Genomic DNA, 72,089 nt, shown 5'->3' on the forward strand with positions numbered 1-72,089 from the left:
TGGGAGGTCAGGCACCTTGACTTTGAGAACAAAGACGTGGGAAGATGCTTGTGGATTCACGTCAGTGCCAGAACTGAAGGCAGATGCCCATGAGATGCCCTCCCCCTCCCCCGTACAATGCTAAGAAACCTGTTAATGTAAGGGGGGCGGAGGGGAGTCCGCAATCCCAGCTGCTGCCCATTCCAAGAGGCTCTTGAGCGATTCCATGGCTCCAGCTGTCAGGCACAACTGGGGGCGGTTCAGGGAGAATTCCTGGCACACCCAGTGCAAGTCCAAAGGCAGCTGAGAAGTGTGTCCACTCCCGGGCTTCACTGTCCAAGCAAAGGAGAATACCACATTCTTGCTGCAGCCGGCTTCTACCTTGCCCCCCCCCATCTTGGCTGACCTCATGCTGCTGTCAGGACTGGGGTGAGCACCAGAAAGGAGCCTGGAGTCCCCCCCCTTTGCCTCAGCCCCTGGGTGCAGAACCTGGGCCGACACCACTTCCTGGTCAGAAACAAGCATCTGGGCACTCATCACTGCAGAAGCTGCAAAAGCCAGAGTCTCCTACCATGAGCAGACCAGCATCAACAGTGCCTGAAGAAACCCATCATCTGAGAGTGGCCACCACTGCAGCAGTAGCCACAGAAAAAGCAGCCCATGTCTGCTGTTCTTTGCACCACACCTGCCTGAGCCACTAAGACCCTTCTTTTAAGTGGCCCAGGAACTCAGCAGGTCTCTCCAACTCCACCATGATATGCACCCTGCCCAGAGTCATTAATCATAGCTAAAGAATCTACGAGGAGACTTCCCTACGATGCCCGACTGGAAACAGAGCCATCATTGCATAACAAACCAGCATCCCAAGACACATCTTCCAAAGAAAGCTGTTTATTAAAAAAGTCACCCCATAAAACTGGTAGAGATCCCTAATGCATGAGATACACAAATCTGAATGTAGAAGTACAAGAAATATGAAAACACAAGGTTATATAATGCCTCCAAAAGAAAATAACAATAGCAAAAAATACCAGAGAAGTTGATATGAGTGGCATGCCTGATAAAGAATTTAAAATAATGATTATAGAAAAACTCAGTGAGATTCAAGAAAATACAGAGGAACAGTTAAAGGAAATAATGGAAACAATACAGGATATAAATTAGAAATTCAGCAAAGAGAATTTGTAAAAGAACTAAAGAGCTCAATAAATCAAAAAATAAGCTCAATAAATATATATTTGTATGTGTGTATATATGTATATATATATATATACACACACACACTCACGTATATATGTATTTGAAAGCCTCAACAAGAGAACAGGGTGAGTACCTAAATTTGTCTATCTTTTGAAACATCCCATACCACTCCTCAAAAGAGGAAAATAAATAATGAAGAGAACATTCAAGATTTGTTTTAGATAGCTTTAAGATAATATCCACATTTTTGAAATACCCAAAAGTGAAGACAAAATAGTTAATGACATAGAAATACTATTAAATGAAATAAAAACAAATACCCCACCCCATGTACTAGAAACTTTTAGGACTCCCAAATAGACATGACCAGAAAAGATGTACACCATAGTATATTACAATCAAACTCAAAGGCATAAGACAAATAAGGAATTCTAAAGGAATTTCTTCAGAGAAAATACCAATGAATGTTTAAGTGTATCCCTGGAATAATAGCAAATTGCTCAGCAGAAACCCTATGAGCAAGGAGGGAATGTTATGATGCTTTCCAAGTTCTGAAACAAAATATCTGCCACAAAGAATACTACACCCAGCAAGGATATACTGCAAAAATTTAGAGTTGTAAGTCCTTCTGATAAAATCAAAAACAGAATTTAAGGGATTCCTACACACAGAAGCAAAAGAAGAGTAACTACCATCGTTTAAACATGTGACAGTATAAATCTTATTTTAAGTGTAAATACACTAAAGAGAAAAAGAATCTAATATTATCAATATAATATACCACCAAACTATAAAGATGAAAAGAGAGAGGAAGAACAAAGAATATTCAGAACTAGAAGAAAACCATCAAATTAGGAGGAGTAAGTCCTTATCTATCAATAACAACCTTGAATGTAAATGAACTAAATTCTTCAACTAAAAGACACAGACTGGCTGATGGAGAAAAAAAGAAGACCCAAACATATGCTGCCTTTAAGAAACTTCACAAGACTCAAAGTGCAAGAAAGGAAAATGACATCCCAAACAAATGGATACATAAAGCAAGCAGGAGTAGCTATACCTATATCTGATAAGATAAACTGTAAGACCAAATCTGTTAGAAGAGACAAAGAAGGTTATTATATAATGATCAAAGGATCAATTCAACAAGAAGATATAATGACAGTAAATCTATATGTACCTCATGTTGGAGCATTTCATCTTATAAAATAAACACTACTAGATTTAAAGGGAGAAACAGACTCCGATACAATGCTAGCATGGGACTTCAATACATCACTGCCACCAAAGAAGCATAAAAATCTACTATGCACTAAAATCATACAGATCTTTCTATACATTAATAATGAATTTTCTGAGCAAGAAATTATTAAAGCAATCCCATTCACAAAAGCTATATAAATACCCAGGAATAAGCTTAACAAAGGGAGTGAAAGACCTCTACAATGAAAATCACAAACACTAGTGAAGGAAATTGAACAAAGAGAGAGGGAGAGGGAATTGCATAATTCATTTTATAAGTGCATCTTTGATCCCAAAGTGCGATAAAGACAAAACAAGAAAGAAATGTATAGGGCTATTTCTCTGGAAATATTTAGATTGGAGACTAAAAGTAAACATACCCAAATATATAGAAATAAATGTATCAAAATCAAATGTCTCTTTCCTCTGGACTATAGGAATGGTCTTTAGAACTTCAGAACATTAATTAAAAGGGGAAACTGTAGAATCAACTAAAAATCTGACAAATTTTAGGAACTACTAGTAAAAATATGTAATGATTCAAATCTACCTATCACCTATATCCATTTATCTATCTGTCTAACCTCTAGCTCAACACAGAAATATCTTCAACTTAAACATCTGGGTAACAGAATCTACAGCAAAGATCATATGTAATAGGAAAATCTTCCATGTGTTTAAGATCAGAAATAACATATTGATATTTTCTATCATCGCTACTGTTCAAAATGATGGGAATCCTATTTGAGTAAGAAGGAAGAAAGGAATTAATAACTACGTGAATTGGAAGGGAAGCAAAAATCTCTTATCAATAAGTCTATTTTAAGATGTCTAGTGAGTAGAAAATGATACAATTCTATTGAAAGTACTGAATGAGAATCCATCTTACAGATCATTGATTCTCCTCAATTAGATCTTTATATTCAAAATAATTTCAACTCCCCAAAAGGTTTCCTGGCAGAAGGGGAGGTCATGGGATGGGAGGAAATTTGATAATCTAATTCTAAAATGTACAAGAACTATAATGGCATCATAGCGACCAGGTGGGGTGGCAACCCGGCAGCCAGAGAGCAACAGTCACCTCGAAGCTCTACATGAAGCCTTTAAATAAGCTGCGGTGTGCGACCAGGGAGACCACAAGGAAATCCCACGTACAGAGACCCCACAGCTGGTCTGGTAAAGGTGCAGAGAGAGGAGGACCCCAGAAAGGTATGCTGGGCTAACCGGTTCTCACTATAAACAGCATACAGTTGGTTCCCCACTCTGCCCAAACATCAATTCCAGATGGTTTTAAAAACTAAAATGTCCTTATAACAACCCAACAGAAATTGAGGACAAACATCCGATACTGAGAAAACAAACTGAAGACAATAATAGTCACTCTATAGAAAAATATGAATCCCCCACCCCAAAAGATGCTCAAAAAATACCATCTCACACTCAGTCATTTGGCAAAAACCAACAACAGCCAGTGTGGCTGGAATCATGGGGCAAGGTGAGCTCTCGGGCCCACCAGGAAGAGCTCAAAGGACCCAGAATACTGCACGCCAGTGCCCGGCTGAAGGTGCACCTTGGGCACGGAGAACACGGCACGCCAGGGCACGGCTGAAGGTGCACACTGCACACCAAATAGAAAGTTTGCAACGGCAGGTCTGGAGAAGCCCATGCATCAGTAGGACAGGACCTGAATTATGGCACAGTAATGGGACACCCGCCAAGACCAGCTACCCAGGAGCCCTCAGTGACTAGTGTGTTCTACAAAGCTGGTCACTGGAGGAGGCCTGGGGCATGACTCAGGTGTCACTGTGCTCCCCGTTTCCCAAGGGAGCAGCACCTTGTTTAGGAACACAGCGAGACATTACAGGAAAACGGGCCTGTGGCTTCCGCGGGGGGCGCAGGGAATGGATCCAGATGGGCGCAGGAGGAGGTGCCGGTTCCTCCTTGTTGACGTCCCTTGGTGGCAGGTTTATAGGTGTGCTCTGTGTGGTCGCCACCGCTCCTGGTACTGTGAGCGCCAGGAGCCACCGCAGGTCCGGGAACGTGGCTGCCTGCTGGCCCGCCTGGCTTGCAGCTGACCTTCTCGAGGACTCCATTCAAACCAAGGGTGACAGGTGCATTCTGGGATTTCAGCAAGTTGGGGGACGACCGTGCGAGTGGACATGTGGCGGGAACCAGAGTGTAGAGCAGTCACGGAGGCGAAGCCTGACCAGGCCGCACCTCGCCAGGCTCACGAGAGGCCTCACAGCCATCCGCCCACCGAGCTCAATGTGGCCTCACCAGGCTCTCAGGAGAGACCAAGCAGCCCCAACGTCCCCCAGTGTCGGCAGGCAGGCAGAACGCGTGCTGTCTGCAAGCCGTGCGCTTGCACTGCATGTCCCCAGCCACATCCGCGCCACGGGCCAGGCCGCCAAGCCCTCCATTCATAAAAGCTGGAAAGGCTCTTTTCAGGTGCTCGGCACCCAGAGGGAGGCCTGCGGTTTCTGCCCAAGGCTCCTGACCCGTCCAAACTTGAATTCGTGCGGTGGGGACAAAACCGTTCTTGTGCTAACCAAGCAACTGGCTTCCACGTGGGATATTTGCTTTGGGCCCGAGGATGCAGTTAGGATTCAAAAGCAGTCAGTCAAACCAGTCAGATCCCTCATTTCTCTGGCTCAGGTCAGAGAGGCCGTTTTCGGTTGCTGAGGCCCCGACACGCGACCCAACCCTCTGATGGGCAAGAAAGGATGTTTGTGTTTTCCATGAGTCACACTTTACGGAAGGGCCATTTCCTCCCTCGCCTGCCACCAGTGCAGACCCATAGGTGGAGACGCAGGCTCACCCCCAGGGCTGGGCCAGGCTGCAACCTCCGCCCAGGCCTCCCGGGCTTCTCCCTGGAGGAAGGGCAGTGCCTTGCAGCGAGGGTCCCCCTGGGGTCTGGCCCACTGGCTGACATCCTCTCCCTTAGAGGGCACTGCCTTCAACAGGTGCGGCCTGTCCTCCGGGCCGGCCAGACTCCGCTGACGGCGAGGGCTGCCCTTCTCCTTGCCCTCTGCACAGCCGCAGTCCCACGCTTGCCTCCAGGGAGGGACCGCAGGGGCCACCTACGTTTCCTGCCCATGTCCAGTCACAGGACTCTCTAACCATAAGGCTCAAGCTCTGCTCATGACCTGACTTTTTCCCTTCTCTTCCGCCGGGTCTGAAACCTAGAGGAGGAGGTGATGACAGGAGCCCTAGGGGAGCTGAAGGCTGCTCCTCGGCTCGGATTAGCGGGTTCACATGGGAAATCCACGTGAATCAACGGGGCTGCCACAGGAGCGAGATGAAGAATCCCAAACCCCACCCGCGGAGGGCCCTAAGCTCTAGCACTTACTGACCACTTGCTACGTGCAGGCTCCGGCCTCAGCGCCTTCCCTACGACGGTCCAAGCCGTCAGCTCGTAAAAGCCCCGGCTGGTGGGCGTTCTTATTCTCACCTTAGCAATAAAGAAGCACGGTCGGTGGAGTGAGCACACTGCAGCCAGAGGCCAGCCCGTCCGGTCCCTTTCTAACCTGGCGTTAGCTGAGATGTGACCAATCCAGAGCTTACGGAACACTTGTCAACCGCTGACCCGTTCAGTCATGGGAGCATGCATTCCGTCCGAATTCTTGGCACCAAGGACGCATGCAGGTGCTGAAGTGTGTTCAAGACAAATTCCTATTTCCGAGAAGCTTCCTTTTATACAGTTCTCTAATAACAAGAACCAGGGATTCTTATTAAAAAAAAAACAGCTAACTTTAGAACTGGGACACGTGAGCTACAAATAGCCTGTGATACGCCACCTCGGTTCCACCAGAAACGGGGAAGGTTCTTGGAGAACAAGAGGGAGGGGGCCGAGAGCTCCCGTGGCCGGCGACAGAACACTGGGCAAACTAGGCGGGGACGGAGCTGGGACTGAAAAACAGTGTGCAACCTCCACGCCGAGCCCGTGCTGACGGGGATCGCCTCGCCGTGAGCAGGCGGGAGGAGATGATGGCGTTTCCCACAGGACAATTCCAAGAGCACCTGCCTGGGCCTTCGAGCAGCAGGCACTAGTGTGGCTGCCTTTGCACTTTGTATAAATAGGAGCCAATGTGCCCGTCTTCCAATGTGTCCACGCAGGACAACTCTTGACTGGGGCAAAGAAGACACAAATGAAATCTAAGCCGTGGAAGTAGGAGGTGATGAACAATCGGAGGCCTCCTACCTTTCTGTGGCTTTCTCTGGAGAGCAATGTGGAGACTCCTCAGAAACCTTGGAATGAACCCACCTTTTGTCCAAGTTATCCCACTCCTCAGCCTATACCCAAAGGTCTTAAAATCAGCATACTACAGTGACACAGCCACATCAATGTTTATAGCAGCTCAATTCACAATAGTTAGATGTGGAACCAACCTAGGTGCCCTTCAACAGATGAGTGGATAAAGAAACTGTGGTATACAATGGAATATTATTCAGCCATAAAGAAGAATAATATTACGGCATTTGCAGATAAATGGATGGAATTGGAGAGGATCATGCGAAGTGAAATAAGCCAATCCCAAAACCCAAAGACCGAATGTTTTCCCTGATAAGTGGAAGATGATATATAATGGGGGGGGGTGATAGAAGAATAGAGGAACTTTAGATTAGAGGGAGGAGGGGGCAGGGGGTATGAAAGTTGGTGGAATGAGACTGACATCATTGCCCTATTTACGTGTGTGATTGCATGAATGGTGTGACTCTACATCACGCTCAACCATAGAAACGAAAAGATGGACCCCATTTGTGTACTGTCACTCACAATGCAGTCTGTAGAAATTTTTTAAAAATATTTAAAAAAAAAAACCCCCCCCCCCCCCCCCGTTGAATTCTGTACCCATCTGGCTGCAGAGTTCAGCTAGCATCCCACCAAGCGCTCTGGATCTTTTTCACAAATCTGGTCATGGTAACACTGCAACCTGAAGAGGGACCAGTGGCTCGTGACTGAGGACTTTTCAGAGGCACGTGCGAAGACGCCACGTGGTTCAGGTGCGAAGACGCCGCGTGGTTCAGGTGCGAAGACGCCGCGTGGTTCAGGTGCGAAGACGCCACGTGGTTCACGTCCCAAGGTGACCAGGTTTCCAAGAATGCAGAAGCCGTGGATACATGAAGACTTGGGCAGCAACGTCCAGACTCCGCTCCGCCCAGTCACTGCTGTCCACGGAGAAGCGCTCCTGGCCACTCCCATGGATGAGTCCAGCCATCGAAGAGGACAGTGTTAATCCAGTAAGAAGGAAAATTGCACGGGAAAGAAGAATTCCACACAAAGGATGAAAATGCTGGAAAACCGCTTTTGGAGAGGAGGGAGGGAAGTTTCGCAAGAACTGCTTTTGAACCACGTGCAGCGCCTTGGACAGGCTCTGAGAAAAGCAGGCCGGGGAGCGAGGGGAGAAAAATCCACTTGGGGCACTTCAGGAGGGTGCCGAGAGGGACAGTGGAAGGCGTAGCAGAATGCTGGGCAGCTTCTGCAAAACTTTTATGCCTGTGTCACCGTGGGGACCTGAGGTGTCCCCGGAAGGCTCACGCGTGAGACGTGGCAGTAGTGTTCAGGGGTGAAGGGGTCAGACTCGAGAGTGTTAACCCTGTCAGCAGATCCACCCATTCGATGGATTAATGATTGGAATGGATTATTGGGTGGGCACTGTAGGCAGGTGGGGCGAGGCTGGGGAGGTAGATCGCTGGGTCATGGTCTGGGACTGTAGGCAGGTGGGGCGAGGCTGGGGAAGTAGATCACTGGGGTCATGGTCTGGGACTGTAGGCAGGTGGGGCGAGGCTGGGGAAGTAGATCACTGGGGTCATGGCCTGGGACTGTAGGCAGGTGGGGCGAGGCTGGGGAGGTAGATCGCTGGGTTATGACCTGGGACTGTAGGCAGGTGGGGCGAGGCTGGGGAAGTAGATCACTGGGGTCATGGCCTGGGACTGTAGGCAGGTGGGGTGAGGCTGGGGAAGTAGATCACTGGGGTCATGGTCTGGGACTGTAGGCAGGTGGGGCGAGGCTGGGGAGGTAGATCGCTGGGTTATGACCTGGGACTGTAGGCAGGTGGGGCGAGGCTGGGAGGTGGATCGCTGGGGTCATGGCCTGGGACTGTAGGCAGGTGGGGCGAGGCTGGGGAGGTGGATCACTGGGGTCGTGGCCTGAGACTGTATTACTCCTCATTCCTGACACTCAAGATCTCTCTGCATCTGGCTTTCAGGACTGAGCCGCTGTCCTCTGCCACGCCCTTGGCCATGACGGCTGCCTCACCTGGGCCCAGGGCAGTGGAGTCGGTTGACAATAGACGGAACCTCTGAAACTTGAGCCAAAATGAACTTTTCCTCCTCTAAGATGTTCTTGTCAGGTCTTCTGATCACAGTGACTCAAAGCTGACTAACACAGACTCTGGTATGAATGTCACTCGGGAGTGATTTTTAAGTGACTGAAAAAGTGCACATACACATAATCACAACCTAAATTTAAAGATGAAAATAAACTATTAGTAGCTTCTCGGTTATGTCCCAATTTAGCCACCTCCTTTGCTGACATTCACCACGGCATTGGGACCCATGGTTTATGTATGTTACAGGTTTTACTCAAATGACAAGAAACTTTTTAGCTATAACCATGCTGTTCTGGAAGCTTCCGCTGGGGAAGGAGGGTCTCCAAGGAGAGTTTCTAGATGTGCAAACAGTACTGAGCTAACTGCACAGCAAGAATGACAACCTGGGGAGCCAGGCTTGGGGGCCAGGGCAGAAGGGGTGTGACCATCTCCAGGAGGAGGGGACTCTTGCTTCGGAACGTGCCACCGCCCCACCTGGGCCTGAAGTCGTGGAAGAGGCCAAGTCCTATTCCCAGAAGTACACTTCAAAACCTGCCGCGCGATCCTATTTTTCTGGTTAGTTTTGTTGCATATTATCAATTTAGACAAAAACGAATGCAGTCTGTTTCAGCCTCATGGGTGGGTCGTATCTACGCAAGGTGAACGCACATCTTGAAATACATACACATGGGGAGGTGATTAACACAATCAAACTAATTACCACAGCTGTCACCTCGCACGCTCGCTGGGGTTTCTCGTGCATGGGGAGAACGCTGTGTCTACTCTGTTGGCCAAGTTCAAGTGCACAGCACGTTACCCTCTACAGTCCCTGTGCTGGGCACGAGGTCCCTACATCCTGTCCGTCTCACAACTGTGTGTTTCTACCCTGTGACCAACATCTCTCCACCCCTCTTCCATTTCCTCCCCCCTGCATTTCTAACAGTCTGTTTTTGGGGGTGGGGGGTGATTCATTTACCAAAATGATGTCAAATCCTAAAAGAGAATGGAACACAGATTGCCCCTTCAGCTGAGGAGTCTCTAACATCCATGGCAGCAGTTCTACAGATGCGGATGCTCCCTGAGAGAAGGATTCTGTCGTCAAGGGGGGCTGGGGATTGGAACAAGTCACCCTGGCCTGCTCCAGACCCACCTGCTGGCTCTGCGTCCAAATCCCTTGGGAGCACGGGGACCTGACATGGCTTCACTAGCATGACCCAGAACTGTTCTTGACGCCCGCTGGGCCTTCAGGGCCACGCTGTGGGGAACAGGGCTGAACTTCAACCGGCCCCCTCGTCCTGAGCATTTCCAACCTACAGGACCCACGTCGTCAGGAGGCCTGCGTGATGGCTGATGTCGCGTGTCATCCTGAGGGAGGCCCAGACCGGAGGTACCTATTACCTGGGGTGGGTCTGTGACTGCCTTTCTGAAGAGGTGGAAGTCTTAGCAGCGACTGGCCCTCTCTCATGGGGTGGGGACCACCCGGTGCCGCAGCGAGAAGGAGGAGGGGCACGCCCCTCCTGGGATGGTCATCCATCCTCCCTGCCCTCCAGCGTCCTGGGCTCAGGTCTTGGGTTTTGGACTGAAAGGCACCACTGGCTGCCCTGCTGCTTCTCCGGCGTGCAGCCGGCTCATCAGGGGAGTTGCTGGTGCCCACGAATGCCTGAGCCCCTTCCTACAACAATCCCCTTGTGTGCACAGCGCCGTGCCACGGCAGGTCTTGTGTGCGCGCGTCCTGCTTCTCTCTCTCGAGACCCCTCATGCAGCAGCCGGCTCCCAGATCTCTCAGTCAGAGGCTCTGGGCCTGTTCCGCTGCCCCAAAGAAGCAACCACTGACCTTCGAGGTGCCGTGTGCGCTGCCCCAGACCTCTGCTGTGGTCTGCAGTGGCAGAAAGGACTAGTCACAAGGCAGCTCTTGCAGATGGCTATTATCTCCTTGGACTAAAGGAAGTGGCGGTCAGTGGAATGTCAGCTAGCCTTTAATTTCTCCTAGTTCTGTGGATGCCGAGGACCCAGTCCCTCACACCACTGTATCTGAGTTTCGGCTTCCCTCCCTTGGCCACGGCCAGCCACCGAGAGGCTCTGCCAGCTGGCTGCTGGGAGCCACTGCGTGTTCACCTGGTGGCTGCTCCCAGCCCTCCAGGTGGGGAGCTGTGGCTTCCCAGGGAGAGTGGTAGGGACCCCTCTCTAACCCTCCCTGAGGGGTCAGGGCCCTGGGAGGGGGCGGAGGCGAAGGAGGGGAGATAGAGAGGTGGCAGCCAGTGAAGCAAGAGGCAACCAACCCTCTAAAGAGGAACAGCTCATTTTTTCTTGATCAAAAAGGTCACAGACACTCCCCAGAAAATTAAAGAATCCGAGAAAACCTAAGGAACATCCAAACTGCCCAGGTGAAATCCGAGTGTATTCTTAGCGACTACCACCCAGGGAAGCCGCCGTCCCTGCCGGCTTTCAGCATGCTGGGGGCGCGTATGTAAAAGGTTCTCGGTTTACATCCTGTGTGGGAACGAGCTGCCCGTGAACCAGGGGAGCCCACAGCAGACAAAGCTCCAGGGCCGCTCTCCTCCCGGACCTGAAGATGCCTGTGGACACCACCACCGGACCAGACTCACCCCAACCCAGGTGTCGTTATCAGTGACCCTTTGCTCGCGTATGTGATGTGGGCTGGTTTATCCTTTCGCCCCGAGTGTGCCCAAGAGATCTGGGCAAATGTGCACCCGCACTCATGTTCCCAGGACCTGGGTCCACAGTGGCGCCCCAGCGAGGGCCCTAGGCCAGAGGTCGCCTCTTCCTGGGACGCAGTCTCAGGGGGCGAGGGGTTATTCAGTCACACCCTGACCCATCGACCCTGGAGGGTGCTCCAGAGGGGAGGGGAGGGAACCGCGGATGCCCAGGGAAGAGGCGCGCCCAGCCCAGGAGCAGGCGCTGCCCTCTGTGCGCACTCAGGCCTCCCTGCCTCGGCTTGCAGGGCACGCAGGCGGCGGCCACTGCGTCCGATTCCACGCCAGGGTGCATTTCCTGGCGTTGGGAGCAACGCTGTCACGAGACACTTCTCTTCAAATGAAGCAGAGGCGTCTCGCCGTTCCCACACCTGCTGTCTTTCCACTCACGTTTGCCTCAAGAGCCAAAAGTGCCACCTTGTCCACCGTTGCCAGCCTGCACCTGGAACACCTGACGCCTTTTGCTGAATGGCTTCTCTGGGACCTGCATCAGGTGCACCTCTGATTTACAGCTTTTACGGACAGCCACGTGTCACTTAACAATGGGGACACTGCACGAGAACTGAGTTGTGAGGCAATCCTGCTGCTTGAACATCAGAGCTGTACTCACAGGGACCTTGCTATAAGACGTGTGCATGTGCGTGTGTGCATGTGTGTGCGTGAAGTACAGCCTATTGCTCCTAGAGCCCCGATGAGTAAAGCAACATGTGTGTGCATGCATGTGTGTGTGTGCATGTGTGTGTGAAGTATGGACTATTACTCCTAGAGCCCTGAGCAAAGCAACATGTGTGTGCATGTGTGCTTGTGTTTGCATGCAGGTGCATGAAGTACAGCCTATTGCTCCTAGAACCCTGATGAGCAAAGCAACATGTGTATGTGTGTGTGCATGTGTGTGTGTGCGCGCATGTGTGCACACGTGCATATGTGTGTGTGAAGTACAGCACACAGGCCTGCCTCGGACTCTGCCTCCGCCTCTGCCTCTCCTGTCTGCTGCCAAGATAAGCAGGGCTCTGATGTCCCAGGTCCCTGCTCTCCACAGAGCTGGCTCCCAGAACATTCCGCTTCCTCATGCATCAAGCAAAACAGCAGAGATCTGCTTGGAACAGTGGGAAGAACCAGCCCCCACGACACAGAGGAAAATGGCACCCGCGGCAGAGCCGTCCCTGGGAGTTGGGAAGCTGGGGTCCCTCTGCTGGCTTTTTGCCTTTTAAGCCTGCTAGTACCAAATATCCACATGGATGTCACCTCGGATGGTCAAGTGGCACAGAGGAGACACGGAGGGCCAGTGTGCCAAGAGCTGATTGGATCCAGGTGGAGCTTTTGGAAGACACTCCGGGTGGAAGCCAGGGAAGGAAGAGGTGCCAGTGACAGAGCGGACTCACTGCTGGGACTGCCAAGGGTGCAGGTCTGCTGACCATGCAGAATAAGAGTCGCCCCATGGCTGGGCACTCATGGCCTTGGGTAATACGCTCTCAACACCCCAGCTTCCCCTCTGGCTCCTAGGCTTAGACCCCTCACTTCAGCAAGGCCGATTGGTCCACTGCCCCTCCCCCAGCACAGCGCCTACCCCGCACCCCCACTTCCCAGCCGTGACCTGCCACCAGGAGGAGCTTCCTGCCCAGGCCTGGACCTGCTGGGAGGGCACCTCCTGCATGAACCGTCCAGACCTGTGGCCTCTGCGGCACCAACCTGGGCCAGCATCCTTGACGGTCCCCAAGCACCAGGGTTCCTCAGGACCAGGACCGCAGGCCCCGCCCGAAGGACCCTGTTAGTTTATTGGCGTTACTAGAAGAGGCTGGGAGCTGGAAACCAGGTGGCGTCACGCCTCCGTCCCCGGCCTTGCCACGTCTAGGCTGGTGTCAGAAGCTCCCCGACACTCGGTGGGCCACTGCTTGAAACCCTGTCCTCCTTCACGTTCTTCTCGGCACTCTCCTCTGGCTGCAGGTCTCACCCAGGCCGGGTGCTCCTGGGAGGCGTCGCCCGGCGGCGCAGGCTCGTCCCTGCCTGGCTTCGAGAATTCAAAGAACACTTTGAAAACTCCAGCTGGAGTTGAGGTGCCTCCTCCTCCCAGAGAGGTGCCCGACGCTGGTGGCCTGGGATGCCTTCCTGGGATCCGTGCTTGGCACGGCTGGATGCCCGAGGATGGCAGGCTTAGGGCTGCTGAGGGCTTTCCTGTCAGGCGCTGAGCCCGGGCTTGCCCTAACTACCTTGGGCCCTAAATATGGGTGACATAATGTGTAAGTCTCAGGAGGAGACTCTCATAATGCACAAAGTAGGTATTGGGCCCTTGTAATAAGTTGTTTCCTTTTTATTGACTTGAAAGAAAATGCAGCAATGAATACCACACATTAATAGGCTTTATGCGCAACTCACAGCTGACAGGCCACTGTGGTGTCCAGTATTACAGCAAGCGATCATTAGGCTGTAAGAGGAGGAAAAAGCGCTTTATGGCTGGAGAATGATGGAATCATTCCTGAGCGCAAAGGTAAATACAGAAGATTGATTTCAAAGGTCAGGGTGAACAAGCTCGTTAATGGCTGGGCTGGGTTAAAATCCAGCCCAATCCTTGCTTTTTCCAGATGAATGAATCATTTAGCTAAGTGACGCCCTCCATGGGTAGCCTGGGGCCTTTCTCCCAGCCCAGGAAGGGACGTGGTGAACTCTTGGGCAGTAGAACTGCAGCTGGGAGCTGGGCTATGCCGTGGAGTTAAGTCCCAGCTCCCTCCGTGCAGGCTGGATGGACCAGCTTTGCCCCGGTTTCCTTACCTGAAGGGAACAAAGACAAACGGGCCCCCTCCCCAGGTCTGCTGCAGAATTCCGTCAGCCCGAGCGTCCACTTCACACAGTCCGATCTCAATATGTCAGAAGCACTCACAAGTGTGCGCTATTACTGTTTTCTAAGCTAGAGGTTCACACACTTTCAAAAGGTGTGAAGTAGCAAACACCTTAGCTTGAGGGTGATGCAGTCTCCAAAGCGACTCTGGATAGAGTGAAAAGCAGCAGCAGACAGGAGGTACCCAAACCACGCGGCGGCGTTCCAATAAAGCTTTAGAACTCAAACAGGCTGCCCCTCGGCCTCGACCTAGGGGGTCAGTTTGCTGGCCCTCGTTCTAATCTAACCTACAGCAGTCCCCCGAGGAGATGCCTTCCGAGGCCCCCAGTGGATGCTCGATACCAAGGGTGCCTCCAAGCCCCCACAAGTCCAATCTCCCCACCCGTGCGTGCCACCTGTCGGTTAGGCACGGTACTGGAGTAACGGTAAGAACACGAGGCAGAACAATCTAGGACGGATGCCATCCAAATGGGACACCGAGCCGGCCCTCGTCGCTGTGAGGTTGAGATGCCCATGGGAGGGCACCGCTGAGGGTCGAAGCTGGCATCAGGGTCCTTCAGCTGCTGAGTGGGAATCGTGTGCAAGAGATGGGGGAGGGGGAGGCGGAGAAGGAGGGGGAGGGGGAGGAGGGGGAGGGGAGGAGGGACACACGCTGACCGTCAATCATGACAGGCATCCTGTATTTCAGAAAGCTAGAAGACAGATGTTGAATGTCTTCGCCCTAAAGAAATGAGCGGAGGGGGCTGGGGCCGGGGTTCAGTGGTAGAGCACTTGCCTCGCATGTGTGAGGCACTGGATTCTCAGCACCCCATAAAAATGAATAAAATAAAGGTGTTGTGTCCATCTATAACCAAACATTTTTTTTTTAAAGAAATGACCAGTGTTTGAAGAGTCAGATGTTAACCCTGATGTAAATATTATGCAGCGCACACGTGGATTGAAACGTCACGTGCCACCCCATAAACAGCACCCCACACGTAGGTGCAATGTTTATGCTCTTAGTGAAGCCAGAATTAAGGACAGGTAGTTAGTGTAGAACTAGGGGATTGGGTCAAATCGAGGAAATGAAGCCATGAAGCCATCTGCTTCTGGAAGTTGGAGACTGCCCTGGGAGAATGGAATGTCGAGGATCTCTGGAGCCCATTGATTACCAAATTTACCTGCCTTTATCAAGGACTGCAAGCAAGGAGCTGCTAATTAATGCCCCCTGGGCCCTTGCCTGCCTGAATCACCTTGTCCCTCCCCCTACCCATGGCTTCTCACTTAATGCAAAACCAGGCCTAGTCAGTAGGCAGGAAGGAGAAATAAGTGGGGAGAGAACTGGAGAACTAAAGAGATTTAACCTATAAAAGATGGAGGGTGTGCTCACTTCTTGGGACTTTAGAACATCAGCCATGGCCCCCTTCCTGCCGGGAGAAGTCTGTATTATTACCTTTTAATAAAGCCTGCTTCATATGCCTGCCTTGGCTGCTTCTCTAGTGTTCAGTCTTCAACATTAGAAGGAGCAGAACTTGTCACCGGTAAACGGCGGTATCATTAGTGTATCAGTTAAAGACAAACTTCCCTCACGGAAGAGAAGGGCTCTTTGAACACCAGCTCTGGGTCTGATACCTGGGATGGCCCCTTGGGGACAAAGGGGCAGGCAGCATAGTGGACGTGGGTACGCAGAACAGGGGGGTGATTCAGGGTGAGACGGCCCCGGACTCTAACGTGCTACTCAGAATGACACACCACTGATGGCCTACCAACTGTGCATTCCTGGAAATGTACATTTCGTATTTTCAGACTTCATTTGACTGTGGGCGTCTGACATCACAGGAGGCAGAAGCCGTGGCGAGGCTGACTGCCACGTCCTGAGGGTGCTACCAAGTTGGACTGGTCTCTGCTCCAGGCTGGCAGCCAGAACACTGAATCCGGCAGCGCTAAGTGACCTGAGGTCAGCATGGATGCGGGATGTTTTAGAAGTACCAGCTTGAGGTCCCGGCCTGGAAAGGTGACTCGACACAGAGACCTATTTCCAAGGCAGTTCTGCTGTGCATTTGCCTGTGGTCTTGGGGATCCAGCTTTGAAGCCACCGGGAGGAAGAGCGAGTAGGACCCATGTCCCTTGTTCTTCAAGTTCACCTCCCAGAGCCGAGGGCAGAACCTCTTGCTGCTCTCCTGGGGGGACGTGGGTCCTGAGGAAGACCTACAGCCCCGGTGACCACTGTGTCTTGCCTTTCAGCAGATCCCAATCCGCGGCGGCCGCCGAATCCTCTGCCTCCTGGGCTCCGGCAGGGAAGGCCGTGGGGCAGGCAGCTGTGGAAAGAACCCCGCACGCAGCCTCCTCCTTGAGGACAGAGCAGAGCGAAACTTCCAGCGTGTTTCCATGGTCAAAGGAAGGAGTCTGAGCAGGTTTCTGACAAGAGGCCAGATGCAAAGTCACTTTGCCATTTTCCCTCTGTCCCTGAGCTGTTCACCCCAAGCCCTCCCGGGGCTTCCTGCCCGAGGTGGGTGACGCCTGCTTCAAGCCGCCTTCCAGAACACTCTGCTGCCACCCTTCCTTTGTTTACTTTGTATTCTCTCCTTTATTGGGGATGCTAAAGTGAACGCGTCCCTTTCACCCTGTTGACTGCTTCTCCCAGACCAGGTTCCAGATGAACCTGCATTTGACATTCACGTTGACCAAGGGCACACCTCTGCCACTGGCCAAGGTCAAAGCCAAGCCTGAATCCCGACCCTGATCACAGGGAGGAGGGCGAGGAGGGTGTGGCCTAGCGTCTTCCCTGGAGTCTGAAGCGGGCGCGGGATCAGGTCGCCCGGGTCGTCTGGGGTCGGGCAGAGCAGGGGGACTCCCCCTCTGTCGCCTGGGCAGATTAGAGGATCCCCTGGGTCCCTCTCTGTGGCTGTGGAGCTGTAGAGTGACTCGCCACTGACAATAAACGAGATTTACCTTCCCCTCTCCCCCAAATTTTAGGAATTAAATTTTCAAAAACGTATTTTTAAATTTCTTAGATCAAAAACAAGTCTTTGCTGCCCGAGTGAGCCCAAGCAGGGACAAAAATGACATTAACCCAGCCACACATGGCTCAGCTCTATGATTTTCATGGAGTAAAGAGAGCAGATGTATCAGTAAAGTGCACCGCCGAAAGCGAATCTTTGCGGAATTCCAGACTGTGCCGCGCATCCATTTTTATTGGCTTCTTTTGTCGGGCTCCGATGGCCCTTTACGATGTTACTCCACTCAACATTCCTTTCCGTACTGTCATTTGCCTTCCTTCTCCAGGAAGCTTCCCATCCAGATTAGAAGAAAAATAAAACCTCCCTCCTTTTTCCTGCACCTCCTCAGAGTCGATTGACTCAGAGTTGATTGATTTCCCGGGAGCAGGTCCATCCCCTAGCCACGCCCCCAGCAGGGGAAGAAAGTGGGCCTGGGCAAAGGCCCCGCTCCGCCCTTAGCGGAGGCGACCTGCCTTCACATTCGCTGAGCGAAACTGACAAGCCACCAGGGCCACTGTCACAGGCCTGCTCCCCACACCTGCCGAAGGCCCCGTGCACACTTGGGTCTCCACTCTACTGTCACTGGCCGGAAGTCCTTGCCGGTGCTTCAAAGAGGGGACCCACGTGCTCGTGGGGTACGGGGTCCTGGGAATGACGTGGCTGGTCGTGGGGAGACTCGAGGTCGGGCCTTTACTCTCTTCCTCCATGCCGTTCATGCTTGGAAGCAGACACAATGGAAGGTCCAGTCTTGCCTGAGTTCGTACTGTGAGCGGGATCTGTGCTTAGCATGGCGTGTGACTGTGTTGGACCCCGTAGCAACACTGGGAGCCCCGTCTGGCCCTGGGAAGGGTCTTCCTGGCTGGGTCGCTACATGGGGGGCGCACTGTGGGGGGAGCACATCCCTCCAGGAGAGTGGTCACATGCGAGAGGGGAAGCTGGAGACTGGACAGGCCCGTCCTGCACTTGGCGTAACAGCCTCTTCTAGGGGCGCCAAGCAGGGTCCCCACAGGATCCCTTCACAGGTGGTGCCGGGATGAAGGCCCTTCCCCAGGCCCCCTGGCCAGGGTTCCCCCGGCTCTGCCTGCCACCGGCCAGGCTTCCAGACACGGAACTCGGGGACACAAGCCCCAGGCGAAGCATTAGGCTATTTCACAAGAGCACTTTGACTGTCTTACAAGTTACGATTCTGTATTTAGAACGTCATGAGACGCCATCAAAAACAGGTATTCCACTGCCTCGTTTCTCTCTGCCCAGGGCGCCCTGACTTGTGTGGGCGGATGCAGTCCCTGCACTTGCTTTGGATGATCCTGCAGTCCACTCTCTGTCCTTGTCATTCTGGAGAGGCGCCCGACCCCACACCCAGATGTTCGCCCTCTCCTTGGCTTTGGATGCCATCGTCCCTTGTGCTTTTGAACAGTGGATCCGGGGCTGGGGGCCCTTGTGGAATTGTCAGGAAAGAAAAGCTTTTCCCCTCTCCATTTTGCTGAGCTGGGAAATACCAGCTAGAAGCTCCTGGGGCCTTCGGAGTCAGCCAGAGCCCCGAGCGGGAGGATACACCGCCTCTGATGTCCTGGAGTCTGGGTCCACTCGGATTCGCTCTCTGGACGATTTGATTTCACGACCCAAGAAGCTCCTTCTTGGCTTAAGTCTCTGTGCATGGAACTTCCGTCACTTCCAGTTCTGGCTAACGAGGCGCGGCTGCCGCCGTGAAGGAGCGCGGTGTCCTGGGCACTGCCCAGGAAGACCACCCGGGCCTTACCCACCTGCTGAACCCGAACACGCGGCGGTGGGCGCTCTGGTGTGGAGAGGCCACACAGACGGGCAGGGGCCGCAGCTCCAGGAGCACGTGCTGGGCTCTCTCCACCCCTCTTCCCCGCGAGTCTCCTCAGAGCCTGATGGCTTTTGTTATTTCTCTTTCTCCAGCCGTAGTACAGGTTGAGGGTTCCTCATTTCTGAAAATCCCAAACCTGAAGGGCTGTAGAATCTGGAACACGGCTGGTCCCAGCGGTTCAGATAAGGCGGCCTGGACCTGGACAGGACGTGCGAGTTTAGAGGGAAGGGATCTACGCGTCCCGCGGGGTCTGGCCTGCCTGAGTCACTGTGTCCCCGGGGCCTCGTGGAAAGCAATTCCTCCAATGAATGCAAGGCCTTGCTGAAGTTCCCTTCTGCGGCCAGAAGTCACATCGCTGTCACCCACAGACAGAGCCAGTTCCCCAGTGAAGTGTCAATCTGTGTCTGGGCTGAGGAAGTGATGGCCTCTTCCAAACCGTCTGTCCAACGACAGAGTGGGTGCTCAGGCATCAAACCCGCGGGTGGCGTTTTGAGGGAGTGGAAAGCCGACGTGAGAGACTTGTTCTGTTCCAGGTCTGTGGAAGAGCCCCGGCCAGGATGCTTCATTTCTCAGACTCCGTCCAACGTGGAGAGTCTGCTCTCCAAACGAACACGGGAAGACCTCTAAAGTGCATCTGGCTTCCACAGAACGGTAGCAAGTGAGGGCGCCGTTTTGGTGGCTTCGTGCACGTTTCCGTAGAGGTCACCATGGGACTAACTTTGTCTGCCCCCTGCTCAGTGCAGCCTGGAGGGCAGCCAGCGGGAGCGGGACATGCCACCTACCTGCCAACAGGCTTTGGCCCTGGGGGACCCACACATGGGCTGTCTACGGGCCACCGCTACACCGGGTGGCCCATGCTTCACTGTGCCGTGCACCCCTGAGCCACTGGAAGGCAAGGTGTTCTAGATCCTCCCAGGAAAATGGGGGGTGTCCTTCTGTGACTCCTGAGGTCCTTCCAACAGTGTCTCTACAGGGTCACTGCTGTAGTCCAAATGTGTCCCCTAAACTTCACGTGTTAGAGATTTGGTCCCCAAAGGCATAGGTGAATGGCACCAGGAGGACTTCAGGAAGGGACTCTGCTCTCATGAAAGGCCTGATCCATTCACGCACGAATGAATCATGGCGCGAGCAGTCCTGTTGTCAAAGTGGCTCTCCCTGGCTGGCTGGCACATCCCGCTATGGCATGTCATGCTGCATCACACAGGCCTTCACTGGAATGCAGAGCAGACGACACAGAAATGCTCTTGGACTTCCTTTATTTGTGAACCAAATAAACCTTCTTTCTTTATAAAGTATCCAGTCTCATATTCTGTTACAGCAACAGATAACAGACCAAGACAATAATCCAAAGTGGTAGGTCGCTACCCTGGGTTTGGAACTTCCCTCTGCTATTTCCTCTGCTCTGCTGCTTAGTGTCTTGGATGTGCAATTTTCCCTTCTACAAAGCAGGGATAATAATATTGGCCCCGCCAAGTGCTTGCATTGCCTGGAGACACACATTTGGTTTGGTGAGGACATGCGGGTGCTCACTGTATCTCTGAGGTCATTTACCTTGGATGTCCGGGGACCACCTGGTGCTCACTCCAAGTATCTGCTAACTGCATGGAAGAAGTGGAAGGTCAGGCATGTGGCCTGAGGAACTGTGGGTCTGAATCACAGCGACACTCCTTGGAGACAAGAGATTCAGCAAATATGAATGAACTTCAAACACACACCTGAGGGCGAGAATGCTCCACGCCATATCTGGGAGACCGCCACGTTGCTCACGTCAAAGCCATCTGCTCGTCTACAACTTGACCCTACCACGGTGTCCTTTGTCAAGCCCTCTCATGTGGCCTTTGGTTATTTCACATCTTCACTTTAATCATCTATAAAGCTGTTTCGGACAATTACTCAACAACAATTAGACACCACAGTTTTAAATCGGTTTAATCCTCATGGAAAATTTATGAGCTTATTTTGTTAGTCTTATCTTGCAGATGATAACATTGGGACACAGGTTAAGTAACTTACCAATGTTCAAATACCTAGCTGTTTCAGTCAACTTTTTCATCACTGTGACCAAAAGATCTGACAAGAACAATTAGAGGAGGAAGGCTTATTTTGGGGCTCACGGTTCAGAGGTCTCAGTCCACAGAGGGTGGGCTCCATTGCTCCGGGCCCCAGGTGAGGTAGAACATCATGGCGGCAAAGTGTGGCCAAGTGTGGCGGAGAAAGGGACTCGGTACGTGGCACCAGGAAACAGAGCTCACTCACCAGGAACTAGATAAACTCCCCAAGGCATGCCCCCAGTGACCCGCCTCCTCCAGTCACCCCACCTGCCTGCAGTCACCGCCCAGCGAGTCCCAAGCAGGGGAGAAATGCACTGATTGGGTCAATGCTCTCATGATCCATGATTCCACCCCGAACCCTCTTGCACTGTCTTACACTTGAGTTTTTGGGGACGCCTCCCATCTAAGCCATGACAATGATACTTGGCTAAGCTGCTTTGAACCCAGCCCAACTCCGCAGGCCTCATTGTGCCCTCCTGCTTCTACAAAACAGGGTCGTGCACCCATCGAACACCAAGTCCGCCGAGAAGAGAAGACAACACATGTGTGCACTCCTCAAAATCTGAGGATTCCACGCAGCTTGAGCTCATGGAATCCCGCTTGAAAGAGCCAAGTGCAGGTGCCACAGAGGGGTTTCCCGTCCTCTGCGGAGCGCCCACGCGTCCCACGTGCCCTGCCATGCACTCCTGGGCTGCTCCTCAGGGGTTTCTCTCAGCCTTGTTTTTCCTGTGTCCCTCACCCTCTCTTTCTCAGCCTTTTATTATGCAGATTTACTTGGTGCCCTCCTGCAGGAGAGAGTCCATATTCTCTAGAAGAAAGAGGAGAGAAAATTGGGTTGGCAGTTCCAACGACACCCCTTGGCAGGCTGGGGGCTGCTCAAGTTCGACTGTGTCCCGTGTTAAGATTGTGCTCCTCTACACCAGGTGCCCAGCGCATGCCACCTCCTTCTGCCTCCCGTGCGGTGGCCGTGTCCCCTTCCCCTACTGAAGGGAACCTCCAGGGTCTGTCTCGGCCTGACAGGTACCTGGGGCTCTTGGAAGAGAGGGGCGTTGAAGTCCGTGGGCGCTGCCTGGGATGGCTGGGCACCCCGAGGAGCAGAGTGAGCTCAGGTGGCCCAGGGAATAAAGGCTGCCCATCGACCTCAAGAGAGTGTATTCCAGGACACAGGACAATGGACGCAGGGTGAGTCTAGTATAAGAAGATGGCCGGCTTGAGAGGAAGCCTTTGCACACCTGGTGGCCCATCTACCACTGCTGATGGCTTGATCAGAGACTGGGATGGATTGCCAAGCAGGCGGAGGGCGGCAGCTGGTGAAAGCCCACTCCCCACTCTGGTTTAGTAACCTGGGGTTCACCTGTGCTCTGGGGACCCCTCGTTCTGTGGTGCCCTGTGTAGTGTGCTCTGACGTCACCTTGGCCTGCAATCTCCAAGGTGCAGTGCAGGTGCTGATCACGCGTGTGTGCATGTGTGTGCACGTGTGTGCGTGTGTGTGTTTTAAAAGAAGAACTAGAGCAAACGCCTTCTGTCGGGAAGAGCCGAAGTGGCCCATGCTCTGCTCGTTCCCCTGAAGGCTGCAGAGTCCTTGGCCGTCACGTCCCAGGCAGCTCCCCGCACTGGTTGCCTCCTGGAGGTTGGACGGCACCAGCACTGGATCTCCTTAGCCCCTGGGAAATGATAATGGACGGAGGATATTTCTCGCCGGACGTTACCGCATTCCATCCTCACGTCCACTTCAGTGCGTCCCCCTTTCCTTTCTCCAGTGGAGAAAGGGTGCTCACAGCAGCAAGGAACCTGCCACAGTTCACTGGCTGAAACGGTACAGAACTGAAACCAGAGCCAGCGAGGGCTGCAGGGCTACAAGCCTGAGAAGCAGACCTGGACTCTAGCGCACGGCAAAACCTCCAATAGACACGCCACCGAAGACCAGCAAATGGCCAGCCAGCTGACAAAAAGATGCTCAGCGCCACTGAGCACAAATCAAAACCACGAGATGCCACTTCATGTCCACTAGGAGGGCTACGATTTATAAACAGATGAGTCCCAGAGAACAAGTGCAGGTGGTGTGAGGAGACTCCACCCCTTACGTGTGGCTGGTGGGAATGTGGACCTGTCCAGCTGCCGTAGCAGGTGGCGTGGGAGTTCTCAGAGATTTGAACATGGAACACCATGTGATCCCGCATGCACTCCTGGCTGCATCCCTGGCTGCAAAAGCAGGGACGTGACAGGGGCCTACACTCACGCACAGCGCGTGACTTGCGGTAGCCAGCAGGTGGAGGTGCCCCGAGCGTCCACCAAAGGGTGAACCCACATCGTGTGTACAGACACGTGACGGAACGCTGCTCAGCCTTCAGAAGGAACCTAGCTCTGAGGTCTGCTGCTACATGGACCAACCGGAGCGTATGCCGAGTGAAATAAGCCCATCGGGAAAGGACAGATTGTTCCACGAACATGAGCTACCGAGCGCGGTTAAACGCAGACAGAAGTGCTGAGCACGGTGGGGCGCCTGGCAAGCCCCCGCCCCACTGACGTCCAGGGACCCTCTGCACCGACTCCACACACCACTCGGCTCAACACGAGGCTCCAGACCCTGCTAGCTTTGTGACAGACGGCTCTGCGGCCTGGTGGACACGGTAAGTGGTGGCTTAGGTGTCCTCCAGCAACTCCTAGTAGCCTAGTCTGGTTCGAGGGGGCTGGAGCCACGGACTCCCTGCACACACGTCTGCGGGGCCTTCTGACACCAGAGGGCAGCCCTGCCTCCAGGGGCGCAGTTGCGCTGCCGTTTCCTGAACTCGCCTGCTGTGCAGAGCCACGGGTTTGGTCACGCACAATCAGACACCCATGGCGCCTCCTCACCTCCAATCTCCTTTCTGGCCTGGAGCACCCGCCTCTCCAACCCTCAAGTACCCCTGAACCTTACCCGGGGAGGCTGAGCCCAGGCCTGCTCGCCTGTCTCCAGAGGCTGGGCGGCCCTGTGGCTGAACCTTCTCTTTCAGGGTTCATCATTTCAGCTACGGGCTCGCTGGGTGGTGGACAGACAGGTGCAGCTTTAGCCATTGCCACGGACTGGGTGAGTGTCTAAGGGTGCCATTCACTAGGGGAAGGCGACAAAGTGTAGGAGACACACAGTGAGCTTGGCCACACAACCCTGAGAGTGCACCGCGTGTCACAGAGCTGTACACCTGAGAGCAGGTGAAATGATAAATATGGTTAAGTATAGTTTACCACCAAAACACGCATACACACATACAGAGCTGTTCCAGGCCATGCTGTTGCCAAAACTCAGTTCTTGACGGTCTGAGGTCAGTGGCGATTCCCAAGCCTGCGTGCTGTGCAGGTGACTCACGGAGACAACACGTTGGCAGCAGACCATCTACAATGGAAAAAACATCAACTCCTCGGCACCACAGGACGAGTCCTGCTAGATCCAGATGTGCTCCCAAGAAATCTGCCCTGGAGTCTAGTTTCCCAAGCCCTGCTGCAGGCAGCCCGACAGTACCCGACCTTCCGACTTGACCTGGCATCTTCTGGTGCCCAGAAGAAAAGACAGTCCCTGGCAAACTGGGAAAGAGAATTCTGCTAACTACCCCTGCAGATCAACACGTCTTAACCAGGAGTGGTTTTTGCCTCTGTCCTATGAACACTTAGTAAAGTCTGGCTATGTTTCTTCTTTGCCGTTAGCGGGAGGGGGCTGGAGATGCTACTGAAACGTACAGGCCCCTGCTACGGTGGCCCAGCTCAGAACATCAATAGTGCTGAGGTTGAGAAATTTTGGCTTAGGTTATACATTTAGATCTTTAATGGAATTCTCAATTTATTCTGGTGGTTGAACTATGTGTCTTCAAATTTCACTCCATGGAACTGAGCTGGGTGGGAACCCCAGATGATTTGAATCTAACCTTCAGAGGATTTTTCTATTATCCTTGAAGGCCCCTGCATTGTGCCGGTGAGGTCGACTCTCAGCATGCTGCTGTAGTATTTGTTTACTCTTTCCCTATCCAGATGTTGTTTGGGGGCTCTTTACCCTGAGGGCACACATAACTTGTGCAAAATATCAAGTGTTGCTTTTCTTGCACCAACATGTAAAATCCCAGGGCTCAAGACTTTGAGAGTATCATCGGGTCTTGGAACACCCTGGTTCAGTTTGACTTTGCGTGTTCTTTCACCCAATTTCAGTTTGCTGTAGATTCATTCCAGTCTAATGATGGAACGACAGGAAGCTTGCATACGAATGCTCTCCCCTTCCAGGCCCTCTGTGTGTACTGTGGAACACAAATCTTCATCACCAGAGCCGAGTTCATTCATCTAAATGATTCTGATAAAAAACAGAGACTTCTAAGCTTCCTCTCTATAGTCAGGAGGTTCACTGGCCACTGATCAGCAATTGTAATCTGAGCTTCCCCAGAACAGATAACCAGAACTCTTTCCATGATGTGGAACCACAGGCTGGGCAGGAACAGACTTAGTAACTGAAACCTTACCCGTTTGGGTCACCAACGTCCCTGATCAATCTTAATATCAGTAGAAGAGGAACGACCAGAGATCATGTGCAGCCTGACCCAACACACAGCCTCGCCCCTGAGAGTTGCTTCCAAAAATAAAATTGAGCCAGAGTTTAATCAAGGCTCTAGACTGACCAGCCTGCCTGCAGGAAATTGGGTAGAGAGAGGAACAGATAAAATGGTACGAGGAGAAAATGACCAGCCCAGTGCAGCATGTAGGAAATCCACCACCGGCAACGGACCTAGGAATCCAATCCCACACACACAGTGCAGAGAAACGCTCGAGACAAGAAGGAAAACTTGCGTAGCAGACAACAGACATCAGGGGAGCATTGATTTGTCAGCTGTGGTGAGGCGTCATGGTTGTACAGAAGTCAAACACCCCGTCACTAGCAGCCACGTTTGCCCAGATGTAAGACTCTGCTGTGTTCCATTGGACATGCAAGATCAGCTGTTTTTCAAATGGGGACAAACCCAGACCTCTCACATGCTCTTGGCAGTCATGATTCGCACGGAGCTTTCCATCGTGAACCGCAGAGCGGGAGATGCCTGCCATCAGAGACGGCGGGGAGACGCCAGCGTTCACAGCAGAAAGCACCTTGCAAGAGGCCGCATCTCAACACAGCAACCAAACCAGCATGACTGGAGTCACATCAGACAGCAGAGGAGGAAGAGACCCGGAGTCAAGACCCCGCTGAGGGTGCCCAGCAAACTGGCTCCAGCCAGGACCTGAGAGCAGCACCAGGAGTCCCTGAGATCTGCTGGACAGGGTGGTGTCCACCTGTCCCCACCACCATGTGCACCGGGAAAGCACCACATGAGTCTTTGGGACAGTAGAACATGACAGGAATGCACCCAGCCACCACTGCCGAAACGTCAGGATTTCCAGCTTAGTAAGTCCCGTATGTACAGGAAGCCCTCAGTAAGTCTCTTCTTAAAAACTCCTCTTTTGCCAGGCACAATGATTCATGCCTGTCATTCCACCAGCTGGGGAGGCCCAGGCAGGAGGATCACAAGTTCAAAGCCAGCCTCCACAAGTTAGCAAAGCCCTAAGCAACTCAGTGAGGCCCTGTTTCAAAAGAAAACATAAAAAGAGTTGGGGATGTTGCTCAGTGGTTAGACACCCCTGGGTCCAATCCCTGGTACCAAACAAACAAACAACTCTTTTGTTGAATGTGTGCTTCAAGAACTTCAAAAGCTTGGAAAAGGTCATTTCTATTCTTGTTGGAGTCAAGACAACAAGGAGAAATCCCTCAGCCTACCCTGTGACCTGGCCCCAAAGTCTGACCTCCGTCCCAGCCAGTGGTCTGGAGACACCCAGAGAGACATAATTTGGGCAGCCTGGGGCAGGGTGCTGCGGCTGTGACTTGGCGTAGCAGCAAACCTGCTAGAGGTGAGGCTGCGTGAGGCCTCCCATGGGTCACGTGCCCTGGCACCTTCCTGTGAGGACGAGCTGCCTTTCTCTGCTCAGCTGCACGCTCTTGGGATGATTAACCTGCAGTTTCTTGTCAAGTACACAAAACAGTTCTGTGCCTGTTCTTCAGGGCCTTCAGTTCTGTCCACCCCCTGTGGCATCGTGGGGCTGCTCCAACGCACTGCGCAGGAGTGGAGGCCTCGAGCGGGGTGCAGGACCTGCCTGGACGGCCTTTTCATGACTTACCAAGGTCAAGGTCAAAGGGAGGCCCAGGCCTGAGCTGGGTTCTGCCCCTTCTGCGCTGGCAGAGCCAATGGCCATGACAACCCCGTCCTGCTAGAGGTGTCAGTCTCCTCCTCTGGGGTCAGTGTTAATACCGTCCACAGGCGCTTGGTGTCCCTCAGCAGTGTCTTCCTTCTCTCCCGCCCTGGCCTTGGGCCTTGCCCCAGGTCATATGTGCTTCCGACTAGAAGCCTAACGGTCTGCATGGGGTTTGCTCCCGTGACCTCCCCTGTCCCCCCGTGGGTGAGGGTTAGCCTCCGGGCCTGCCCTGAGCTCATCTCGCGCCTGAGCAGGCTGTGCAGCGGAGCAGCGGGCAGCCTGTGGTGGACAGGTGACATGGCGGCAGACACCGCGGCTACAAGCCGGGGACGTGAATGGAGTTCTGTTCGGTTCTTTTTGTTCTGGGCAGCATGACCCCTCCTGCCCAGTGGGCACCGCTCCCTGGTAGCCATCGGATTTGGGGTCGGTGGAGAGTGAGGTGACCTCCTGCGCTCACTGCTGCCCACCAGAGGCAGGTCCTCCAGGAGCCATGAGAACAGACACCGGGGTCTCCCCCCTGCAGCAAGCCTCGCGGGCTGCTCACCTCAGCGGGAACCTGCCTCCCGATGCGTCGCGGGCACGATCATCACGTGGACCAGCCTGGCTCCAGGAGGGCCGTGTCCTCGTCTTAATATCCTCACGGGCTTCATGTTCTCACAGGCAAGCTGAGTGCTGGGCAGCGACGTGGGAAGGGATGCCACGTACCCGAGCTCCGAGGAGGTGCCAGGACCTTCATTTGATACTGTGACTCAGGACAATTGCCACCAGTTAATGGGTGAGGAAACAGAGGCCTTGTAAGTCAAAACCAGAAGGCAAGCGCACAGGTACGGGCCAGTGGGACTCCCCGGTCCCAGTAGCCCCAGCAGGGCTCCCCAGTCCCATCAACATGTCTCCCTTTCCAACTGCCCACTCCACAGCATCCCACTCAGGCCTGGGTTTCTCACTTCTTTCTCCCTCGTGTTTTTACCATCTTTCAAAGTTGGCTCAGTATCAGGCAGAACATGCTAGTGCATGCTGCAGTAACAAAACTCCCCCACCCATCGGACTAGGCTTCGACACTCATGTTCCGTGTCCAGCACAGGGCTAGGCTCCTTCCTGCTACCTTGGTGGGGGGCAAATCCATCTTGCCCCATCAATCCACGGTGGTTAGTTGGGGAAAAGGGAACTCAGAGATTCAGGCACAGACTTTTCAACCTTCATGCTGGAAGGAGGCTGAAAGGAGGCGCCAGCACTCGGCTCCTGCTCCACCAGAAGAACCAAATAGCAGGTCAATGGCTAGAAGGGGCATGACCATGGACAAACGCTGGACATTGGCAAGAGAGAGGCTGCGACTCTAAGCTCCGAGACCTGGGACCAGAGCCCAGAAAGGAGGGGAAGCACCCTAGAACCTGCCACATGGCTCCCAGCCAGGAGGAGGGAAACTCTTCTTTGCAGGGGTGAGGGTAAAAGAATTCCAGCAAACTCCATCAGCACAGATGCTGGCAACACTGGCTCTGGAGCGCGGCCCTCTTCCATAAGTAACCCGAGGTGCGCGGCAGCCTTGCTTGCAACAGGAGCTCATGTTGTCTCCCAGTGAGCACCCAGGTGCTGGAACCAGGAGCCAAGCAGCTGCTGTAGGGTCTGAACCCACTGCCTGTCCCGTCCCTGGGATAGACATCCACGGCCCTGCCCAGTATGGTCCAGCAGAGTGCCTGGGACCCAAGTCGGCCGGGTGCCGTGCACGACAGGAAACGGGTCTCGTGGCCTGGAAGGAAGCGGAGGTGCCCCGCCCTGCCCTCTGAGACAGTGGCAGGGTCAGCTGTGGGCAGGTGTGTCAATGAAGGCTTGTGCCCATGGGGGGCCCGCTGCCCTCCTCCTGAGCAGCACCGTGCTGCCTGTGGCTGGCAGGCCAGGGAGGGGACACTGCAGTCCCTGCTGCTGCACCACTCAGGGATGTGCTGGGGGCCCTGAGCAACTCCGCAGCTTTCAGGAGCGCCCTGTCCCCAGGCACATGTGGCCAAAGGGGCCAAGAGGAGCTGGGCCACCTCCAGCCACAGACCACCCCAATGTGCACTGGCACTAAGGGCCAGGGACAAACTGGCTCCGGCAGCCACATTGCGGTGCCACTGGAGGGAGCACACCGGGACTGCATCACAGGCCCAGAGGTGCCACGCGGGGGCAACCCCACTGACCGCCCTGAGAACAGGTGCTTCGGCCCTCACCATGCGGGCTGCCGGAGCCAGGGTCCCTCCTCCCACAGAGCTGGCCTCAACAGTGGCCGAGAAAGCCTCCCTCGCCTGATGGCAGCTGCCGCTCCTGTCGGTGCCACGGTCGTCCGCACGACTGGCTCGGCTGCAGAGCGTCCCCTCTTTAATGGCTCACACAGCCGATCTCTCCGACCCGCCCTGTGGGCAGCTTGTCCAGAGTCATAACTGCAGCCCGGCCGCAGGGAGACAGCTGTGGCGCCCGGCTGGACACAGCACCCACGCTGCACAGCGAGCGACACCCAGGACACACTCCAAGCTCTGCTCCCAAGGAGGGCCACCCACATGGGGGTGAGTCCTGTGGCTCCAGGGGCACAGGTCGCACGGCAGAAACACAAGACGTGGAAAGCAAGGTGATGAGCCACCTCCGAAGGAACACGAAGTGCCGGCAACAAATCCAAGCCAACCGATTGGGACACGTGCTGACGAAGAATTTAAAGGAGTATAAAAAAGCTTGATGAGATCCAAGAGCGTCTGGATAAACAATTAAATCAGGAAGGCAACACACGATCTGAGTAAGAGATTCAGCAACGGGACAGGTATAAAAATGACCAAATGGAAATCTTGCAAACGAATTTAGCACATTTTTTGAAAACCACACTCAAAAGTCCCCCCAACAGACTTGATCAAGCAGAGGGAAGAATATCTGAACTTGTACACAGATCTTGAGAAATACCCCAGGCCCCCCAACCACCCACCCAATGAAGAGACCAGTCAAGGACTTTAGACAACTTTAACAAATATCCATGTTTTTGGAATATCCAAAGGTAAAGGGGAAAAAAGGGCTTAGAAAACAAAATTAAGGGCCTTAAAAAAATTAAGGGCATAGAAAATCTATTCCAATGAAATAAAAGTGGCCTAATCTTGAGAAATGTAGGAATATTGTGTATGGAAGGAAGACTTATAGGACCCAAAACAGACAAGACCAGAAAAAACCTTCAACCATGTTATGTCAAAGTCAAAAGTACAAGGCAAAGGAACAGGAGCTCATGATGTTCAAATCTAAAACGTGCAGAAGTGTCAAGTCACGTGTGCATTAGAAGTCCTGTAGTCCGGGGGGAAGCATGTTCCAAGTCCTGAAGGAAACTAACCACCAACCAAGAATACTTTACCCAGAAAAGCTACCCTGTAGAAATGAAGGGGGGAAAAAAAGACCCTCTAAAACAAGCGCACACCAAGGAACTCATGACAATATCTTATGAAAAATAAGTATAGGTGTCCCACATCCTAAGGTGACAGAAAGATCAGCACCGTCGTGAAAGCATACACCCCATTGGAACAGTAGATATTCAAGAGAAACAGAAAAGAATCAGACATCACCAATACAGTGAACCACCAAAACACAAAGATGAAGCGAGCAAGGAAAAAGAATACTTAAAACAAGAAGAAAATCAACACACGGGCAGAAATACGTTCTTGCCTATCAATAACCTTGAATGTAAATTGACTGAATTCTCCAATTAAAAGAAACAAATTAGCTGAATCGATTAAAAAAAAAAACATAAAAACAAACAAACAAAAAAACCTAACCAACTCCAAAACATGCTGTCGACGAGAAACCAACTTCACAAGCTCAGGTACAGAGACTGAGAGTGGATTTCCAGGCAAACGCAAAGCTAAAGCAAGCAGGAACAGCTTGAATCTGACAAAATAGGTTTTAAGACAAAATCTCTAGGAAGAGACAGAGGAGGTCACTGTATCACGATCAAGGGATCCATTCGACAAGAAGATGTAAAATGGTAAACCTACAGGCATCCAGTGTGACAGCATCCAGATTGATAAAAGCACTATTTGACTGAAAGGAAGAGAGGCTCCCACTCAGTGATGGTGGGGCTTTGGACATTCCACCTCCATACTGAGCAGGTCATCCACACAGAACAATCAACAAAGAATCAGGCTACAGGCGAAAGAGACCTGAGGGACATTCCAGAGCATCCCATCCAACAGCTGCAGAATACACACGCTTTCCATCAGTCCAGGGAACTTCTCTAGAATGGACCACATATCAGGTTAAAAAACAGCCTTTGAGAAAGTCAGAAAATGGCAGTACGTCCTGTACATTTTCTGGCCCTAGTGAAATAAGTAGGAGTCAACAGTGCAGGAAATCCTAGTAATCATACAAGTGCGTGGAGAATGAGTAACGTCCTTTTGAACGAACAATGGTTCAAAGAAAAAAAATTTCTAGAAACAAATGAAAATGGAAGCACAATACACAGATATTTTGGGGGAAGAGTAAAAGCAGTACAAGAAGAGAAGCTTGTCATGACAAGTGCTCACCAAAAAAAAAAAAAAAAAGAGGAAGATTTCAAACAGCCAACCTAACGATGCATCTCAAGAACTCAGAAAAGAACAATTAGGAGAAACACGTGAAAGAGAGACTTAAAAAAAAAACAATAAAATATATCAATGAAACAAAGAATTGGTTTTCCTGAAGGATGAACAAAAATTTCAAGCTTTTAGCTAGATTAATCAAGAAAAAGAGAAAACCTAAATATATAATATTACAGACAAAAAAGGAGACATTATAATCAATACCTCAGAAATACAAAGAATCACTATGGATCACTATGAAAAACTATGTTCTAATGAATTGAACAATCTGGAATAAATGGATACATTTTTGAACACAAATGACTTTCCAAAATTGAAACATGAGGACCTAAAAGCCCTGAAAAGTCCAATAATTATGAATGAGTAACAAAGACTCTTGTAGACACATGACTATGTGTCCATGTGATCCTACAATATGTACAATCAGAAAAGTGAGAAATCATACTCCATGTATGATCTATCGAAATGCATAAATGCATTTGACTGTCATGTATAACTAATTAGAAAAAAAAAAAAAAAGATAAGAAAAGGAAAGATAAAAAGACTTCCAGTGAAGAGAAGCCCAGGGTCAGAGGACGTCTCCAACTGTTGACCAAGAACCTCCCAAACCCATTCTGAGGTCAGCGTTACCCTGTTACTGAAGTCAGACAAGGACATGACCTTAGGGGGAAACTCTAGACCAATGACCCTGATGAACGCAGACGCAAGAACTCTCAGCCCAGCACTGCGGATGTGATTTGGCAGCGTATGGACGTGATCACTCACCCAAGATCCAGCTGGCTTCCTCCCAGGCTCAGGGGTGGTTCCAGGTACACAGATCAATGAACGTACATCACAGCAGCAGAACGAAGGGGGAATCAAGCCCATATCTCCACAGATGCAGGCGCATGTGGTCGGACATCATCCCTTTCAAAGATGCCCTGGACAGATTAGCGCCGAGGGACACACCATGGTGCCACCAAAGGGCACGTGCGGGAGACTCAGGGCCAACATCACACGGATTGGGGAACCAAAGGCGTCTCCTCGGACGTCACAAGCAAGATGGCGGGCCCATTCACTACCCTTGTTCAGCAGTGTGCGAGGAACTTCAGGCAGAGGGAGAAATGACAGGCACACAAATAAGAAGGATCGAATGTTTCCAGCTTGAAGATGAAATGACTCCATGTATAGGAGGCACTGCAGGCTCCACCAGGAGACAACGGGAAATGCTCAGTTCAGTGACATTGCTGGAGACAACCAATGACACAGATTTTTGACACAACGATGAATTTGCTGAGCAAGAACCCGAAAGAGCAGTCCTGTCACGTAGACACATACGCACCTCCAGGAATCAACTTGACTTAGGAAGGGAAAAGTCTTTCAATCATAACTACAAAATGCTGATGAAAGAAATTAAAGACACTGAGAGATGGAAAGATCTCACGTGTACACGGAGTGGAAGAGCTAATCTTGTTCAAATGTCTACACCACCAAAGCAATACACAGTGTAATGCAATCCCTATCGAAATACAAAATTCCTCCAAAACTAGGGGGAGGAAATCCCAAATTCTCATGTAAGCACAAAATACCTAAATATCCAAAGCAATCTTGAGCAAAAGAATGAAGCTGGAGGCATCATGCCAGATTTTGAGACATCCCACAGAGCCACTGTGACCAGAACAGCATCAGGTTGGCATAAGAACAGACACAGACCCGTGGAACAAAACAGAGATGGCAGAAATAAGCCCTTTTCTCACCCTGTACAAAAATTGACTCATATCGAACCAAAGACCTAAATCAAGGGCCCAAGGCTCTGAAACTACCAGCCAGAAAACAGGGGAAACACTTCAAGACACTGTTAGCAAGAGTGATTTGCCTGGCTGAGACCAAAAGTACAGGAAACAAAAACAGGAAATCAATACCTGGGATGACTTCAAACTGAAAAGCTTCTGCAGCGCATGGGAAAGAGCCACAAGCATAAGGAGAGGGCCCAGAACGGTGGGTAAACTTGCGACTGTGCATTGCCCGGAGTCAAAACCCACGAGGCGGCTGCGGGTGCGGCTCTGGGCAGGGGCTCGGCCTAGCACGCGCAGCAAAGAAACAAACTACAGCAACCCTGAATACCTAAGGAACTCGACATCTCACCAAAAAACGAGGGAGGCGGTGTGAAAACCGGCAAGGTATCTGAATGGACACTTCTCAAAAGTAGAGATACGAGTGGCCAAAACACAAAGGAGGAGTGCTCAATGTCATCGACCGTCGGGGAAACGCAAAACAGAGCCACAACCAGATGCCACAGCAGCCCAGCCAGAACTGCTGTCGTACGGGACAAACAAGAACACCCCAAACGACAAACGCTGGCACAACAGAAGCCACCCTGCTGGTGGCTGTGTGTTAACACAGCCCTTATGGAGACTGGTATGGAGGTCCCTCAAAGAGATGAAAATCGATCCACTGTGTTATCCAGGGGGCCCACTTCTGGACGTACCCAGAGGACATGAAATCAGCACTTCCAAGAGACACCTGCATGCTCATGTTAAGTGTGGCACTATTCACGGTTGCTAAGACATAGTTGTCCTTAGGTACTCATCAACAGATAAGCAAAACGTGGTGTATATACACAATGGAATATTATTCAACCATGAAGAATGAAATCCTGCCATTTGCAGCAAAATGGAAAGCACTGTGTTAAGTGAAATAAGCCAGACCGAGACAGTCACGCACCCCACATTCTCTCCCTCAACCTGAAAGTAAACTGATCAGTAGAGTCCCAGTGTGCGGGGGAAGGTATGAAAGGTAGGTTTGATTCGGTCAGTGTGCACTGCACGTGGGAAATATCACATGAACCCCATTGATACGTACAATTTACATGTACTAATAAAAATATTTTTAAAGCTTCACACTAGGTGCACCAACTATCATTTCCACTTATGTGCATTGGTCAGCATAAGACATCCGGCCTGGCTTACCTTCAAAGGTGCCAGGAAAATTCAATTCCATCATGGACTTGCAAGGAGGGGAGAATCTGAATGTGATAACATTTAGACAGTTTAGAGGCATGGTGCATGTCAAATGGCGCTTCATCACGATGCAAATAAAACGCCTTGTATTCAAAAACACGTGGCAGCTGTCGTGTGCAGTCGCGGGTCCCTGCTGCTCCTGGGTTCCAAGTGCGTTTTTTGAGACAGCTTAGAGTTTTGTGGATCTTTTCTGCTCACAGAGCCTCATGAGGGGAGGTCCTTGCCACCCTGGCTGAGAGGCAGCTTGGGCAGGCAGGAGTGAAATTTCCCGTGCTGCACTGATCAACGGGCTCTTTCAGCGCGTTGACCCCAGGGCCTTGGAGTTCTATTGTTGGTAAACACGTCCGCCATTCGGCAAGTGCAAGGAAGTGCGAGAAACAGGCACACATTATAAATTATCTCATTAAAAATTAAAGCCAGATAAAATTGTATACATTTCATTAAATTACCTTCCTAGGCTTTGCGAATATTCCAAGGGCAGCTAATCTCTCCATTTTAATTAGATTGCACATCTTTTCCAAAGGCTACTGTGCTCATGTTTTAATATAAAAAGACAGTTCCTATTTAAGGCAGAGATCTGAAGAGCCAGAATTAACATTCACTGTTAACCTTCTCTTAAGGCGAATGGTTTAACGTCAAGTGAGGGAGACCCTCCACGTTGGCACCGTGTTTGTGATTTTTAAAAACAGTACCAGCCAATGATATCCTGAACATCTAAGGCACAATTTATGTGAGAGTACGATTCCTGCCCTCTTCCTGTCCCCTTACTTCAGCATTGAGCATTGATCACTATTTACATGTCTTAGTTTTACTTATTTTCCCTAATTCGGGATTTTTATCTGGTCACTGTTTTATCTTCGATGCTGAATAATGCGCTTAGCATTCAGTAGGTGCCTAGTGAGTATTTGCTGGCTGCATGAAGGAGCCAGAGGTTTGATTTCCAAGCTGACCAGTGAAGAGCACTGGCTCTTTGCCCATAAACTTGATCAGAGCATCAGCGGGCTCTTCGTGAGTATTCATCGGCCATGGAGGCATTGGGGCCTGGCGTGTGGGTCACTCTGGGTAGTGGGTGGCTGGGGCCTTCCATGCTGGTCCACTCCTGTGCCTGGCCAGCTGACTTGTTTTGTGTCCGGGCCTCAGCTTACGTGTGGCTTTCTATTAACCCAAACGAGTTCACTAAACGTATCTGATGGCTGTATTGTCTAAATCTTCAGGTCGTGCAGGCCCCAGTCCTTGAACTTCCCTCAATGTCCTCCTGACTCTCGCATCCTACATGGTCAGTCCTGTCCAGGGACCTCAAAGGGTCCGAGAAAGTGAGCTGCCCATCTTGCTCTCCAGGGCTCTTGCACTGACTTCCGGCCTGCCTTCTTGATTCATTGTCTTCTACAGCAGAGGTCTAATTCAACACCCGGGGGGATTCTTTCAAAAACAACAAATTCACGCCACCCCTCTGATGCTGACCGTGAGTGGTGTCTGGTAGGTGAGCTCCCCAAGGAATAGTCTGGACCACAGCAAGAGCTTTCGGTAGAGTTCAGGAACTCTGCTTAGCCTGTTGGTCCCACAGGTTCCCCACTGTGTTTTCCCATAAGTTTTATAGTTTTATATTTCATAACTATGTATGCAGTCCATTGAGTTGATTTGTGCATAAGGGATGTAAAAGTTTAGATTTGGTTTTCTTCATTTTTTCCCCCTGAGAATGTCCAATTGTTTGAGCAACACCTTGGAAAAGGCTCCTCTTCCTCTTCTGAGCTGGCTGTGTGCATCTCGGAAGGTCTACTCTGTTCCTCTGTCCCAGGACCCACCCCTTCAATACCATGCTATATTGATTACTGTCCTATGTATGACAAGCCTTCATGTCAGATGAGCAATTCCTTTCACTTTATTTTTCTGTGTCAGGATTGTTTTAGCTATTTTTAGGGCTTGTGACTGTCTGTATAAATTTCAGAATACACTTGTCTATGTCTTTGAGAAATCTTGCTGGAATTTTGATATGAATTGCATTAAGCATATAGATCAATTTGGAAAGAACGACATTGCTACAATGTTGTGGCTTCCAACCCACGAAGGCTGTGTGTGTGCATTTTTAGGTCTTTAACTTCATTCATCAGCATTTCATCGTTTAGCATACAGATCCCGTAGATGTTTTGTCACATGCATACCTACGTAGGCCACTTTCTTTGGAACTACCCTTTATGGTATTTTATTTTTTTAAATTTCAGTTTTGGTGCACTCATTGTTAGTATGGAAAATGTGAATTTTTTTTTTTTTTTTTTTTTTTTTTTTTGTCATCTTGTGTCCTGTGACTTTGATGAACTCAATTGTTAAGTGAGGTTTTCTCAAGACTCAGCTCTGGACTTTATGTGGCTGAAATATGTAGCTGTTAGGCAAAAACCCTGAGGCCCTGGGGTGGCCTCTTGTTCATGAAATGGGCACAAAGCCAACAGGTGCTTGTCAATCATTTTGACCGTCATCCAGGCTCGGGACAAAGTGGTCACAGGAAGGTTCCTTAGGCCAACATGCTGCAATAGGATCTATTTTAAGTCACCTGAGGTTTCTGCTGACTAGCCTACTTTTCATGCAGAACAGGTTGGGCCTAATTGAGAAGAAATGGTCTGGGGTCAGAACTTTACAGAGACCCTTGTTCTGAGGGACCATTCTTGGCTTGGTCTCCTAGCACGTGGTAACTAGGTGGTTTGGGGGGCTGGGGACCCACTCAGAAGCTGCTGGACACAGAGAATCACATGTGTGGTCGACGTGGTACTTGCCAGCCAGCAGCCTGGGATGGCACAGGAAGGGAGCTGTCCCTATGCCTGACGTTCTTTCCCTTGGAAAGAGAGTTTCCTTTAAGAAATTAAACAGGACAAAATCCTCAACTTCATTTTTCTCCCCAGTTCCCTAATTGTGATTCAGAGCCACATCTTTGTTTAAGGGTTTATGTAGATAAACCTCAATTTTGTCAATCTCAATTTTAGTCTAAGAAGTAGGATCAACTTCTAATTTTCAATGTTAAATCCCATGCTCTATTTCTCTTGCAATATCCTCAGGATGACTGAGATGGGTTATGTCCCACGCTGGGCCAGACCTTGTCACACACCAAGTACCTGTCCTGGTGGCACCGGATCCGAGTGCTGTTGGCCCAGCCAGAGACCCCATACTCGGCCAGCTCAGTGGCTGCGTGTTGGGGTGTCAAATGCTGGTGGTGGCAGAGGGGTTCTCCAAAGCGCGCTGTGTGTGAGCACCTTTCCCTCTCCTGACTGGAGGCCCCTGGAGTTCTCCCGGGACAGTTGGGGGCCTTTCTGGTGAGCCTCTGACTCCAGGGAGATTCCTCCACATGGCTAAACCTTCATAACCATTAGACACCCCAAGGAGCAACAGTAGTAGACTACCCAACGGAGGATGAAATCGGGGAACTTGTCACTAATTGTTCATTAGAGAATATGTCATAGCTCTAGTAAGACGCTCATTTGCCTTGGGGGCCAGACAGGACACAGGAAGCAGCAGCAAGGTCTGCAGGGAGAGGCACAGGGTCTGAGGGAAACTTGGAGAGCGCCTTGCCTGGGGCGCTCAGATTTAAATGCGAATTTTAAACTGCTGCATATGGCTGGGAAAAATCCAACAAAATGTGTAAGTCCACTCGTATGAAATCCTGAGGTGGTGGCTACAATTCTGCAGAGGGAAAAGTACTTAAAATATCATGTACAACCAGAAAAGGAGAAGCTATACTCCATTTATGTATGATGTGTCAAAATGCATTCTACTGTCATGTACAACTAATGAGAGCAAATTAAAAAAAACTCAGATGTTGGTCCCTGGATCTGCAAAGATAACCAAATCTGACACCAATGAACTGGCCACTGGTTACTACTTAGCCTCAAGAGAAAGGGCTTCAAGGTTCACCTCACTTCATATAATACCCGAGCTTTCAGTACTACATTAGAAGCCGGATTCAAAGAACTCAAGCAAACATTTATTAAAATTACTTTTCTGAGAAACATATTTATGTGCGTTATAAACAAGAACACTTTTAACATTAAAAAAATTTGAACTTTAAAAAAATATGTAAAATGTTCAAGAAATGTAAACAGGAATTTTCATCTCGTTTTCCATATGGTTATGTAAGCACCTTAAATATCAACACAGATCACAGACAAGCCCATTTACATTCATAAGAATTTTCTAAATAAGAACAAATTAATTAAAAAAATTGTTCCCAAAATTAAAGGTTATGTTTTGGCAGCTAACGTAATACTTGTTATAATTAAGACTGATGGAAATTGTGTACTACATGTAGGTAGAGTGTCCACACAATTGTTTTCTTCAGAAGCAACTTTGAAATGTTTATTTTTTCATTTCCCTAAAGTTTCTTGACTTTTTATATCTGAAGACAGAGAATGCAGAACTTAGATTTCCTTGATGACTCTCCTTGGCATTATAAACACGCATAATGAGTTGGGTAGCATTTCCTTTAAAGTTGTCTTTGTTCTCCCTAAATGGTTGCTTTATAACAACTTGCACACTCATATCTGCCCTGAGGAGTCAACTCCAAAACTCCAACACTGCTTAGCACTTACAGTAGGCGATAACCTAGATTGTTAGAAATATGTTAGATCAGTCGATCACTGAATGAAATTTAAAGAAATGCTCGGTTCAGAGCACCGAACTGTGGCAGTTATGTGACCATTTTAGGCAATTAGAGTTGCTTTATGTTTTCATTCTTATTAGTTTTTTTGAAAGGGATTACATTTCAGGTTTCCAGAAGCTGCCCCCCTTTTTTTGTTTGGTGCTTGAGCATCAAAACCAGAGCCTCATGCATGCTGGGCAGTCACAGCCCCAGACCAGAGGACTGCCTTTTAGAGCAACGGATTTTAAAGGGAAAATGGTATTATTTGGTTTTTAATTAAAGAAACCATCTCTTGGACTTATGACTGAACCAAACATGTAATTTATTTTTAGTCTCAACTACATTTTTAAAAACATTTGAAGTTGTTTTTATTTTAAACCAAAAATGGTTTTATTTTGAACAAAAATATACTTGATATAGACATGAAAAAATTCCTAGTTTCCTACGGCTGCAACGAATTGCCCAAACTGGTGCACAAAACAACCTATTCTCTTGAAGTTCAGGAGGGTGGACGTCTGAACAAGTCAGCAGGATCAATTCCTCGGGGACCTCGGAGAACCTGGTTCCCCTCGTGGCTCCCCAGCTTCTGAAGGTTGTGGCAAACCTTGCCCTCCCTGGCTTGGGGCTGCATGACATCCCCTTGTCTTTCATCCTTAATGACCTTCTTTCCTGTAGTGTGCATGTGCTGACTCTTATGAGGACACCCACCCCTGGATTTAGGGCCCACCAAGCATGACCTCACTTGCATTTGATTACGCCTATAGTAAGCCTCTATTTTCAAGTAGATTGCATTCACAGATTTCAAAGGTTAGGACTTGAACATATCTTTTCTAGGAGCATGATTCAACCCATTCTATACGGGTACACATATTTCATGTGTACCCTACAATATGCAATGGAAAATCATGTAACTTCCTTTGAATGATGACTTTACATATATGGACGATATTAACAACTACCAGTCAATGTTTATGTGACTTTATTTCTTCATGGTGCTGGGGATGGAACCCCAGCTGTGCACATGCTAGGCAAGCACTCTAGCTACGCCCCAGCCCAAATCAGTGTCCAAACGCTGCCATTGTAACAATGAAGATTTTAATGTCCTACTTTGCAAAATGCATGGAAAAAGTTTTCAAGTCAAAGAATGAATCTCCAACATCAGAAAACTATTCCACCCTTCTACCTTGATTCTAAGTGAACATTCTAATTAGAGCCAACCCTCATAATTACTTTTATATTAATAGCATTGTAAGGTGAGTGTTCTAGCTGGATTTTATCTCTGCTATAAACTGCACTGTTACCTCCTCTCAAGCCCCTTGCATTATCAATGACTGGAGAAGGGAGATGCTTCTTAGAATTGGGGCCAGGAGCGAGTGGAGAAGCATCTGATGCTACAAATTTGGTGCCTTGTTTTGCAAGGCTGGATCTGATTTGTCTATGCAAACACTGATAGGAGACACCCCTTTAATTCACTCTGGGAGTTTTTGGAATGCCAGTGTCAAAAGCCACACAACAGGCAGGGGAATTCCAAAGTATATGAGTCTCTGCTTATTTTTAGATTTTTTTTTTTCTCTGATTCCTTGCAAAGAACAGAGTGAATGGAAGCTAATTAGGCCAAGGAGCTTCTCTCCCGACGTGAAACTCACTGCTGTTCACCGACAGCCTCCTCTCACGTGAAAGCAAAAGAGAAGTGTACCTTTTAGAGAACAGACTTCTTGCATACTTTGAGGTCAACACAAATTGGTCACCTTGAGGAGCAAGGTATTTCAGACCCTAGATCCACCCAGATTCACCCGGAAAGCCAGAAGGATTCGTTGTCATGGCGGCCGGATTTCTGCCGAAGATTATGTGCTTATAGATTTCAGATTCCCTTCTCACAAGCCTTTTAAATTTGCACCATTATCTGGTGATTATGGTGCAAAGGGCCTGTGTTTTCTGAAAAGTGCAGACACGTGCTTTGCCGTGTGACGCTGCAAAGACTTCGCGGACCCAGGGGAAGCTGTACTGGATGCCAGGAGTGGGATGGGGAAGGAGGAAACGTCAGCGATGTGCACCATGGTCCCGGCCACTGGGACCCACTCCCCGCCACCCCATGGACAGAGATACAGTATCTGTGTGAGAATTTCCTGCCAAACTCTGTTAAGTAAATAAGTCATAGGCGAACTACCAGAAACACGGCTAACAAACGGAACCCAGACCTCCTCTTGAAAGGAGAGCGCCAGCTTTTTCTGCCCCAACTCGCCACAAAACGAAAATGCATGTTCTTCTTCTTCGTGGTATCTAGTTTTCCAAACACAGGTGGAAAACAGGCTTTAGAAAAGACCATCTTTTTGGAAAGAGATATTTAGCAGACTGGTTGTCGTGTGACAGCTGTGACCAGGCCCTGGCACGAGACAAGTGTCTGGTGTGGCCTTGGGTATCACCTCCAAATTGAACCCAAACCATGAGGTAGCGTTTGAATCATCCCGTGGGTCCAGTCGGAATATGCCAAGATCAGAACAGACGAGAGTTTCGCAGCCTGAGACTCATCAAGGCAGGACCATCTCCCGGGCAGAGCCCAGGAGGCAGGCAGCTCTGGGTCTGGGGCTTCCTGTGCAGGTCTCAGCGAAACCCCACCTCACCCTAGGATCCAGACACACGACTGGCACTTTGCCCTGGAGGTCAGTGGTCCTCAACTAGGGTGAGCCCCCACCTCTGCAGGCACACAGGACAGTGGTCTGGAGACCTGTGGGCTCTTATGAAGGGGGAGGGTGCTCCTGCATGTGGTGGCTGGAGACCAGGAAAGCTGCTTAGCACCTGCAGAGGACAGGATACGCATAGAGGGTCACAGCTCACGCTTCTGTAGGGGCGAGGTCAAGAAGCCCAGCCTACAACGACACACCCACGTAGGCGAGGCTGGAATTACACAGAGGGCCAGGCTCGGGGAAGCCAGGACCTGGACCCTTGTGGGTCTACGGAGTCTCCAGGTGACTCCCAGAAGGGTTGCAAACCCTGATGTAGAAGGGCAGTTAGCTTTGGAAGTTGGACATGAACCATTACTCAGAACCTTTTTGGGTACAGCCTGTCCAATTGCTCTAGGTCCCTCACGCAGCAAAAAATAAACCCTACAACAATAATTTGTTAATCATTATTTTTCCTGGGCAGTACTTGCAGGCCAATCTTTGGGCTGTGAAGTTGTTTCCTAGGCTATGAGAACCCACGTGTGTGCAAGCATTGCTCATGGAACTGAAAGAAATATTATCTCACGCATACGAATATGTGAATATTTTCCAAGTTGCATAGATGATCTGATTAATAATGTACACATTTGTGTAAAAGCACTACTCATTGAGGTTTTTCTTAAAGTAGATGAGCACCATGTATCTCTACTGTCCTAAGTAGGTACCTGGAGGGTTTTCCAGCTTGAAAATTACCCACACACCATATTTTCACAATTTTTGCATAGTTTGTTTTTTTAAAATCAGAATTATAAAGGCGCCCAGTTTCTTCTGAGATCCCAGGTTTTCTACATCTAATTCTCTAGAGTACTGTACTTCTCAAATAAATCACCTGGGGTTCTCTCGCTCACATTTGATTGGGATGGCCTGGGTTCTCCGTGCCTGGAAGACCCCCTAGTACTCAGCCCTGCTAGAGGAGTGGGGATTCAGAAACGCCAGTTTTTGGATAATAATGCAGCCCACTGCGGCAGCATAATTAATAATATACGGTTGAAATAACTGGATCCCCGAAAAACAAGGAAAGACGCCAACCCACTAACGAGAAAAATCACAACTCTCATTTAGCTTGTGCAAGCATTATAGAAGGTCCTTCTACACAATCTGATTGATATTCCAACACAGGGTTCTTAGACGGTTAGGACACCAGAAGAAAATTCGGATGAGAACAAAATCTCACACAGAAGGTATCTTAAGTCCACTTGGGCCGCCGACAAAGCATCTTACATTGGTTAACTCTTAAAAAAAAAAAAAAAAAAAAACTAAAACAATTGCTCACAGTTCTGAAGGCCGAGAACTAGATCCAGGCGCAGGCGGGGAAGTTCCAAGGCTCCTGGCTGCAGGTAGACGCGCGCATGCGCTCCGGCACTTCCAGGCAGGAGGGCCAAGTCATCTACACCTGTTACCTGCCGAAGCCCCTGCCTCCCAGTACCACCACGCTGGGGGCTGGAATTCACCACGTGCATGTTGGGGACATGAACATTCAGACCCCAGCAGGGGGCTTCGGCGTGGGGTGCCCTCCATCGCTGGGATGCACTTCAATTCTCTTCCCAGTCAACCTTGACGGGTGGCTTCTGCTCATGCGGCCTTGGAGAAGAGCCACCCCTACCTCCTGGAATGCAGCTGGGTTGCAGGGCGCAGGAGCGACCTGCGGCGCTCTGCGAACAGGCCGCTTACACTCACCGTTACTGGGCTCCAACTCGAGGGTCAGCACACCAGCGATCATGGCATCACTTGTTAGATGAAGATCCACACACACGTGTATATAAACAGTTCACTGTGGTGTGTTAGGGGGTCGGAGTGGAACGTTAGTGGGGGAAACCTGCCATATGATAGGTTCTCGGGTACCGATTTCAACTAAAACACGCTGGCCCAGTTGGCAGCTCCTTCTCTGGCCGGGATTCTGGCACTAAAATCTTGCTAGTGAAATAATTTATGAAAGTAAGGAGTAGTGAATTAAAGTGCAGACGTTAGATATGCGTTAACAGTAGACCCGGGCTACAAACCCTGTTTCCCCTCCAAGAGCCAGACTGGATCTGACCCCAAATAACTGGAGGAAGCATCCACGCCAGCCCATGGGTGATGCAGGGATGTTTGTGGCTAGAATCTTTCCACGCTTAAAGGTGGAAATTGAGGGGTTTTTTCCTTGTATACTAATTTTGAAGTATATAAAATCCCCCAAACATGGAGCTTCTGCCTAGAAATCATAAAGCAAAACTGGAAGTGGACTTTGATTTTTCAGACCACCTGATTGCAATCTTTGTGGCTCTGAAATCTGGTTCCTAGACCTGCAGCATTTATATCACCTGGAACTTGTTAGAAATGCAAATTCCGGGCCTCACCCCGGGTACGATGAGCCAGCAGCTGGGGCAGCCCCGATGTCCTGGCTATGAGCCTCCTGTGAGAGTCAGCTGCAAGCTTGCCAGTCGATGATGCAGCTTTTCTGCGGTGCCTGGGTGATTTCTTCTCCTGTGGAGCATCTGCCTCGGTTCACTATGTAGTGCTGGATTGCGGGACTCCTGAGTGTGGGGGTCTGAGGCAGAGGCTTGTTCTTGCCCTTAAGCTGTTGCCCTGAGGGGCCCCTCCTTGACTTCACCTGCCCTGACTCTAGTTTGGAAACTTCATCCTATACCAGAAGGAGCCATAGGACACGCGGGTTCTGATGCGACATATTTGGCAATATTGTTAAGCTCTGTATATCAGGTGTGCCCTAGAAGCCCCTCTTAATGCAGGGATGTTCCAAGGTGCGATGACTGGACCGTGAGAGCTGGCACCTAACCTGCCCGTCCTAGTTTGAATGGACTGACTGGGTGGTCCCTGGAGGAGTGTGTCACTGGGGGTGCCCAGGGCACCCCTCCCTCCCCCGGCTCTGCTTCCTGCCTGCCATGAGATCAGCAGCTGTCCCCTGCTGCCCTCCCCCGTGATGTGCTGTCTCACCTTGAGCCCAGAGCAGTGGAGTCAGCTACCTACAAACTGAGACCTCAGGCACGATGAGCTCTGAATGAGCTTTCCCTCCTCTGAGCTGTCCTTGTGGGGCGTTTTGGTCATAGCAATGCCCAAGCTGAACCACACACTGCTCTTTACTATACAGCTGCTTTCTACCATGCACGCTGACTACTTTGAATGATCCTCGTAAGGAGTAAATAAAGCAGACATACAAAATGCCACACACACAAAGCTCCCAGTCAGTGCTTGCTATCACAAATATTATCTAAAATAGCAAAACAGCCAGCCACCAGCCCGCGACCCCGCTTCTTGGGAGACTATGTCGAAGTTCTGGGAGGGAAGTTGTCAGGAACCCGGGCTTGTAAGAGGCAAGGGCAGGACTTGAGACCTGCATTGCTGAGGTCCCGGGCTTTGTTCTCTGGGGTGCACCCTCTCCACCGGTGGTGAGCTGGGCGTGGGTTTGGCCTTCTTTGGGGACTCTTCTGGGAGACCCTATATCTCATGTGTGGGAAGAGCTCACACGGGACAGCTCAGCGGGACAGGGCAGAAGCCTTTGCATTGCAGGCTCAGTTGCTCAGCCAGTGGCTGCTTACTTAAGCAAACTTCTCTTCCTGCCTCTGTCTCTCGCCCTCTGTGGCAAACATTTTCTACCAACTGTACCTAACATGCCAGGCAATTCGGATCTTCCCTCAGCCTGCGGTTCCTGCCGGAATAACAAACTCCTAGTAGTTTCCTAAGTGGGGACCTCTCACTGGGTGGTGCCTGACTTCGAAGCCCATTCATGGCTCCAGCACCACTGTCTACCTCTCCAAGAAAAGGCCGGGTGCACGTGCAAAGCCGGCTCCACGTTCCTTACATCCCACACGTGCCACCTCCTCTTGGGTCTTGCCATGTGGCTTGCTGTAGGGAAGCCTGGGATCCCCAGAGGAGCTGCTGGCCTGGCGATGGAGGTCAGAAAAGCAGGACACCCTGTTCTCTCCCCTCCAGAAGACCAAGGGCCCTGAGGCCCTCCCTGTGTGTCCAGCAGCGCAGGATCTAATCCCCTCTGCAGTCAGTTTGGTGGGGGCAATAATGTATCCATTCTGGGTCAGGGAAGTGTTTCACTCCTCTGCTGTTTCCCAGGGAATCCACGGATCCGAGTTCGTGTCACCAGGGACAAATGAAATTCCCAGGCACCTGAGAGAACACCCTGAGAAAAGCTGGTTATAGCAGGCACAGTGCAGTTCCGGAGCCTGGGGAGGCTGAAGCAGGAGAATCACAAGTTCGAGGTCAGGATGGTGGACTCTGTGAGACCCTGTCTCAAAATTAAAAAATAAAGAAGGGTTGGGGATGTGGCTCCGTAGTAGAGTGCCCTAGGTCCAATTTCTAGTACCCTCATCACAGACATGCACAAATAAATAAATAAAAGGAATATCCCAAGAAGAACCAGCTCCACTTCTCTGATTGTGTCCGTCTGCTCTTGACCCCCAGTGACCCACGTCCTCCAGTTGGCACCAGTTCCCAGTGGTCCGTCCTTACTACTCTCTGTCAGTGGACTGACCCCATCCCTTTCCTGACGCCCGCTCTGGACACTGTTGCGTTGAGGAGCGAGCCTTCAACACTGGAGCCTTTGGGGCCGTTCCCGATCCAGACCCGAACAGCAATATTCTTGCCAAAGATGAATTAACTGAATCCAGTCATGAGGGGTCATGAGACAAATCCAAACTTGGGGACATTCTGCAAATGTACGGGCCTGTGATCTTCAAAAGCATCCAAGTCTTGAAAGTCGGGGAAACTTGCAAACCGAAGAAGGGCAGAGAAGCGGTACTGTGTGCGACTGTGATTCTGCCTGTGTTAATTTCCAGATCTCCATGTTTGTATGGTGGGGATGTAGAAAAATGTCTCTTTGTGGGAAAGGCACGCTCAAGTATCAGGGGTGACCTGGCTTCTTGTCAGCAACTTAATCTTTGTAACATTCTTGCAACTTTGTTGTAAGTTTGAGATTGTTTCAAAATAAATACATTCCGGGATAGCTCCCAGCCTGCATTCCACGATGCTTTTGGCTGATACGTTGGGACCTGCGCGGGGGATTCTGCCCTTCCAGCCTGGCTTTACTTGCCATGCTGCTGCTCATCTCTCTCCTCCCTGTTCCGGGGAGGGTGGGGGACCTTTCCATTCCCCTGCCCATCACCAGTCCAAGTTCAAGGTCTACCTCGTGGCCACTTTCAGGCAGCCTGTCCTCTGTTGTCCTGTTTCTGATCAGTTGGATCGCAGCTCCCTGCCCCCAGTCGAGGTTTCTCTGTAAGAAGATGTCTACGCCTGCCAGCTCCAACACACCCTCTCAGGAAGCAGTGCTCCTCGGATCCAAACACCTGCTCACGGCCTGGACCTTGCCTGACCACATCTTCCTTGTTATGGAGTAAAAAACCTATTTACAGTTCATTTCTCTGTGGAAAAACTCAGCACTTTGTTGATACAAAGACCTTCTATGACTCCCAGCCTGAAAATTTAAGCCACATGGCAAAGAAGACTAAAGAATCAAGTCTGAGAAATCCTCAGTCGGATCCTGGGAAATATTCTCAAGTAAATGACATAAGTCCCTCTGAGACTCTGCACATCTTTCGAATCCTCTTTTCCAGTGCTGAGTCGTCTCACCAGCCTTTGCATGGGAAGGTGTGCTTGGCAGGTACAGTCCTTGAGAGGTAGCACACCTGAAGATTTGGACCGGGTGCTGGAGTCCTCTAGGAAAATCAGCCCAAGACAACAGATACATGCCTGCCTGCTTACTTAGAGAGCGTCTGGTCTTCTCATGATATCTTGTCTTTAAACTGAAAATCATCCTTTGGGAAAAACAATCCAGAGAAGAGGGGTGGGTGGAATGGGAGGGGCAGAAGAGTCTCTGAGGTCTTCAACACCTGTGTGCGCGTCCTTTGGGGCACTAATTACATCAGGCATGTCCGACTGCATTTCCACAGATGTGATTTTCCATTTTGTGCCTTCAAACTATGCCTTGATGGGAAGACAGAGTCTCTGGAACTCGCATGTGTCTCTGTTTTTGTGAAAATACTTGCTCAACCCAATTTTGGAAATATGGCCTTCGGTGGCTCATTTTTGTATGATTGGTACATAATGATACTCATCAGTAGCTTATTGCTATGTAATCAAAACTACTCAAGATTTCAATGATGCACTAATATTAACTTCAACCATTTACTATTTTAATGAAGTGAGTGTTGATATAAACATTTGCATACTTATTTGTCAATACAAACAGACTTGATGTCGAGAAACAAGGTCATTAAAAGTAATGACATATTTACATGTTTAATCCCCATTTCCCGCACCCTGGGCTCCCTCTCCTCTCCTCTCTGCCACGGCACTCGATAAATGAACGAGGTGGCGTGGAACCACAGTGCAGGACCACCGCGGGCTTTCCATCCTCACATCTGTCACTGTCATGGCAGCATCTGCTGGCAGGTGCCGAGGGCACAGAGGAAGGTCACTGTTCGTAGAGGCTGGGGGGCCATGAGCTGAGCTTGCATTTCATGTACCCCGTAAATGACAATGGCCAGGACAAAACCAGAAAGGACCTGGGCTTCACGAGGCTGCAGCTCCAGCTGCTCTTGTGCCCACCCCCTGCGCCCTGGCACAGGCCTGCTGCCACCTTGTCCTTCCTCCCTCCACACAGCCCAGGTCTAGGCTGTGGAGCAGGGCTTGGGGGTGGCACGGACATGATGTGGAAGGAGCAAAGGAGAAGCCGAGTTGCCAAGCGTCAGAGCCAGAGGAACACACAGGTTCTCTGCCTCCAGCCCTCCCTCTACGGAGAAACCCTGCAGGTACCAAGTGGCCTCAGGTCACACGCGCTCTGGAACCTTCCCCAAAGGTCCTCTAGGAATGGTCTTTCTCTTCTTTTCAAGTGCATACAAGGTGTCAGCACTAGTCAGAAATAGCTGTCACCGGGCGATTGCACCGTGTGTCTTGAATGTCCCCAGCACCCTCCCCCAGCTTCCTTCCGACCACTTTTAGTCAGAGCTTTTGGGCACTGCCACTATGGCCGTGACTGCAGTCTCAGTGGGATAGCCAATCAAGTGCCTCTCCTTCCTTCCCCAGGGTAGGCTTGTGACCAGGGGCAGCTTATGTCCTGAGCCGGGGTGGGGTGGGTTTGTCACAAGGTAATGTGCAGGTAGAGAACGTCTCCTGCTCCTGCTCCCTGGGCCTGGGAACAGCCTCTATTTGCAGTGGGTTCTTCCTCATTGTCCTGTTTCTGGCTCTGTGATCCATGCAGGTGAACTGGCCCAGGGGTTCTCAAATGGGGACACGTTTTCTCCCCAGGACCTTGGCCACAACTGGAGACACTTTCAGTTGCTACAACCGGGGCAGGGTGCTGCGGGCTTTCAGTGGGTGAGGCCAGGGTTCCTTCAAATGTCCTACAATGCACAGGAGACCCTCCTTCCCCCGAAGAGTGCCACGGCCGAGATATCCACCCTGCTAAGACCAAGAAACCTGGGCTAATGCAAGACCCACTTCCAGTCCCCTCTCTTTATCTGCTTCCCACATTCAAGATCCAAGACCCGGCGCTTCTGCCTGAGGCTGGCTGGCTTCGTTCTTCAGGGTTCTATGGCGCTGTCTGCCTGAAGCCTGGTGGTTGACCACTGTGGTCCTCTGCTTGTGTGTTATTTGGCCACGTACCCACCCCAGAGATTCGCTGTGAAGTTGGAGGAGAGGTGGGTGTTGAGTTGTAGTGTGGTGATGTCAGTGGTAATGGTGGTGATGGAAAGATCTAACGGAAGACCTAACAGATGCTGCGACTGCTGAAAGATCCCCGTTGCCTGGGACGGCCCTGCGTTTCTTCGCTAGAGCCACCGTCCCTGCAGGAAGGCATTACCCTCAGTGCTCTGGAAGGGCAAGTAACGCAGTCAGGGATCCCGCGAGGAACTGGAGGCACTGGATCCGAGCCACCTCATCTCCACGTCGGGTCCCACAGCTCCCTGGCTGTGGCAATCCTGAGTAGGTGCTCTGCCAGGCTGCTGCGCAGGGCAGAAGCTGCCCCTCTGGTCCTAAATCTGCGAGGCTCTGAGGTTCTGGAGGCTGCTTTGCTGGCGAGGAGTGGGTCTGTCTTCCTTTGGTGGGGCTCAGAGAAGCCCTCCCATGAGATGCTAGCTTGAAACACGTCCCAGGGCCCTCTTACTGTGAGGGCTATTTACCTGCACTCAGGAAAACCATGTTCTCAGGGGACAGAAGACAGCTGTTGGCCCTTGGCATGGGCTTTCCAGAACCTGCGCGAGGTCATAAATAGCACATCCTGAGCTTCCGGCCAACCGTGCCGGACATGGACTCAGCCGGAGCTGAACCTGCGGACCTCTTGCTTCATCTGTCCTACCTTTCTGACCACTGTTTATTTTTCCTTGAGAAAAATGAAAGTTTCTTATTTCTTGCCAAGGCTGTTGCAGAGAAAGCTGTTTTTTTTTTCTTTTTTAAATTGTCCTTCTTCAGGTTCAAGTATAAAATTAGTTGGAATTCTCACAAAGCAATTTACAATCAAGTCCAATTTACTAAATGTGCCTCAGACTATTAATTAAGTGAAAAATTTTAAATGAAGGGCTTACAAAAGGAGATTGAAATAGGAAAAGGTGCACTTTAGCTAGTAGTGACAGCAGGAATCTTGTCATCAGCCAAGACAGTGAGGATTTAGAGAATCTGAGCCTCATCGACACCTGGGCCTACCCTACAGTCCCCCTCTTCTCTCTCCTTGCTGCTCTCTAGGAAGTAGTCCTATTCATCAGGCAGGGTAGCCCTGAGTGGTTGGGCAGGTTGTCCATTACACAATGTCCTATATCAGGGGGATGGTCAAACAAAGCCAGAAAACCAAATTCTTTTTCAAAAATTTGCTCTGATTAGTTATACATGGCAGTAGAATGTACTTTGACACATCATTCATAAATGGAGTATGATTTCTCATTCTTCTGGTTGGATCTGAAGTGGACTCACACCAGTTGTGTAGTGATGTATATACCTAGGGTAATGATGTCTCACTCATCTACTACCCTTCCTTCCCCATACCCCTCCCCTTGTTTCATTCTGCTCTACCTAATCCACAGGAACTCCATTCTTCCCTAGCCACCTTATTGTGAATCAGCATCTGCCTATCAGAGAAAACATTTGGCCTTTGGCTTTTTGGGATTGACTTATTTGACTTAGCATGATATTCTCCAGCTCCATCCATTTACCAGCAAATGCCATAATTTAATAATTCTTCTTTAAAACTGAGTAATATTCCTATATATATATATGTCCAATATATGATATATATATCTCTCACATTTTCTTTATCCATTCATATATATTTTTTTCTTTATCCACATATATGTATATAAATCACATTTTCTTTATACATTCATCTGTTGAAGGACACCTAGGTTCATTCCATAGTTTAGCTATTGTGAGTTGAGCCGCTATAAAACCCAAATTCTTTTCTTGTGACGAAACATAACTCACAGGGGACACCCCCGGACCAGTTGCCTTTTAATCTTTAGGGGCTTGTAGAAACCTTTGAGACCTATAGGACAACCAGAAATACCTCCAGAAAGATGCATAGACCCTCAATAATTTGGAAATAACTCAAAGAGGTTTATGGGTCCCCCAAGCCTAATCATAGACTCTGCTTGAGGATGGATGTTAGTATCTGATGGAACCAGTTTGGAGGCCAAATCATAGTTGGAACCCTGCTCGGTGAGCAAGTGTTTAAGTGTTTAATGGGGATATAGCTCAGTGGTGCAGCACTCTGCTAGCCTGTATGAGGCCTGGTGCAATTCCCAGCAGCACTGGGGGAGAAACAGTGTCCTCTGAGACACATGCTGCTTCTAACGCAGGGCTGGGAACAGCTTCCCCTGGGTGCAGGAAGAACCTCAGTCATGGGAGGGACGCTGCCTCTCCTAGCAGGGCCGGGATGGGCAATGCAGACCGTGTACACACATTGTGTCTTTGGCTTGATTCAGCTCTCCCCCATCCAACCCTCCTTGGGATGCTCACATTCTTCCTTGGAATATGCTGATGTGGCCAGGTCTCACTGGCTGAGTGCCGCTTTGTCCCAAGAGTTTGGCCATACCTCTGCCTGCTCCGATTTACTCTGGGTCGACCTTGCCCTTTAGCCTTCCAGAACACCGCCTTATTTCTATTTCCAAGTTCTCCAAGGAGTGGCTGCAGCCTAGTGTTGTGGGCAGCGCTTTAGACACTAGACGCGAGAATGGCAGCTGCTAATGCGTTCGTGCTCATCAGTGCACTAGGTCCTCCAGCCTGAATCTGACAGGTGTCGCCTGGCGCCCAGCTAGTGAATTAGCTCAGCACCTCACGTTGCTGTGGGCATCACCAGCATCGTGAGCTCCATTCCGCGGAGGGAAGAGGCCCGTGGCAGGTTATTGTGCAGTCGCAAAGCACACGGCTGCGCTGGAAGTCGAGCCCAAGTGCTGGCGTCCCCCTGCACACCAGGGCTGGCAGGCGAGTCAGACGGGAAAGACGCCAGGCCTCGTGGGCCCCGTGGCCTGCGCTGGCCCTCCTTTCTGCCACCGTAGCGGGGAAACAGCTGCAGAAAATCCTACAGGAGGGCTCTGGCCTGTGGGCCTTAGTTTACCCCTAGGATGCCATGCGCCCGGCTCCACGCCTCTCAGGGCACGAATTCCGGCAGCTTGAAGGCCATGCAGCGTGGTGGCATTGAAAAGCACATTTGAGGTCTTACAGTTTAGAAGAATGTATTGTAATAAAATACCAATAAAGTCATAGTTGGAAAGCAATGTGACTCTTGCTTGGGAAAACTTGTCTTAAATTATGTTTTGAATTACCCAAGGCTTCAGGAACCTTCCTCACCTTCATTTTCTGAGTTGCTGGTCTTGGCCTTACATAGAACACGCAGCTGCATTAGCAGGTTGGGAGCGTCACGAGGAGTCCCGGTTCCTGGCGTGCACTTGAAGAGGCAGGAGAGAAGCCTCTCCCTGAAGCCTTTGAGAGCATGTCGGATCTGAAAATACGCATGCTGACGTGGACGCCAAGCTTCTGACGGAGCGGCCAGTGCGGGTGGCTCCAAGTCACACCGCCTCTGTCTGGTGTTTATCTGTTCCCTGTTCCTCTATGCTCTGTGTTTGCTTGGAAGAGCTTGTCTTAGAGTCTAATCGAAGGTGGCACCATAGCCAAGTCCAACATCATTGTGATCATTAGCTCCTGCCTTACAGTCTGTCAGTAGATGGAGGAGGAAGAGAAGACGGGCAAAGCACCTGGAGAAGAGAAAGATGGAGATGCTTGGGATTGGCAGTGAGAGGTCAGGGTTAGCCCTGCCAGGAAGGCCAGGACTAGATGGGGCAGCCTTGGACCTACCAAAAGATCAGACGTCCAGTCCTGAGTCGGTAAGTACCCAAGTAGGTAAGTGAACAAATATGAGTAGAACAAGCCAGAGACCCCGGCCCAGAAGACCTCTTCATCCTCCACTGGAAACCCAGTACTTCAGCTCAAGTTTTCCTGTTTTGAGCATTTGTTTAGGTTAAATTGTATCAATCAATCCCTTTCTTCTTCCAGCATTTGACCATGGCCGCACTTTGTGGAGAGGTTGACTCCTCTACATGGCTGGTGCTGTCGGTCACAGAAGCTGGGATGAACTGAACACCACGGCGGTGGCAGCAGAGAAGCCTCTAGAAGCATTTGCTACCCACACAGCGCTGGTCTCAAAACCACCTGCAGAGACTGTCAAAATTTCCTCCTTTTAGAGGAAGGAACTGCTACTGGGTTTGCATTGTCCAGTTTCCCGGACTGGAAACCATAAGCAATTAGGTCAGAGAGAATCAGACACTTGGTGTTTCTCAAACTGTGTTCACTGCGGTATCCAAGTGGGATTGAAGGTTCCCAGGTAAAAGTCAGAATTAAACAGCCGCCAGAGAGTTTTGGGGAGTCCCCTTGAACAGCTATACTTTGTTATTATTATATTTCAGATTCTATTTAATATTGATATATATATATATGTATATATATAATCTCAATATTAATGCTCCCAGGTTAGCACCTGTCTATGCTTGAGGAACACAGGTCAAACCCTCCCTTGTCAGCAAGTCAAACTCTAAGGCCACAAGGGGGTCCTAAGCCAAATTCATGCCCTCCAGTCCCAAGAGCTTGGATACTTCAATAACATATTCATTAATGTCATCACAGCCAAGGAAACACAGTTTTGGAGTTTTCAAGTGTAGCTCTCTCACAAAAGACACACCTGAATGCCCAGGTGACTAGAGCCACCGTTTACCCATTCAACAGAACTCTCAGCTCCAGCACTTGTGATTGGCACCCAGGTGGCCGCGGTGAAATCGGCTTGACCTGAAGGAGCTTAAGGTCTCAGGGACTTGGGGTGTCCAGGGACGTCAGGGTGGGGGAAGGCCAGTGGTTGTGGACACAGGCTCAGAATTCCCCTGCTATCAACCTTGTGCCAATCCCCCAACCTGCAAGGCTGGCGGTGCCTACCCACCTTTGGTACGCATCTCATTAAATGATAAAAAAGAATCTGGTTTCTAAGAAACCCCCTTTGAATGTGGTGTATGTTCTTTATTTTATTTTGAAAAATAAATGCTTCCTAATGGCCAAAATATTTAGGTTGGGAAGCCGGATAATGAGAACACACAATCATTTCCCTCAAGTTTTTTTTTTTTTTTTTTTATTCTAGCAACAATTTCCTTGTCATTTGAACGTGACTCCTGCTTGTCACAATGACTCCGAGACAATGACATGGTGCTGCCTGGTGGCACAAAGCGGGGCTGTGAAGCAGAAGCCAGGACTGCCTCTGCTCAGCTCGGAGAGGAGACCTGCTGCGCCTGAGCTCGCCCAGCACCCGGGCCCTGCGCTGGTGACAGGCCGGCTCCCGGGGCCCCGCTTCTCCCTGGAAGCTCTGCGCACAGCCATGCGGACTCGGCGGCCCTCCATTCCATGCCTGGGGAAGGCAGGAGGGCCAGAAACAGCCCTGGAGGGAACCCCACCCCGCGGAAACCTCCCCCACGGCGCTTAAAGACGGGATAAAATCAAGTCCCTTTAGATACTAAAGGACAAGCCAGAGGCCACTGGCCCTCAGTTTTCATGGATGGCAGCATCAGCCTGGACCTCTTCCCAGTGAGTCTCCTGCAAGCCCAGAGCCTCTCCCAGCACAGTGCTGAGTTAGTCTGCTTTCTACTGCTAGGGACACAGATGGCACAGCCAGGTGAGCCAGGTGACAGGAAAGGGTAGTAAGAGAGTCCCCAGCAGCTCAGCAGGACTCTGTGGGCCTTCCTCCTGCAGAGTCCCGGGAGCACCGAGCCGCCCACCACAGAGACCGGGACCATGCGTGTGTCTGTCTTGGTCTCCCGCCCTCTTCTTATAAAGCCACCAGGCAGCCACCTAGGTGGGGTGCCACCTAGTGACCTTTTGCCTCCCAGAGCCCCCTGTAAAGACCACGGTCAGATTAAGCTCCCCCACCCAAGGCCTCACGTGGGGTCACATTTCGACTCCAGAAGCCCACTTGAACCGTTTCCACGCCTGAGCACGTCCCAAGGCAGAGCACGGGAGGGGCCAAGGGGCGGAAGCGGCTCTGCCTGAATCTACCATTCAGACCCCAGCCTCCTCCAGTCTTCCGTGGAGGGCGCTCATCCTTCAGCCCAGGAAGTAAGGCAGGCAGCAAGGGCGCACCGACTCGCCCCCTCCAGAGCTCACTGTCTGGAGAGGGAGCTGGAGCTGAGCGCGGTCACGCTGAGACAGGCTGTGCTTTGCAGTGTGAGGAGGAATGAGCGTCCTTGCAAAGAGGAAGGAGTGGAGCGGGTCAAAGACTGGAGGTGGGGAGGGCAGGCTTTGGGAAAGGCGAGAGCCACAGAAGCAAGTGCAGCCAGAACAGCCGACACCTGCCCGAACATTTCAGGGGAAGCAGCTGCAAGGTCAGGGTGCCGGTGAAGCAGTCTCTTCCCCATCGCACTCCTTGCTGGGCTCCTACCCATCCTTCAAAACCCAACTCCTATGTCCCTCCATCTCCTTCCTCGTTTTCTGGACTACTGTGTGAGAAAAGTGCTGCTGGAATACCAGACTTCTCCAAGTCCAAAGATCAGTTTATAAAGCCAGTGATTCTGGAGAAAATTATAGATAGCAAAAAGGGAAGAAATGCCTGTGAATGTGAATTTAAATCACCAGGGTCCCTTGCCGGACCCAGAGCTAAATATTAGCCTCTTTTGTTTCTCCCACTTTGGGCCCCATCTTCCCTAAGGCATGCAGCACGAGGGCCCAGCACGGCGCTCTTCTCCTCCTGTGGCTTTTGCACTGAGGCGCACTACCCAGGACGTGGCGATCCTGTGGGAACAGAGGTTTCTAGAGGGCATTGGGAACCAGGACCTAGTTGGCTCCAGGGCTCTTTTTGCTTCAGTCAGGAACAATTGCCTCGCAGCTGCGGGGCCCGGGGCTGCTTCAGGAGCTGGGCTGCTCTGGCCTCAAGCTGTGCCTGGGCCTCAAGTAGAAACTGAACAAGGGCAGAGCCATTGGGAGCACTGCTGCTGCACCTGGGGTGCCTGTCCTCAAAAAGGGACCGGCAGCAGAGGGATTCGCAGGAGAGGCGCCTCAGCAACCAACCAATTTGGACTATGAAGAGAAATCAATGAAAAGAAGTATTTCCCTCCTGAAATCCAGGGAAAGGGCAGCCCTATGAGGTCGGGCACACCCTGCTTCTTGGGAAGCCCTGTGACCCGCGTCTGGGCAACCCTTGTCTGGGGCCGACTCCCATCTTCCAGGACTCCCTTTCCGAGCCCACACCACTGTCTGGACCCTCACACAGTGGGTTTGGGGTCCGTTTTGTTCACTGCTGAGTCCTGACCCATCACGGCTCACTTCCTCATTCAGTCTCTTCCCAAACACAACACGAGCACTCACGTAGTAGTTTTCTAATTAGTTTTGTAAGAAATTACAACCAACAGGAGCTTAAGCAATACAACTTTATCACTGTCCAGGCCTGGACATCAGAGATCTAAATTGGCTAAGCTAAAGTCAAGGCGATGGAGGGCCTCCCGTCCCCATGATGTTGTGGCCTGAGAGAGACTTGACAGAGAGTCATGGCCACAGGCTCGTGGGCGTGACTCAGGAGGAACACAGCAAGCTCCAGGGACTAACATGGAGGCTGCGTCAGAGCCAGGCAACCACGTGCTCCAGGGAAGGATGGGGGTGCTGGCAGGGCTGGCCAGCGACATCCTACAGGGTTATGATTATCAGAGCAAGGAAGGCCAAGGGGTGCGGCGTCTATGGAAGGACCCTCTGTGGATGTGTGGGGGCTGCTTTGGAAGTCCCCAGGACGCAGGCGGCCCAAGCGTTAGAACACTGATGCGGGTCCAGGTAAGAGGAGTAAGCACGAACCTGGCGGGAGAGGAAGCACGGAGGGAAGTGGTGAGCAAGGCCAGAGACACTCCCGCCTGGAGGCCAAGACTGGCCCTGGCCTGTTCTCGTAATCAGGTTTCTCTGGAGCATGGCTGCATCCCTTTGTTTGCTGATCGCCCAGGGCTGCTTTTTGCCCACAAGGGTAGAGTTGAGTGTTTGTGACAGAGACCAGCAGGTCTGCAGAACCTAAGATATTTACTGTCTGACCTTTGACCGGAAGAGTGTGCAACCTCTGATGTGGAGCCACGTCCACAGGCCTTGGTGGAGCGTGGGCTTGGGAGGCACAGAGAGGGTCCTGCACCGTGCGTGAGGTCCACTTAGGTGAGGCCCTGGCTTGGAAGCTGGAGAGGAAGTTCCAGTTAACTGGTTTGAGCTGACTTCGAGACACACATGGGCCAACTCCCAAGTATGTACCCCGGGTCTGGAGCCTGCAAAGGGTTCACACACCATAGCATCCTGTCGCCCTGGTGCCCAAAGGCAGATTATGACCTGCTGGACTCGACTCTGAGAAAAATATTTCATTTAAACTCTGCTTTTGGACTTTCTCCTTATCTAACTCAATGTTTTACATTGATGCCCCAGACACCAGACACACTGGTTGAAAATGTGTGTGTGAGGCAGGAGTCGTATCTGCCTGCCTGCCTGCCTTCAGACCTGGGCAGTCCTCTGCCACTGAACTGCCTCCCAACATCCCCAGCCCTTTGCATTTCTTTTTATCGGGAGGCAGGATCTTGTGAAGTTGTCCAGACTCGCCTTGACCTCAGGATGCTCCTGCTCAGCCTTCTGAAGAGCTGGGATCACAGAAGTGGGCATAGGCCTGGCCTGGGTTGACAAAGACTGAAGGATGTTACCCTTTCTTCTTCGCAGAGCTGGAAAGAGCTGGAAACCCAGGATGGAGTCCAGGTAAGTGCCCTGCCACTGAGCTGCACCCTGGGCCATTCCCATGTCAATGGCTTTGCTTTGCCTCTCAGTCATAATCTCAATTTCACAACCAAAGGGATAATAAATTCATGTTTCAACTTTTTTTTCAAATTTGAGAACCATGAGATCTGTCTTGTGCTATTTATAGGAATGTCAGCCGAGCATGGTGGCGCATGCCTGTAACCCCAGTGACTCGGGAGGCTGACGCGGGAGAGTGGTGAGTTCAAAGTCAGCCTCAGCAATTAGCCAGGCTCTAAGCTGCTCAGCAAGACCCTGTCTGAAAATAAAGGTTTTTTAAAAAGGATCTGGGGATATGGTTCAGTGGTTAAGTGTCCCTGGGTTTTGATCCCTAGTACCAAAACAGAAACAAAATGTCGGTATGCACGGATTGAGGGTCGTTTTTAACCAAATGGCCGTCAATCGAGCAAGTGACCACTGTTGATGGAGCAAATGACTGCCAGGGGCACGTTTCCCCTGCTGTGACCCAGATGTGCCCCCTCATGTGTGTGTTGGACACTCGACCCCAATGCAGTGGTGTTGGGGTGTGGGGTCTAACAGGGGGAGCCTAGGCCATGAATGCTCTGCCCTCTGAAGGAACTGAGGCTGCTCTTGAGAGGCCTGTAGGAGCGGGCCTCTTCTCTCATGTGGGGACACGGTGAGAAACAGCCAGAAGCCAGCATTGCTGTGGACTCACACTTCCACCCTCCATGGCTCAGAGAGAAGCACCTTCTGTTCTTTATGGGCTTCCTGGTCTCAAGTGTTCTGTTACAGCGGCTCACACAGTGAGGACCGGGACACACTCCTTGTTAACTGCTCAGATTTAAACTCTCCTTGATCTTGCTTCCACGGGCACTATGAGAAGCCTGCTCGGCGGGCAAAGTTTGGGTGGGGAGCCCGAGGTTCCATGTACTTGATCTGCAGAACCCATTGGCTTCTTGACCTGCATGGCCGCTCATCAGCTAGCGACTAATGACCCAACAGTTCTGATCTCATGTTACCACCATAGACCTCCTGGTATTTGGACCCCAGAAGTGAACGCTGCTGATTGCATTCTGTGAGGTCTGCAGCTGTTTGGGGAACATCATCCCTAATGCCCTGCATGCTCTGTCCGTTTGCTTCCCAGGCAGACAGACAGATGGACAGAGGACACAAAGCCCTCCGCTTCACTGTTCCACCATGTACTTACTGTGGTATCACACGGTCTCTATTTTCCCTTGCCATCTCCTCCCACGAGAGGAGAAGCTGAGTGTACAGGTATTTGTCTTTTGTTCTCCACTTTCCTTGTGCCTATAATTCTGCTTGGGTTGTGATACAAGTGCAGCAAATGTCTCTTGAGTGGACACGTGAATGAGCAATGGTTGCCTGAGATTCAGGCTTCACAAAACCTGCCTTTGTTCCATCAGCGTTCAGTCACATCACCTCTCTGAGCTTTAAAAAAGTGAAGTTTCTGGCACAGCGCGCTCAGCAGGAGAGCACTGGAATAAGCCACGCAGTCCACAGGACACTGCGAATCGTCTCAAGCCTCATGCTGCTTTACTGAGCTCCCGGTTCCTGACTTCGTCCATGGTCTGGTAAACAGTGCCCTCCCTCCTTCCTGAAGCACACACTGTTCCCAACCTGGTCCCCACATTCTGAAAAGTGGCAGAAAAATAAACTTGGAACCTACAAGCCAATATATGAATTGCTTTTATCAACTTTGCTAGTGAACTCGTGGGATCTTGGCTGGTAGTTTGAACCCAGAAATCTGCTTGAGTGACTGAGTTGGGCAGGAGACAGCAGCCCTCATCTCCGCCCATTTTGGGGATGCTCTTTCTTTGATCACACAGATGTATGCCGAGCTCATCTTGGGAGTTGTAGAGAAGAGTTTGATGGTGCGTACTGGGAATGCACGCTGTCCTAAAACCGCCTTCCACCTCCACCCCAAGGGACAGACCCTCTGGACCGTGGACAACCACCAGATTCAAGCGGGGTCACCCACAATCTTTTCTGGGAACTTCTCTTTGGGGTTCATCCATGCTGGTCTCTGCTGGAAGTTTACGGAAAGGACAAGCAATGTGAAGACCATTCCTGCCGTGTGACGGAGGAGCTGAGCGAGCCATTTTGCAGGGAAAGAAGGAATTCAAACGCAGAGAAGCAGGAATGGCAGAACATCCAGTCTCAGAGGTGAACCGATGTGCGCGTTCCAGCCCCGAGCCTTTCAGTTCCTTTTGAGGCTGGTATTAGCCAGGACTGTTTTGGTTGCAAGAGACAGAAATGTGACTCACACTTAGATGAGCAGGGAAAAGCGTGCCTCTGTTTCTTGCAACAAGAACCCCAGGCAAGGTCTCAGGTGCAACTTGACAGAGGAACACGCTGTGTTGTTGGGACTCTCTCTGGTTCTCAGGCTCCATCATATTCTACTCTGAGTTTCCTCCACATGGCAGAAAAGCCAGCTGCCACATCCCTCACTTAAAGGCCTTCAGTCTGTGAGCCATGAGCAGGGACAATTCTTCTCTAGTTCCAAACTGAACACCTCAGAATCTGAAACATCCATTTTGAGACACACGCTTATTCCTGGACCGACCATCTTGCCAGGTGAATCGGCCGTGAAGGCTGGCCTTGAGTTAGGGAGCGGCAGCCGGGCAGCCGATGGAAGCTCACGAATGACGTGGTGATGAGTGGCGTCCGGAGAAGAGCAGGGGGGGCCCAGACAGACAGACCAGACCCGGCACCTCTCTGGTGCATCCCGTCACCCCCACCTGGATTTCTGCAGAACGGCCTCCTAGGCTGTGTCCCTGTTTCTCTGTGGGTAGGTCATTCTGTCAACCTCACTCCCAGTGTGATTTTGGTTGGGGCATGTACTCCAAAACATGTCACCTCGGCATCCTGAATACTTTGAGCTGAAGGAAATCATAAAATGTCAGGTGCGGGGAAACCCCTGGCCTTCCCTGGAGCTGGCCCTAAGCCCCTCAAGCGAGGGATGTCCTACCTGTACCCCAAGCAAAGGAACGCCCTGGGTCTGAAGATGGAGGTCGTGGAGAAGGACCCGAGCGGCTGGGCTCGCCACGTCGTCCCCAGCTTGTTGCCCGGGCTCCTGCCCTCCTGTCCTGTCACGTTTCCCGGTCACTCTCTGCTCTTCTGCAGACCTAGCATCATGATGCCCGGGCAGACCCGACTCCTCAGCTTCATTTCCTTGGGCCACACTGGTCACATGGAACTCATGTAACTACGAGGACTTCTGATGATCCTCGCTTCAGACATCAGCCGCGAACTTGGACGGCCTTGGGAGTCCTCCAGGACAATTCTCTGTGACCCTTTGGGGTCTGCGTCCCCAAGCACACAGAGGACCTCCCTCAAGTTCCCTTATCTGACTGGGACTGCCTCGACCGGCCTCCCTAAGAGCTCATTAACCAGGGAAGAGTAACTCACAGGGAAGACGAAAAGGTCTTCACCTATTTTCGCTAAATACACCATCTATTCTCTGAAGATGGCACCGAGGAGACTCCATCTGCCTAATGAGGCGACCTTTGTCCCCAGTGACTGTTCTGCCCCTCATGGCCCCATTACTTGTCCTCGCCTCCCCCAGAGCCAGCAGCAACTTTGTCCAGGGCTATTGCCTGCTCTTGAGCCCATTCATGGCTCTGGAAAGTCATTTAACTCTCTAAAATTGCCTGGAGCTCCCTCCCCCTCCCCATTTCTCTTTCCCCCTTGAAGAAGGTAGCTAAGTCCCAATCGGTCCTTGAGCCTCCTGTTTTCTATGGCTCCCGTGCACACATGTACACTCGTAAATGTGTATGTCTTTCCCTTGCTAATATGTCTACTGTCAGTTTATCTCCATAGACTCAAATATTGATCTTTAGAGGCAAAGACTGAATTTCTCTACAAAGTTAGGGATCACAGATAGGGGATATTATCATGGAATATTTGAGAGGTCCCAACATGATGATTATAGTTTGCATGTGAAAGGTCCCCCCAAAACTCATATACTGAAAGCATGTTCCCCAAAGTAGCAAGATTCAGAGGTGGGACTTTCAGGCATGTCTGGATCATGAGGAGTCTGACCTCATCAGTGGATTAATCTATTTGGTGGATTAACCCATCAGTAGCAGGATGGACTACTTGGAAGTAGGACCTAGTTGGAGGAAGTAGGTCCCTGGGGGCATGCCCTGGAAGGGTCCATCTTCTCCTCGGCCCCTTCCTCTCTCTCTCTGCTTCCTGGACACCATGCTCTGAGCAGCTTTCCTCTGCCACGCTCTTCCTCCATGATCTTCTGCCTCACCTCAGCCCAGAGCAGTGGGGCTAGCCGACCATGGGACCATGCACTAATCCTCTGAAACCACAGGCCAAAAATGTGATTCCGCCTCTAAGTTGTTCCCGCCGTGTATTTTGGTCACAGCAATGCAAAGCGGACAGATTCAACCTGATAGTCTTGATAAGAGGGAGGCAGGAGGGTCAGAATGAGAGGAAGATGAGGTGACAGGGAAGCAAGGCTGCGGTTCTTCTGAGAAGCTTCCAGGAGGATGTGACCCATTGGTGCCCCTGAAGACTCATTTCGGATTTCCACCAGCACAGTTAGAAAATAACAAATTTGTGTTACGTCTCCAAGTTTGATATCATTTGTTACATCAGAAACAGGAAGGTGATAAACCTTGTGATGGGTGTTTAATACGCACAGAACACAACCAAATCCCACATTCTGCCACTGCTGACCAGCCTCCTGCTTCTGGCTCTCTCCTCCCTCCTATCTCCCAGCCTCTCCCAGTCCCCGGTGCTCAAATCCTGAGCTGTCCAAAACGGTCACCATGCGCAGAGTATGGCTCCCAAACACTTGAAACATGGCTATGGAGGTGCTGGATTTCTAAATTCAATTAGATTTTCATCAATTTTCATTCTGATTTGAAAGCTGAAGCAGTATAAAATGTTTTCCTGTTAAATACAGCATTACTGTTTCCGTAGAATTATTCTTCACTTCAGCTGGTAAAGCCTCAGCATTCAAATTGAAATGTGCTATAAGGAGGCAGTACACACTAGATTGTGAGAATTTGGCATAAAAGTGCAAAATATCTCATTAATATCTTTTAAATTGATAATAAGTTGAAATGACATTGTATTGGGTATGTCAGGTTAAATGAAATAAGTGAAAATTGAATGCACCTTTCCATTTCTGCTTCTTTTTTTAATGTGGTAACGACAAAATGTTAAGGTTACATAACTAAAATTTTACAATCACCTTATATTTTTCATGGACAGTTCTGTTTTGGTCTCCAGGTCTGGACTTGTTCCTTCTGCTTGAGGCACTGTGCCCCTGGCTCTCGTAGCGGCCACCTGCAGTCCACTCTGGGATCAGTGTGGCTGAAGAGGTTTAGAGGGTGGCAAGGGGAGAAGCAGCTTCTTCCTCCATGTTTGGACCAGGAGCCGTTTTTTGGTTCTCCGTGTAAATGTGGATGCAAATGATTAGATAAAGAGAGCCATGCTGGTACTTTTTTCTTTCTCTGCATGTTTTCGCTGGAGTCCTAGATTTCTCCTGAGTGACCTGAGTCTGCTGGGAAAGCTACCCCTCCAAGCTCCTTGAGGCAGTAACTTTGAAAGAAGGCTCAAACTTCGGAAGGAAACTGCAGCGGGCCCTTGTAGGTGGGCGTGCAGAGACTGGGATGCCGCCTTTGCTTCTTGCCGAGGCTGCTGCTCTACCTTCGTGGTTAGCATTGCTGCTGTTATTTACACAGCTGCTAACAGGCGCAGTTTTTTCTTCATGTTATTTTTGTTTTTTTCCAGTTCTCTTTGTCTGGGCAAATTTGGATGCTGACAGTTTATGTACAGCCCGAGATTTAAATGTAGAGCTGTCAGTTATTAAAAGCTACAGAATTAACAGCTCGTCCTCAGAACATAGGGTGCTCTGGATGCAATTTTTTGGGAAAACGGGACTCTTGAGTGACACACAGGACTTTAGCAACTGAGACTTCATATTACTAGTCAAAAGGTAGGTCTGTTTTCTCTGTGCTGTTAATTCCAAGATGAAGGAGATTGCAGAGATAAGGTCTCCTTTATGATCACATCTTCCATTATGGAGGGAAATCTTCAGTTTTCCAATTTACATATTTTACTCTAATTTTACATTTTCTGCACTATTCTGTTTTTCTTTCATTTCTTCTTCTTTTTTTTTTTTTTTGGTGCTGAGGATTTATCTTCACATCTTTCCTTTCTTACTCTCAGTGCTCATAAAATACAGAAGGAAGAAGAGGGGAAGGGTCTATTTGCCAGGAGAACGCCAGGATCTGACCTGCCTGACGGATGTGCGTTGACATCATTTTAGTGATAAGCCGCAGGAAGGGAAGAACTTCAGGGTTTTCTCCTTCCTTTTCTAAGCTTGACAAGTGATTTTGATTTACATTTCATCTACAGGAAATCAATAACCAGGGAATCTGGAAAGTTTCCTGTTGTATTTTTCCCTGGACCTGAATACTTGGGATTTGCAGGAAGAGATGCAATGAATGAGGATTAGAGTTTTTGAGGTGGTGTCTGTACAGCCCGAGCTGAGAGGCCCGGGAGTTACTTAGCAGTTGGGACTCTGGAGAGCAGAGGGCATCCTGAACCACCACCGAGGAATGGTGCAGGATGGCGAAGGGCAGCTTCCTTGAAGGACACAAAGGACTTTGTGGAGCTCCGGGTCACCCCCCAGCCCGGGGTGCCCGCGCTCTTGGGCATGCTTTGAAGATGTCTACAGAGGAGACGATACGCGTGGATTGTTAAGAAGATCATTTTGCTCAGCGTATTTCACTAAGCAGGATGTCTGTCATTAATGGGGATTGTCTGGGGCTTCGTAGAGGCAAAGGAACACAGGGCCACCCCAAACCTTCCGGGGGTCGTGAGGGATGGAGACTCTAAGGCTTTTGCTTTGCCGCAGTGCCGGGATGGAAGCTGGGCCTGGAGCTGGCTGAGCAAGCAGCCCTGCCCTGCCTCTGAGCTCCACCTGCAGCCCTGGAAGGTGGTCCTGTCTGGTCACTGATGGAGGCGGGTCTTCGTGGGAGCCCAGTGCTCTTTCTGAGAATGCGAGGGACAGGGACACCTCTCAACGCGGCAGCTTTGCGGGAGCTGCAGACTCAGGCAGAGCTCGGCACTGCCGTCCCCCTTTGTTTAGTATGTGATTTGTTGCTGGACATCTCAGAGGTGATCGGAAACCTTCCGAGTGGCACAGAGCAGGGCATAAGGGACCGTTTCTTGGTGATTCTTATCTGCATTTCCCTAAGCCAGCAGAACTACGTGCTAAGAGGAGGTAAAGAGCAGTTGTCTCAGTGTCCTGGAGATTAGGCATCTTAAAGCAAGAAAATGACAAAGGAAAATGCTGGTGTGAGAGATTGTGTTCCAGCGAGGAACCAGGAGCGGAACCCTGGGCACTAGCTCAGCAGACCCCAAAACCCTGCAGGGAAGGCTTTCAGTTGTGCAGTTATGTTCTCCCCCACCTCCCCCTCCCTCCCTCCCTCCCTCCGCTTTTGAGATGGGTCTCAAAAGACTGGCCTTGGGCCCTGGAGCTCAAGAGATCCTCCCACCTCAGCCTCCAGAGTAGCTGGGATCACAGGCGCATATGACTATCCTTGGCACCTAGCATTTCTTCTGTCTCGAGCTGGGCAGTTGGTGCTCCGGGGAACATGGTCCACAGAATCAGTGGCCCCTCATCTAAGTGCACCCATGACCAGACTTTCATAGTGGTCCAGGCAGTGGCTGGTCCTGGGGGATTCTGGTTCTTTGAGGTTTAGTTCTTGGGCTTCAGATTTTGGGGACACACGCCAGCGGCAAGACAGCTCAGAGTCTGATACGGTCGGGTTTAGTGGGTGGCGATGCCAATTTCAGCAGGAGGGAGGAAAATTGGAAACATTATCTTGGAGGATTGTAGCCAGATATTGGAAAATAAACTGTGAGAATTGAACATTTGGTAGGGATTGACAATCTGAGCAAGATAAGATGTTCCAATCCAATTTGCAGGTAGGTCTCAACAGAGAAAAGATTTTTGTAAGCCAATAATCCATTTACAGAAAATGCTTAGTGGTCAGACCATAAAACCCAAAGTCAGTTCCCGAAATCTAGGGAAGATTTCAAAAGGAACAGAAGTCTTATCTTGTTACCAAAAGGGCAGGGTCCCAAAGCAGAGGGCAGGAGCTCACCTCACCGACATGTCCCTGGATCACCAAGCCAGAGGAGAGCACAGAGGCTGCCTGTGAACCTTGGTGGGTAAGAGGGAGGTGAGGGTGAGGTCCAGCCGGTCCAGGTCACTGCACCAAAGCTGGAGAGTCAAAACTCAAAGGACATACAGGAGCTCTGTGCCAGGAAGAGCATGAGCCAGCGAGGGAAAGGAGCCTCTCGGGGTGCACAGAGGCCCCAGCAAGACAGGGTTCTGAGTCTTCTGGAAGGCAGGCGGAGGGAGGGGGCTCACCACAGTCAGGACGGGAGAGCAGCAGGTGGCCCTTTGTGGTGAGTGGTTTCTCAGAGCCTGCGTTGGGGAGGGGTCGACAGTCACCTCAGCTTTGGAGAGCTCAGGTCCAGTCCAACATTGTCTCCATTTTCCAAATGGGAACTTCAACACTGTATCAACAGGGAAAACGTGAATCCCTAGTGGCCAAACAGCCAGGGGGGTGCCTACGGGTCCCTCTGCTGGGCCCGTCTGACCACCAGCCAGGGCTTGACCTCCCTCATCTCGCTCTTCAAAAACAAGCTTTAACTCTGAAGTCCATTACTCCAATTCTAAAGGGAGGGATCTCTGTTAGAAAGTTCTCTCTCTTTCAAAAGTAATTTTACCTACATGTCAGTTCTAACCACTGGGAAATACACAATATTATACCACAAAGCCTCAGTCTGATGTTAGAACATACAAAATTTAGTTAGAAAACTACAATTTAATCCTTTCTTTTTAAGTTTTTTAATTTGTTCTAATTTGTTGTCCATGACAGTAGAATGCATTTATACATCTTGATAGATCATACATAAATGGAGTACACTTTCTCATTTTCTGATTGTACGTGTTACAGGATCACACTGATCATATGTACATGAGGTTATAATGTCTGTTTCACTATATTATCCTTTTTTAAAAAAAAATTTTAGTTGTAGATGGACACAACGCCTTTATTTTATTTTTAAGTGGTGCTGAGGACTGAATCCAGGGCCTCACACTTGATAGGCAGGTGCTCTCAGGCTGAGCCACGACCCAGTCCAATTTAATTCTCTTTTTAAAATGCAAACTTGAACTTTGCGAGAGAGAGTTAGGAACTGAACTAAAATTGCTAGCAAAATGTTAGTAATTTGGATTAATTAGCAAGAAGGTAATTTACAATTAATGAAAATTCTGAAATTGGAGAATACAGTATTTAAAAGAAACTCTGGTTCATTACTTTCAACCACATTGTGTAACTCAAATTCACTAAGGGAACCTGCCTCCAAGAGCATCTTAGGAGACCTACTTTAATAAGAATTACCTATAATTAGCATAACAATTTTGTATGCAAATGGTACTTCTGGAGGACTTTAAATTTACTCTTCAGTACTTGATACATTCCCATTTGATCTCTTATTTACACCTTTAATTTGAACTTTCTATGAAGAATGACTTCTCTAATGAAGAGTCAACTTCAAGCCAGCTCTACAAACTCTGAATTAGCAAACCTAGATCGATGAGGTTTTCATTTCACGTTCGCTAAACTAAACAGCACTATATATAACAGAAATACTGATCCTAGTGATATACTATTATACTAAAACTCTACTCATATTTAAATTTTGTAGCGTTTACATACACATGATTTATTATAGGCTGGGAAGGAAGCTGAGTTATTGCAAGTAATTGGATGTGAAAGGCTTTAAAATTCATATTGTAGGATACACTGTATATCTTCATCTGGTACTTTTAAAGGAATAGCACTTTTAAACAGTATTTTCAGAAAATAGCTCTTCAATGCCCCAAATCTCAGTTCCTATGTACCATCAGTAGATGAAAACTGCAACCAACAGCATGTTCATGGGCCTTTAAAACAAATATAAACTAAAAATGAAAAAAAAAAATACACGTTTTCCCAAACTTTACATTGAGCACGGAAGAATATGCAAAGTAGCTTCTAATTTTAGCTACCTGGGACGCGGTATCTTTAATATGACTGCGAGAAAAAACTGGGGATTGCTTGGGATTTTTAGCATTTCTTCCGACTTGGCAAGCAGCGTGGGCCAGGGCTTTAAGATCGGCTCTTCCTCTCTCCACCTCCTGAGTTTCCCACTCTCCCATTTATCTCGAGGGACTCGCAGCCTGTGTTTACGTTATGCCCGAGAGCTAAAGCAAAAGCGAACTTCCAATTCATCAGCCAGATGTTCCCAAAGTCCACATAGCCATATTTGGAATTGTATATATAAAATATTCCTCTAATTTATTAATTTTCTTCCCCACCTGGATGTTTTGGCATCAGATCGCTTTATGTCTGGCAGCTCCTGGGAGGTTTGTGTGAAGACCTGGGAGAGGGCGTGCTCCCTGCCCATCAGCCGGCTCTCCGGAAGGCAGCGGGCTGGTGGGCTGCCGGCCTCAATGGGCGACCCAAAGCAGAACCAAGGACACCGCTCCTGACCGGTGAGTGCCGGGGGAAGGAGGAAGACCACCTGCCTTTGAGCACTCTAAAAACAAAACAAAGGCCCAGTGCGTGTGCGTCTACGCAGAGTGCATGTGAACGTGGCTGTAGGTGAGAGTGCAGGATGCTACTTAGGTCCTCAGAATAAAAGTCTACGCAATAAAACCTTTAAAGAGGTGAAACCAGAAAGTGGGCCTGCAGAGCTGGAGGCACTTCTCGAATAAAGTTTCAGGTGTTTCCTTCCTTCCTCAGGTGGGTGGCCTTGGCCAGGGCCGGCAAGCGACCCATCATGGAGACACAGGGGAACCGGCAAGGCTCTGCCACCAGAACCCAGGTCTGCTTGAGCTGCGTGCAACATCTGTGCCCAAGTTCCATCTCTTTATTTAGCCATCGGGGAAACCTATTAGGATAAATAAGGTTTTTATTACTTTATATGGCAAATTATGTTAGGTGACTCTCCTATTGAAATGGGATCAGAAAGTTTTCATTTTGTTTGAATTACACAGGCCCCGGCACTTCCCACCCGGAGTCGAATCCTTCCTGCAGCTCGGCGCTATGCGTCCACGGTGTTGGGGGGAAGCTCCTGTGGACGCAGCCCCCCGGGGGTCTCGCTTTCCTTCACTGCTGGACAAGATGGCAGAAAGCGAGCTCACAGGACGAAGAGGAGGACCCAGAAGGGACCAGGCACTCGGCAAGTGTGCGAGGAGCGGCTTGCTCGGAGATCACCCCCAAACCCACCCAGAAGGAAGGCCATGGGTCCAGGACACGGGGCCACAGGGATGGCCCCTGCCTCACCAGGGCCGCTGCCCAGCAGCTGGGCAGGCACAGCGCGTGGGTCTGTTGAACAACGTGTCCAGAGATGGAAACCAAGTCGGGAACCACAGGGGGAGTCTCCCCGTGGTTAAAAATCCCTACTGAGACCATGAAGCGGATTCACAGCGCTGTGGGGAGACGGGAGGAAAGGAACAGAGGAAGAGACTCTGAACGCGCAGAATAGAATATTCACCACATCTTTGGTGGTCAAAAAAAATAAATAAACAAAAAGAAAAGCTGGGTGTGGTGGCTTAACCTGTCATCCCAGCCACTTGGAGGCTGGGGCAGGAGGATCCGTGCAGACACGCAGCCTGTCCCCACTGGTGAGAGGCAAGACCCACTCCCTCCCACACTGGAGGGGAGAGGTTGCCTGAGGGGCAGTGCTGGGCGTGGGAGTGACAGGGCCACCTCCAGACTCCACTGCCCGTCAGATACCACTGCGCAGTTATGAGTTATGAGGGAGGAGCGTGGTGCTTCACGCTGCCTCTCAAATAGACAGAATCTCCAGTGTCCGTTCTGTAAACCCTGAAGGCCTTCTGGATTTGGCTCATTCCAAGAGTCCCTGCCCGGTAGTCACTTCGCACCTTTTCATTAGGCACCTATTGAGTGGCACCCCTTGGCCTGCCCCGCGAGGCTGGGCCTTGGTACTCAGACTCGCCAGCCTCCTTCAAGATGCAGGGCGACACTTTCTGCTGCTCCTTTTGAGTAACTGCCACTCTCTGCCATTCCCTCCCCTGCCACGGCGGGGCCAAGGCTAGGATGCTCTTAGCTCAGCAGGGCATTGAGCTGGAGCTTACCTACGACCTCGGAGGAGCAAGAACAGCTTTGCCCCCCAGCGTCCCCACCACATGTCCCATCCCTGGGGGGCTGCAGGTGCCATCAGGATGTGGCTACAGCAGGCAGCTCAGAGAGAGGAGGGTAGCTGGTGGAGACCTGCGGGTGCCTACCTGGAACCTGCACGTGGCTAGACACCCAGGCCTCACGAAGCGTTCACCACTCTTATGTCACCCCCCAGGGGACAAGAACCATCAGAAGGACATGGTCACAGTTTCAGCCTAGAGGAACCTGGAACACCCTACAGGATGAGACATGTCTTAATATCCTCCCAGGAAAGGAAGAATTCGGGAGAAGCTCTCGGGGCCGAGGACAGGTGAGTGCCCAGGTTTGCTCCCTGCCTACTCCGGGAGCACAGGGAGCTCTGTCTAGCTGGACCTGGCTCTGTCATCACGGCTGCAGGCTGCCTTCCCCCGGGGCACGCAGGCACGCCTGCGTTCACGCTAATGGGAGCAAGCCAGTACGGCCCAGCCCTTCAACATGATGATACATAATACACCCCTTAATTTTTAATTCACTTGGGTCTCAATTTTAAAGCATTTTCTTGTAGTTTGTCCTAATTATAATCATTTTTAATGACAGCTTAAAAATTTCATCCAACTGTCTTATCACATACGGTACTTAATTTCTCAAGTGAACAGTTTTACTGTACACCATTCTGGGAATTTTAAGAACTGAAACATAAAAGGAGAGAAAGTCCTTTGTATGGTGAAACTAGATGTTAATTGTTCTAATATACATGAGGAGACCAAAGTAGGTTCTGGAAGGGGGCTGGCCTTCCTGCAGAGACTCTCCCACCCCCTTCAAGGGAGATTCACAAAACCCAGGAGACAGGAGAAGAGAAGGACTCCCGCTTCCCGGCTTTGCTGGGGTCTGCATTCATTGCTGTGTTCGACTGTTGAAGAGACGAGTCCTGCTTGCTCGGACCCAGTGGAACTCCCCAGCTAGAGCCAAGAGCAAGCCGGCCAGCTCGGCGGTGCCGCCCTTGAACCCCGGGCATTTCCCAGGTTGTTTGAGGCATGGCGGGTTTCCTAACACCTGCTCACCAGCTTCTTCCATTTGTGTGTTGATGGAAGGGAGAAAGGAACTTAGAAAACACTGCCATTCCACAAAACCCAGACAGTCCGCACATCACCACACCCCCAACACGCAGGTCGAGCCAATAGTTTCCTTTTTTATTGACACGTAATGGTCCTACTTGTTTATGGGGTGTACTGGGATAATTTGATACCTGCGTGCGATGGGTATGGAACAAATCGGGGTGATCAGCATTTCCGTCTCCCTGTACATTTATCACTATTTTTATTCTCATGCTTCAAACTGCAAAATGAGTAAT

Source organism: Sciurus vulgaris, assembly GCF_902686455.1.
Source record: "Sciurus vulgaris genome assembly, chromosome: 19".
Lineage (NCBI taxonomy): Eukaryota > Metazoa > Chordata > Mammalia > Rodentia > Sciuridae > Sciurus > Sciurus vulgaris.